Source organism: Triticum aestivum, chromosome 3B, assembly GCF_018294505.1.
Source record: "Triticum aestivum cultivar Chinese Spring chromosome 3B, IWGSC CS RefSeq v2.1, whole genome shotgun sequence".
Classification (NCBI taxonomy): Eukaryota; Viridiplantae; Streptophyta; class Magnoliopsida; order Poales; family Poaceae; genus Triticum; species Triticum aestivum.
In genome coordinates, this window is record NC_057801.1 from 22,987,761 (window position 1) to 23,059,849 (window position 72,089).

Genomic DNA, 72,089 nt, shown 5'->3' on the forward strand with positions numbered 1-72,089 from the left:
AAGCTCACTAAGCCGACGTCAGCTGGTCGTGTGGCCGGCAAAGGCTTGTCCACAAAATGGGGGTCATACTATATCGCTGGTGTGCGGAAGGAGAAAAAGGCCAGCTCGGAAAGCCAGACGCGCGAGGTTGAAGCACTCAAGGCACAAGTGGCGCAGATTCCGAAGATTGTCCAAGAGCAAGTGGAACAACAACTGGGAACGAAGCTCAACGCCATGGTGCCTACGTTGATTCATGGGCTGACGACGTGGATTGCGGGCGGCCAACAGGGGCCTCCCCCGGTTCCCAGCTTCACGGCCAGCAACTCGCACAACACGCAGGCCGCACCATTGGTGTCTCCGGTGGCGCCATTGGTGTCTCCGGCGGTGGAGCCATTGGTGTCTCCGGCGGAGGCGGTATTCATGTCTCCGGCGCCGGCACGGGCATTGGAGCTTAATGCACCCGGGTGTACGCCGGTCGGCACCTCGCCAGCAAGCTCCCCCTCCGTCAGTTGCATGCCCGCCGTTGGCGGTGCCTTGACATTAGCTGAGCTCGACGGCATCACGGTAACTAAGCCTCTCGGCCGATGACTTCATCTCCTTGTCTTTGACTGGGCATCCCTGACGCCCTGTACATGTTTTTGCAGGGCACCGCCGACGTTCCTTGCACTCTTCTGCACTTCGTGGGCGCCGAGTTGGTTGATGTCGCCAAGGGTAGAATCGTTCAGCCGGGCAACCGCATGTTCCACGGTAATCCGATGCCACCCACAGTGTATAGGGTTGAAGTGGTTCGGGTGCTGCCAGGCTGCGAAGAGCTGTTACCTCTGGTTCGACCCGCTGGGGCCGATGAAGAAGATGAGATGACCCTCAGCGCTTGTGTAAACTGGCCGCTGCTTTGGCCGAAGAGCCAGATTCGTTTGGGGGCGGGGGACACCACCCCACAGACAACACCGCTAGTTGTGCCGGCGCCAAGCCATGGCAAGAATGCCGCAACGCTACCGGACCTGCCGGACATCCCTATGTCGGACATCCCTATGGCACAGGATCCGGACAGCCCTATGGCATAGGATCCGGACGACGACGACAACGACGACGGTACATTTACCAAAGTCGATAAGTACTTTGCCGAACATGGGTACGCTGACGAGTTCTGCGGGCCTCTTTCTCAAGAACCCAACCAAGACGACCGCAATCTAGCTGGTACGGCAGAGAAATCCAATTGCAATAGGCGTCGTCTGCCGTTCAGTTCTCAGGAGACGCCTCCGGCTCCCGCCTTCACCGAGCCTCAGATAGCTGAGGTGCGAAATATTATCAGCCCCAACACGCTCAAGAAAGCGGTCTGTGAGCAGAACTCGGTCCCATTACAGGAGATCAAGAAGAAGGGACGGAAACGAAAGACTAACAAGGGCGCCGGTGCGAGCCAGCCGGCACCGAGTTCGATCCGTGCTCAGGACGGGCCACCTTCACCTAAGGATATCTCGAGGAGGGTGCATGTGGCGGGTAGGGCGATGCTACCACCAAATATGCTGAATGCTGCAACCGGTGCTATGCGGAGTCTGCACGATAGTGTTCTTTCTTTGGAGAAGCAGCGTCTCAGAGAGAATGATGTGGCATACCCGGTTTTCGTGGCCAAGGTGCCAGAGGGCAAGGGCTTTGTGGATGGCGACATCGGGGGTACGATCGTCCTGCGGTTTGATGACATCTTTGCTATGTTTAACCTTCATCCGATGCACTACACCTTCGTTCGGCTGTTTTCGCTGAGTATGGAGATGCGGATCATTAGAGACAAGACCCCGGACATCGTGATAGTCGACCCCTTCTACATGCGTGCCAAGCACTTGAACAGCGCTGGGGACCGCCAAGTTGCGAGTTCACACCTCGAAGGCGTCATTCTAGCAAACCCAGATAAGGATAACTTCCTTGTGGCTTACTTTCTCGAGTAAGTCATCCCTTAACCGCCCCGTAACATATGATTTCTTAGATTTTGATCGTTCTTTTTTTTTCTAACATTCCGTGTTCTGTGAAGTGACACACATTGCACACTCATTCTCTTAAGCCCGAAATATTCCATGGCCACGTATTTCGACCCGAACCGTAACTCCAAGATAGACTACACAAATGTCAAGAAAGTTCTTGATGATGTTCTCCCCGGCTACGCCAAATCTGGAGGCACCTTCACCAGGGCAGTTTGTAAGTACGGCAAGCACATGTTCTCACACAATACGAAGTTCTGCTGTGTCAAGCAGCCGCCTGGCGGTCAGAAGGATGCCTACTACGCCCTCCATCACATGCGGGCGATCGTAAGGGACCATCATCAACTTTTGCTACCAGATAATCTCAAAGATTGGGCCGCGAGGTTGTCGGCAGTCCAGGACGTGGACCTCAGACAAGAATTCTTTCGCATCCAGTCGGAGTTTGCGGACATCATCCATCAAGATGTCCTTCATACCTCGGGGCAGTTCTGCGTCAGATATCAACCGTCCAACAATGAGATAGATGAAACGCTACAAATGCAGGGTGACAACGACCGCGATTTCATGACCATCACGACAGACGGCGGCTTCATCCACGCTCCCGTCTGATGAGTCTAGTCGAAAGTAGTGATGTGTAGTTCTGAAACATTGATTAGCTCATGTTGTAATTAAACTTTAATGAATTTGTATGTCTCTTTGGTTTGCATGGTCGTTCAACTTAGATGTAATCGATGCTATTTATTAGTAGGACCATGAATCGTGCTATTAATATCTTGCTTTTCTCTTTCGATCCTTTTGTTGCATACTTACATATTGCTTATGTATTGTCTGTTGTTTGGCTTGTGCATAGAGATGCCGTCGTATGTCGTGTACAAGGGTAAGATTCCCGGAGTCTCCGACGACTGGGAGGAGTGTCGGAGACAGGTTCACCGTTTCAGCGGTAACAGTTACAAAGGGTACACCACTAGGGCGGAGGCCGAATCTAGATATGCCCTCTATCTAGCGGGAGAGAGGAGGGAGCGTTGGAGGAACCGGATGAGGACCAGTTTGATCGCGATAATGCTCATCGTGATGACCACAACTCTCTTTTATGTGATGGTAGTTTAGATGATCGATATCGACTTGTAATGTGAAGACAAACTCGATACTCGTGGTCTTGAGACTTGTAATGTTTTATCTTTGTTCGGTCTTTGAATTCGGAGACTAATATGATGAATTGTATTCGGAGACTAATCTTTTATTGTATCCGATGAATCTAATGTTGCTGTGTTTTGCTGTCTATATTCTGTCCAATAATATATTTTGTAACCTGTGCAAAAATCAGAAAAGCAAAAAAAAACCAAAAATTCATACTAATGGCGCATCAAGGTCGAGTGCGCTATTAGTATGCCAAAGGATACTAATGGCGCATCGTGGCAGAGTGCGCCATTAGTGTGACAAAGCACATGGTTACATATGGCCCCTCGGGAGGCATACTAATGGCGCATGGTGTTACATACTAATGGCGCACTGGCAGGTGCGCCATTAGTATACCGAATACTAATGGCGCACCAGTGGTGCGCCATTAGTAAAAAATTCTAATGGCGTGCTACTAATGGCGCACCGGTAGTGCGCCATTAGTAGGCAAAACCGGTGCGCCATTAGTAGGCCTTTTCCTAGTAGTGCCGATTCCAGAAGGATATGCTAGGGTGATGGTGGATCAAATAACGGACGGATTTGAGGACCTTCATCTTGACCACCCTATGGGTGAAGGGGAGATTCGGCTGGGTTGTCCTCTGAAGACTCCATGCCTATGGCAGAAGGAGCTCATCAACCTTCCGAACTGGACGCCTCCGCCTCCTCCTCCTCCTCCGGCGAGTCACAGCACTCCGCCTCCTCCTCCGCCTCCTCCGGCGAGTGATCAGGGCACTCAGCCTCCTTCTCCGGCGCGTGGCGGCACTCCGCCTACTTCTCCGCCTGCACCGGCGCGCCCGAGCAGCCAGCTGCCTCCTCCTTCTCCGCCTCGTCAACAAGGGCGGAAGAGACCCGCCGCCGCTCCGGCTGCTCCGGCGCGTCGTCCTTCTCCTCCGCCTCATAAGAAAGGAAAGACAGTCGCAGCCGCTCCGTCTGCTCCGGCGTCTATCAGTACAACCAGAGGCAGGCAATACAGATACGGTCCTTCTCTGAAGACTCCAGAGAAGTTATCATACGAGAGGAGCCAGGAGGAAAACGCGAAGATCGTGCAAGCCGAAGTGACCAACTTCTTTGAAGGTGTTAAAGGAAAGAAAAATCCACCTGCGAAGGAGAAGATAGATCTGGTAAAAGCGAAGCGTACTTTGGCTGCCCTGACGAAACCACCAAAGTCTCAGGTGAAAGACAACTATGAGCGCATTCTTACAAAGTCATTTATCAAAGCGGAGCGGTCGGGAAGTATTGCAAGTGCTCAAAGGTTAGCGGAACGACGAGCTGGGAAAAAAGTTGCCCAGCTTGGCGAACAAGCGAACCAACCCCCGCTCCAGGTGTCTAGTGAAGGAAATATGCCCTAGAGGCAATAATAAAGTTATTATTTATTTCCTCATATCATGATAAATGTTTATTATTCATGCTAGAATTGTATTAACCGGAAACATGATACATGTGTGAATACATAGACAAACATATAGTCACTAGTATGCCTCTACTTGACTAGCTCATTAATCAAAGATGGTTATGTTTCCTAACCATAGACATGTGTTGTCATTTGATTAATGGGATCACATCATTAGAAGAATGATGTGATTGACATGACCCATTCCGTTAGCCTAGCACTCGATCGTTTAGTATGTTGCTATTGCTTTCTTCATGACTTATACAAAGTTCCTGCAACTATGAGATTGTGCAACTCACGTTTACCGGAAGAACACTTTGTGTGCTACCAAACGTCACAACGTAACTGGGTGATTATAAAGGTGCTCTACAGGTGTTTCCGAAGGTACATGTTGAGTTGGCATAATTCGAGATTAGGTTTTGTCACTCCGATTGTCGGAGAGGTATCTCTGGGCCCTCTCGGTAATACTCATCACTTAAGCCTTGCAAGCATTATAACTAATGAGTTAGTAATAAGATGATGTGTTACAGAACGAGTAAAGAGACTTGCCAGTAACGAGATTGAACTAGGTATTGGATACCGACGATCAAATCTCGGGCAAGTAACATACCGATGACAAAGGGAACAACGTATGTTGTTATGCGGTTTGACCGATAAAGATCTTCGTAGAATATGTAGGAACCAATATGGGCATCCAGGTTCCGCTATTGGTTATTGACCGAGAATGGTTCTAGGTCATGTCTACATAGTTCTCGAACCCGTAGGGTCCGCACGCTTAACGTTACGATGACAGTTTTATTATGAGTTTATAAGTTTTGATGTACCGAAGTTTGTTCGGAGTCCCGGATGTGATCACGGACATGACGAGGAGTCTCGAAATGGTCGAGACATAAAGATTGATATATTGGAAGCCTATATTTGGACATCGGAAAGGTTCCGGGTGAAATCGGGATTTTACCGGAACACCGGGGGGTTACCGGAACCCTCCCGGGGGTTAATGGGCCTTAGTGGGCCATGAGGGAGAAGAGGAGGGCCGGCCAGGGCAGGCCGCGCGCCCCCTCCCCCCTAGTCCGAATAGGACAAGGAAGGGGGGGGCGGCGCCCCCCTTTCCTCTTTCCCCTCCCCCCTTTCCTTCTCCACCAAGGCAAGAGGGGGGAGTCCTACTCCCGGTGGGAGTAGGACTCCTCCAGGCGCACCCCAAAGGGGCCGGCCGCACCTCCCCCTCCCTCCTTTATATACGGGGGCAAGGGGGCACCCCATAACACACAAGTTGATCTACGGATCGTTCCTTAGCCGTGTGCGGTGCCCCCCTCCACCATATTCCACCTCGGTCATATCGTCGCGAAGCTTAGGCGAAGCCCTGCGCCGGTAGAACATCATCATCGTCACCACGCCGTCGTGCTGACGGAACTCATCCCCGAAGCTTTGCTGGATCGGAGCCCGGGGATCGTCATCGAGCTGAACGTGTGCTGAACTCGGAGGTGCCGTACGTTCGGTGCTTGGATCGGTCGGATCGTGAAGACGTACGACTACATCAACCGCGTTGTGCTAACGCTTCCGCTTACGGTCTACGAGGGTACGTGGACAACACTCTCCCCTCTCGTTGCTATGTCATCACCATGATCTTGCGTGTGCGTAGGAATTTTTTGAAATTACTACGTTCCCCAACAGTGGCATCCGAGCCTAGGTTTTATGCGTTGATGTTATATGCACGAGTAGAACACAAGTGAGTTGTGGGCGATACAAGTCATACTGCTTACCAGCATGTCATACTTTGGTTCGGCGGTATTGTGAGATGAAGCGGCCCGGACCGACATTACGCGTACGCTTACGCGAGACTGGTTTCACCGTTGCGAGCACTCGTGCTTAAAGGTGGCTGGCGGGTGTCTGTCTCTCTCACTTTAGCTGAATCGAGTGTGGCTACGCCCGGTCCTTGCGAAGGTTAAAACAGCACCAACTTGACAAACTATCGTTGTGGTTTTGATGCGTAGGTAAGAACGGTTCTTGCTAAGCCCGTAGCAGCCACGTAAAATTTTGCAACAACAAAGTAGAGGACGTCTAACTTGTTTTTGCAGGGCATGTTGTGATGTGATATGGTCAAGACGTGATGCTATATTTTATTGTATGAGATGATCATGTTTTGTAACCGAAGTTATCGGCAACTGGCAGGAGCCATATGGTTGTCGCTTTATTGTATGAAATGCAAACGCCCTGTAATTGCTTTACTTTATCACTAAGCGGTAGCGATAGTCGTAGAAGCAATAGTTGGCGAGACGACAACGATGCTACGATGGAGATCAAGGTGTCGCGCCGGTGACGATGGTGATCATGACGGTGCTTCGAAGATGGAGATCACAAGCACAAGATGATGATGGCCATATCATATCACTTATATTGATTGCATGTGATGTTTATCCTTTATGCATCTTATCTTGCTTTGATTGACGGTAGCATTTTAAGATGATCTCTCACTAAAAATTATCAAGAAGTGTTCTCCCTGAGTATGCACCGTTGCCAAAGTTCGTCGTGCCCAGACACCACGTGATGATCGGGTGTGATAAGCTCTACGTCCATCTACAACGGGTGCAAGACAGTTTTGCACACGCGGAATACTCAGGTTAAACTTGACGAGCCTAGCATATGCAGATATGGCCTCGGAACACGGAGACCGAAAGGTCGAGCGTGAATCATATAGTAGATATGATCAACATAAAGATGTTCACCATTGAAAACTACCCCATCTCACGTGATGATCGGTTATGGTTTAGTTGATTTGGATCACGTGATCACTTAGATGACTAGAGAGATGTCTGTCTAAGTGGGAGTTCTTAAGTAATATGATTAATTGAACCTAAATTTATCATGAACTTAGCACCTGATAGTATTTTGCTTGTCTATGTTTGTTTGTAGATAGATGGCTCGTGCTGTTGTTCCGTTGAATTTTAATGCGTTCCTTGAGAAAGCAAAGTTGAAAGATGATGGTAGCAATTACACGGACTGGGTCCGTAACCTGAGGATTATCCTCATTGCTGCACAGAAAAGTTACGTCCTGGAAGCACCGCTGGGTGCCAGGCCTGCTGCTGATGCAACTGACGACGTTAAGAACGTCTGGCAGAGCAAAGCTGATGACTACTCTATAGTTCAGTGTGCCATGCTTTACGGCTTAGAACCGGGTCTTCAACGACGTTTTGAACGTCATGGAGCATATGAGATGTTCCAGGAGTTGAAGTTAATATTTCAAGCAAATGCCCGGATTGAGAGATATGAAGTCTCCAATAAGTTCTACAGCTGCAAGATGGAGGAGAATAGTTCTGTTAGTGAGCATATACTCAAAATGTCTGGGTATAATAATCACTTGATTCAACTGGGAGTTAATCTTCCGGATGATAGCGTCATTGACAGAATTCTCCAATCACTGCCACCAAGCTACAAGAGCTTTGTGATGAACTATAATATGCAAGGGATGAACAAGACTATTCCCGAGCTCTTCGCAATGCTAAAAGCTGCGGAGGTAGAAATCAAGAAGGAGCATCAAGTGTTGATGGTCAACAAGACCACTAGTTTCAAGAAAAAGGGCAAAGGGAAGAAGAAGGGGAACTTCAAGAAAAACAGCAAGCAAGTTGCTGCTCAAGAGAAGAAACCCAAGTCTGGACCTAAGCCTGAAACTGAGTGCTTCTACTGCAAGCAGACTGGTCACTGGAAGCGGAACTGCCCCAAGTATTTGGCGGATAAGAAGGATGGCAAAGTGAACAAAGGTATATGTGATATACATGTTATTGATGTGTACCTAACTAGAGCTCGTAGTAGCACCTGGGTATTTGATACTGGTTCTGTTGCTAATATTTGCAACTCGAAACAGGGACTACAGAATAAGCGAGCACTGGCCAAGGACGAGGTGACGATGCGCGTGGGAAACGGTTCCAAAGTCGATGTGATCGCAGTCGGCACGCTACCTCTACATCTACCTTCGGGATTAGTTTTAGACCTGAATAATTGTTATTTGGTGCCAGCGTTGAGCATGAACATTATATCTGGATCTTGTTTGATGCGAGACGGTTATTCATTTAAATCAGAGAATAATGGTTGTTCTATTTATATGAGTAATATCTTTTATGGTCATGCACCCTTGAAGAGTGGTCTATTTTTATTAAATCTCGATAGTAGTGATACACATATTCATAGTGTTGAAACCAAAAGATGCAGAGTTAATAATGATAGTGCAACTTATTTGTGGCACTGCCGTTTGGGTCATATCGGTGTAAAACGCATGAAGAAACTCCATACTGATGGACTTTTGGAATCACTTGATTATGAATCACTTGGTACTTGCGAACCGTGCCTTATGGGTAAGATGACTAAAACGCCGTTCTCCGGAACTATGGAGCGAGCAACTGATTTGTTGGAAATCATACATACTGATGTTTGTGGCCCAATGAATGTTGAGGCTCGCAGCGGGTATCGTTATTTTCTCACCTTCACAGATGATTTGAGCAGATATGGGTATATCTACTTGATGAAACACAAGTCTGAAACATTTGAAAAGTTTAAAGAATTTCAGAGTGAAGTGGAAAATCATCGTAACAAGAAAATAAAGTTTCTACGATCTGATCGTGGAGGAGAATATTTGAGTTATGAGTTTGGCCTACACTTGAAACAATGTGGAATAGTTTCGCAACTCACGCCACCTGGAACACCACAACGAAATGGTGTGTCCGAACGTCGTAATCGTACTTTACTGGATATGGTGCGATCTATGATGTCTCTTACTGATTTACCGCTATCATTTTGGGGTTATGCTTTAGAGACGGCCGCATTCACGTTAAATAGGGCACCATCAAAATCCGTTGAGACGACGCCTTATGAACTGTGGTTTGGCAAGAAACCAAAGTTGTCGTTTCTTAAAGTTTGGGGCTGCGATGCTTATGTGAAGAAACTTCAACCAGATAAGCTCGAACCTAAATCGGAGAAATGTGTCTTCATAGGATACCCAAAAGAGACTATTGGGTACACCTTCTATCACAGATCCGAAGGCAAGACATTCGTTGCTAAGAATGGATCCTTTCTAGAGAAGGAGTTTCTTTCGAAAGAAGTGAGTGGGAGGAAAGTAGAACTTGATGAGATAACTGTATCTACTCCATTATTGGAAAGTAGTTCATCACGAGAACCGGTTCCTGTGACAACTACACCAATTAGTGAGGAAGCTAATGATAATGATCATGAAACTTCAGATCAAGTTTCTACTGAACTTCGTAGGTCTACCAGAGTAAGATCCGCGCCAGAGTGGTACGGTAATCCTATTCTGGAAGTCATGTTACTTGACCATGATGAACCTACGAACTATGAGGAAGCGATGATGAGCCCGGATTCCGCAAAATGGCTAGAAGCCATGAAATCTGAGATGGGATCCATGTATGAAAACAAAGTATGGACTTTGGTTGACTTGCCCGATGATCGGCAAGCCATTGAGAATAAATGGATCTTTAAGAAGAAGACTGACGCTGATGGTAATATAACTGTCTATAAAGCTCGACTTGTTGCAAAAGGTTTTCGACAAGTTCAAGGGGTTGACTACGATGAGACTTTCTCACCCGTAGCGATGCTTAAGTCCGTCCGAATCATGTTAGCTATTGCTGCATTTCATAATTATGAAATTTGGCAAATGGATGTCAAGACTGCATTCTTGAATGGATTTCTAGAAGAAGAGTTGTATATGATGCAGCCGGAAGGTTTTATTGATCCAAAAGGTGCTGACAAAGTGTGCAAGCTCCAGCGTTCCATTTATGGACTGGTGCAAGCATCTCGGAGTTGGAATAAACGCTTTGATAGTGTGATCAAAGCATATGGTTTTATACAGACTTTTGGAGAAGCCTGTATTTACAAGAAAGTGAGTGGGAGCTCTGTAGCATTTCTAATTTTATATGTAGATGACATATTATTAATTGGAAATGATATAGAATTTCTGGATAGCATAAAAGGATACTTGAATAAAAGTTTTTCAATGAAAGACCTCGGTGAAGCTGCTTACATATTGGGCATCAAGATCTATAGAGATAGATCAAGACGCTTAATAGGACTTTCACAAAGCACATACCTTGACAAAATTTTGAAAAAGTTCAAAATGGATCAGGCAAAGAAAGGATTCTTGCCTGTGCTACAAGGTGTGAAGTTGAGTCAAACTCAATGCCCGACCACAGCAGAAGATAGAGAGAAAATGAAAAATGTTCCCTATGCTTCAGCCATAGGCTCTATCATGTATGCAATGCTGTGTACCAGACCTGACGTATGCTTAGCAATAAGCTTGGCAGGAAGGTACCAAAGTAATCCAGGAGTGGATCACTGGACAGCGGTCAAGAACATCCTGAAATACCTGAAAAGGACTAAGGAAATGTTTCTCGTATATGGAGGTGACAAAGAGCTAGTCGTAAACGGTTACGTCGATGCAAGCTTTGACACTGATCCGGACGATTCTAAATCGCAAACCGGATACGTGTTTTTATTAAACGGTGGAGCTGTAAGTTGGTGCAGTTCTAAACAAAGCATCGTAGCAGGATCTACATGTGAAGCGAAGTACATAGCTGCTTCGGAAGCAGCAAATGAAGGAGTCTGGATGAAGGAGTTTATTTCCGATCTAGGTGTCATACGTAGTGCATCGGGACCAATGAAGATCTTCTGTGACAATACTGGTGCAATTGCCTTGGCAAAGGAATCCAGATTTCACAAGAGGACCAAGCACATCAAGAGACGCTTCAATTCCATTCGGGACCAAGTCCAAGTGGGAGACATAGAGATTTGCAAAATACATACGAATCTTAATGTTGCAGACCCGTTGACTAAGCCTCTCTCACGAGCAAAACATGATCAACACCAAGACTCCATGGGTGTTAGAATCATTACTATGTAATCTAGATTATTGACTCTAGTGCAAGTGGGAGACTGAAGGAAATATGCCCTAGAGGCAATAATAAAGTTATTATTTATTTCCTCATATCATGATAAATGTTTATTATTCATGCTAGAATTGTATTAACCGGAAACATGATACATGTGTGAATACATAGACAAACATATAGTCACTAGTATGCCTCTACTTGACTAGCTCATTAATCAAAGATGGTTATGTTTCCTAACCATAGACATGTGTTGTCATTTGATTAATGGGATCACATCATTAGAAGAATGATGTGATTGACATGACCCATTCCGTTAGCCTAGCACTTGATCGTTTAGTATGTTGCTATTGCTTTCTTCATGACTTATACAAAGTTCCTACAACTATGAGATTGTGCAACTCACGTTTACCGGAAGAACACTTTTTGTGCTACCAAACGTCACAACATAACTGGGTGATTATAAAGGTGCTCTACAGGTGTTTCCGAAGGTACATGTTGAGTTGGCATAATTCGAGATTAGGTTTTGTCACTCCGATTGTCGGAGAGGTATCTCTGGGACCTCTCGGTAATACTCATCACTTAAGCCTTGCAAGCATTATAACTAATGAGTTAGTAATAAGATGATGTGTTACAGAACGAGTAAAGAGACTTGCCAGTAACGAGATTGAACTAGGTATTGGATACCGACGATCAAATCTCGGGCAAGTAACATACCGATGACAAAGGGAACAACGTATGTTGTTATGCGGTTTGACTGATAAAGATCTTCATAGAATATGTAGGAACCAATATGGGAATCCAGGTTCCGCTATTGGTTATTGACCGAGAATGGTTCTAGGTCATGTCTACATAGTTCTCGAACCCGTAGGGTCCGCACGCTTAACGTTACGATGACAGTTTTATTATGAGTTTATAAGTTTTGATGTACCGAAGTTTGTTCGGAGTCCCGGATGTGATCACGGACATGACGAGGAGTCTCGAAATGGTCGAGACATAAAGATTGATATATTGGAAGCCTATATTTGGACATCGGAAAGGTTCCGGGTGAAATCGGGATTTTACCGGAACACCGGGGGGTTACCGGAACCCTCCCGGGGGTTAATGGGCCTTAGTGGGCCATGAGGGAGAAGAGGAGGGCCGGCCAGGGCAGGCCGCGCGCCCCCTCCCCCCCTAGTCCGAATAGGACAAGGAAGGGGGGGGGCGCCCCCCTTTCCTCTTTCCCCTCCCCCCTTTCCTTCTCCACCAAGGCAAGAGGGGGGAGTCCTACTCCCGGTGGGAGTAGGACTCCTCCAGGCGCACCCCAAAGGGGCTGGCCGCACCTCCCCCTCCCTCCTTTATATACGGGGGCAAGGAGCACCCCATAACACACAAGTTGATCTACGGATCGTTCCTTAGCCGTGTGCGGTGCCCCCCTCCACCATATTCCACCTCGGTCATATCGTCGCGAAGCTTAGGTGAAGCCCTGCTCTGGTAGAACATCATCATCGTCACCACGCCGTCGTGCTGACGGAACTCATCCCCGAAGCTTTGCTGGATCGGAGCCCGGGGATCGTCATTGAGCTGAACGTGTGCTGAACTCGGAGGTGCCGTACGTTCGGTGCTTGGATCGGTCGGATCGTGAAGACGTATGACTACATCAACCGCGTTGTGCTAACGCTTCCGCTTACGGTCTACGAGGGTACATGGACAACACTCTCCCCTCTCGTTGCTATGTCATCACCATGATCTTGCGTGTGCGTAGGAAATTTTTTGAAATTACTATGTTCCCCAACATCTAGCGTCGTCGCGAATCATCCGGGCGGGATGGTGCCCGGTTATAACGATCTTGGAGATTACCTGCCCGACGATGCACATTTTGATTTCTTGGAGGTGGACGAACACAGATACGTGTATGGGAAGCCTCTCGTCAAAGATGAAAAATCTCTAACAACGATGATGCGAAGATTCCATGATTGGTATATGAAAACCTGTAGAGAGTCTGAGGGGAGGAATATTTTGACGCTCAGAGTTAAAGAGGAGCATGACCTCGTTGGAATTGAACTGTTGAATATTCAATTTGAGGAGTTCTTCGAGTTTTTCAATCTAAAGGCCCTCGATAAGTTAATGATTGCTTGCTACTGCCTGTAAGTAGTACTACTTCTATCATTAAGTCTCTATATATAGGTCAGCTCTTTCATTGCATGTATTTTTAATTATTCTCACTATATTATGCAGATTGAAGATCGCTGAATTGAAGAAAAGACAAATCGGTGATATTGGGTTCATTAACACAAATCTCATAGATGCATATATGGTTAAATTTCAGGCCAAAGATACCGAGGCCAAGCTGCTACGATCGTTTATATTAATTCAAAACAAAGCTATAATACTCTTCCCTTACAACTTCGAGTGAGTGTTACTGTCTTGTGCATATTCGGTTTCCCTTATTAGTCGAGGTTATAGTAATGTAATTGATGAATTATGCATGTGTGCGCAGGTTTCACTATATTCTCCTAGAGATTAAGCTTGAGCAGGGACTAGTAACCGTCTTAGACTCGAGACGAAAAGATCCCAAAAGTACGCGGACATGACTGAAATTCTAGAGAAGTTAAATCGATCATTATCACACCATATCGACAACTTCAATTTGTTCATTTCCTGATATCAAGGAATTATTTTCTTTATCTGGCAGGATTTGGAATAAATTCACCTCAAAAACTCCGGGACTGCCGAAGAAGCTGCAATTTAGACACCCGAAAGTAAGTACTATAGTAGCATATATGTTCCACGCATCTCCTAGTGATTCAAGCGCTAGTTTCATCAATACCGTTTAGCATGCTTGCTAATTATTAGTTTGATTGACCTCTATTTCTTGTAAAGTAGTTGTGGCAGGAAGAAGGGACTAATTACTGTGGATACTACATTTGCGAGTCCATCCGCCATACGACCTGTGAGCGGCGCTACTCCGAAAAACAATATGAAGTGCATAAATAATTATATTCACAATTTTATTTTATTACCATCATTTATGTTCAGTTTCATTTATTCATATATATGTATTGACCCCCTTCTTCAAATTAGATATTTCGGATGTGGGATGAACTCCTACCACCAGATCGTAAGTAAGGAATTCAAGAGGAATTGGCGGCATTCTTTCTTGACCACGTGATCGCTAAAGACGGAGAATACCATGTGGACCCTGATGCGTTCAATTTTAATTAGGAGATTATATTATAAAAGATACTTATATTGTATATATGTAGCCAGTAGCGTCGGATAGATATACGAGAACTTGTTGTTCGACCAATCTCTCAGAGAAGGAGAGGTGGTCGATATAACTTCTCTTTGTATGCATCTGTTCATGACGATCTTTTGTTTCCTTCATTTGCTTAACTAGCTAGCGTGTCTAGTCCTCTCTATACGTATAGTACGTAGCATCGACCAAGCATGGAGATAAGAAAGGACACTTCTCTCTATTAATTAGCTAGCTAACACAATATATGAAACACCTAAATTAACCCCCCAAAACCCCCAAACCCTCCCCCCTTTCAAAAAAAACCCAGCACCTGAGATGCTGACGCGTGGATGCCTATTGATCCCGGTTGGTGCCACCAACCGGGACCAAAGGGCCTCCTGCCTGGGCTCGCCGCACTGGTCACGTGGAGGCCCATATGTCCCGATTTATGCAAGAACCGGGACTAAAGGTTTAGGGCATTAGTACCGACATTTTAGTCCCGGTTCAAAAACCGGGACAAATGGCCCTCACGAACCGGGACAATAGGTCATTTTTCTACTAGTGTTGCTTCATCAGGCACGATACCACAGCTCACAAATAGCCTTTTAGGCAATGAAGGCATAAAACATATCAATTAAGTAGCCTCACACATACATATTGTCGCAAACATATCAATTCACATATATCATTAGATTCTATACTACTAAATCGGACTCTACTAAGTACAGATTCTACACTAGTAAGTAATCCATGGATTCTATACAGTACTAAATTTCTACTAAGTATGGATTTCTACACTAAAACAATTTACACTACTAGATATTTATGCTAAGTATGGATTCTCTACAGTAAAAACATTTACACTGCTAAAATTATACACAAAGCAATTCATGAATTCTACACTACTAAATCGGATTCTACTAAGCATGGATTCTACACTGCTAAGAATTCCATGTATTACTACACTAAGCATATCATCGGATTATACACTAAGCATATCATCAAACGTATCACGAATGACACCCCGACGTAGTCATCACGTGGCAGAATATGTACCAGAGGTTGCCCGTCTCTTCCTCGTTCAGCCTCAATGTTTGGGCTTAGAGAGCTTTATCAAGTGGGTCCTCATCATTTTCTTCCGTGTTGACATATAAGACATGCAGCCTGGGCCTTCGTCCTCTGAAGGAGAAGGTGATGAATTCACCCCTAGTGAGACGCACGTGGGCGATAAAACGATCCCATCCATCTCCTCCCATCTAAGGCATCTTTCGTACTTTCTCGACCCTAAAGTGTAAGGGGGTCCAGGAACATCGGAGGTCACATTGTCTCTGACCAGCTCATTGAATTTCAACCTCACATTGCATGGCACGATCTGTGTAAGAACACACACAGACACACACACACACATTAATGTAATAGCAGTAAAAGCCAAATAAATAACTTTTAGAATATCTATAATACCTAAATAGTTCATCTCCACTACCTTATTTCTCTTGACATGCAGCCTATCCACCTCAGTAATTTGCCACATCAGCATCTTTTTACCTTTTTAATAACAAATTTCTGTTGGAATTTAGACGTGTGGCAACGTCGATCTATTTCCGTACTTACACCACCAACCGAAGCCCAATGGTCTAGAGAAAAGAGAAGCCCAATTGTCTCATTTGTTAAGAAGCCCAACCGTCTCTCCCGGCGTCACGCTTCCGTTTCCATCTCTCTGCCCCCAAATTAAACCCTTTAAGGCTGGTCATAGTGGGAGTAACATAGCAAGTAACATAAACACATCTCAAGAAAAGTTTGCTTACATGACATGTATTTAATGAGGAGAGAGATGGTTGGAGTAACATAATATCTTACCGTAACATAACACATCCCAAGGCAAAATGAGTCTACATCTTAATAAATGATGTCTTGCATGATACTACATACATGTTACTCACCACTATGAAGGTGGTAACATAGACTAGTAACATATGCATGTTACTAGTCTAAGTTACTCCCCACTATGACTAGCCTAACAGTCGCGGAAGGGGCGTCCTCTGGGCTATGCCACGTGAAAAGATTTTACTGTCGCAGGTAGAGTACTCTCGCAGGCAACACCTTCCCACGATACGTAGGGAAAAAAATCAGGATAAAGTAGTATACATCGATCGAAATAACCATGACCTAACCAGGGTCTCCTCGTGAGTCGGGACCCTCCTCTCGCCGCCGCCGCCTCCTCCCCTTCCTTGTCTCCTGCCACGCACCTCCTCTGGCTTTCGATCTCCGCCACCGGGCCTCCTCCTCTCTCCCACGGGCCTTGGGTGTGGCTCCGCGCGAGGCGCTACAGATGAGAGGCGCGGCGGGCGGCCTTCGGGGAGCACCTGCCGTCGAGCATGCGTAGACGCTTATCATCGTCGGCGGGCCACGAGCTTCTCCGGCGCCGCCGCGGTGGTCGCGCTACCTCCATCGTCTAAGCGTAAGTCGGTCATCTCTTGGCCCTTTGCCTCCCTTCTCTTCCCTTCTTTTCATGAGGAATTCTTTCGAATAAGGCTGCTTCTCTTCTTTGGTTAGGAGTATTGGAGGGAGGACATGGGCGTGATACCGGCGAGATGTGGCTCGGGTAGATGTCTGCGATGCGGCAATCAGAAATCCTCTGGTTTGTCCACTAGTAGAAAAACACCTAATAGTCCCGGTTCGTAAGGGCCTTTAGTCCCGGTTCATGAACCGGGACTAATGGGTCGTTACTAATACCTCCACCCATTAGTCCCATTTCAAACACGAACCGGGACCAATGTGCCTCCACGTGGCCCTGTGCACCGAGCCCAGTCAGGGGGCCTTTGGTCCCGGTTGGTGGCACCAACCGGGACCAAAAGTCCATGTTTTTTTGGAAAGTGGCTGCTTTAGGGGTTTTGGGGGTTATTTTTAGGTTGTTATATTAGCTAGCTAATAGAGAGAAGTGTCCTCTCTTATATCTTCATCCTTGGTTTACCAATGCTGCTGCTATATATGTTCATTTTACCCGCTGATATAATAACTCATGCATGCTCACATACATCAGCATATATAATAGCAAGTACTCGTCCTACTAATCATGCATCATCATACAACTTCTACTCGTTATTAATAATAAGTCATACGATCATCATCCTCATAGCCTCATAGTCATCGAACCCAACCCTACATAATTGTTCTTAGCACATGATCATTAGTATCAAGTAGGACCTAAACACCCTTAAGGTAAAATAGCATAAAACAATATAGACCCTGACTCTCCATTATGAAGAATGGCGATCATCCTGTCTCCAATTTTTGCCTTCGCTGAATGTTGCTTCCAAGAAGCTCCTTACAACTGTCCATACATTTTTTCCATTCTTTAATTGTCATGTCTCCACTTCTTTTAGAAACCCGGTATGGACAGTTCAGATTCGTAGGAAGACCTGGTTGTATGTTCAAAACATGAAGGCTACCGTGTGTATACATCAGATGAGGCACACAATCATTCGGGATTATCTGTTGAAAAACATAGTAATAACTTTGTAGTTAGCAATGATATGATGTACTAGTTTTAGAAGTGTGCAAAAAGATGCACGGATGTCGTAATAGTAAAAAATCTTACCAGGGTATCTCCATGGTAGTTACCGTAGTTCAACACGTGCACTAGTGGCACGTATTGACCATAATGTTGAGGAGTTCGATTGTAGACATTGTAATTCTCAAGATCAGTACAAAATGCGACCAGATGATTTTTCTCCTGATAAGTTAGTTCGGAGCCTTCGGTGTAGTAGGTTCTGTCTACCATCTTCCGCACATTCTTTGAAGAATGAAAATAAGCTGTCAATGGAGAATAAGTTGTCAACTATTTTAAAATAAACAATATAAATTACTTAATAACAATGTTAAGCTCACATGGGGGAAGAATTGGAGGTGTATCCACAAGGACGAAAATCGTAGGTCTCTCTTGCGCGATTGTAGGATCACCAAGATCCATGGTGACAAGCATACCCTCATCAAAACCATACATCTTGCAAAGTGCTTCCCAGTTTTTGCAACCAAAATGGGTTACACTCTGAGCATTGTACAGCTTTACTTGAAAATCCACACCATGATGGGTACTTAGGATAATTTTTTTGGTTTCCATACTTTCATGGTCTTCAAAACCCATCCTCTCCAAGACATAGCGTCTTGCAAAGCATGGGATAAGCTAGTCGAATTGGAAAAGATGAAAAATACACGTTAAAATAGTTGAAGTCGTGCTTAATTACGAAAAAAACTATTGTCGTCGTTGCGTACCGTATGAACATCGAAGGTCTCCTCGAGCTTAATGCTGAAGCGCCGATCTTCGTCCAGCTCAATGAACCTGTCGCACATACCTCGGTCGTCGTGGCACCAGTCGCACTCCCCCGGGCGGTTTTCATTGTCCGAGTACGACATTTCCGGCCTAAGTTCATAATTCAAATATTAAATATATGTACTAAAAAACCTAAATTAGATCATTATTATTAATCACGGGTTGACTATCGGTGATGGTATGTAGGTCCTCCTTTTATTCCCGAGTGCATTATTACAACAAATTGTCTAGCACACGGGAATGAAGGAGAAGCTACCCCCACGACGGCGTGGATGATGGAGGGGGCTCCTAGATTTCTGCATGGAGTGCTCTTCAATTTTAGCATTCAAAGTAGGAGTACTTTTCCAATATGAGCATTCAATAAGCAAAACCAAATCGTAAACTAAAGTAGTATTCAAATTAGCATGCATTCAATTATAACCAAAAGTACATCATCTCTTGTGTTCGTACATCGGCGAATACTCCTCGAATACTATCATACATATAGCATCGCTAATTAATACAGCTAGAACCGTAGCGCCCGACGGGTATCGTCGCGGGCGGTGGACACCCAAAGATAAGGAATGATCACAGGATCATAGCTCCAGTGAGATCCCTGAAGAACCTGCCAGGTATTGTCGAACCTGCCCTCCAACGCAACCATGTAGCGACGGACGTGCTCGTCCTCCTCGCTGACACGGTGATGTACCACCTCCGCGGTGTCCGAAAGCCTTGGCACCGTCACTGGCCCACGCGATCGCCACCAAACAAGGATCGGGTCAACAACGGGCTGCCTTCTCACCAACCTACGTCCCCCCAGAAGGTATCACCTCCCAATACCAGCCCGGCGGAGCCCAGTCCCGAACATGGCCCTGATCAAGCAGGCCTCCACCGCCGAGTCGACGACGACGAGGATGCGAGATAGGCATCGCCGACGTCGATGAGGGAACTACGTACTTCTATATATAGTTAAATAAAGTAGTTTTATTAATTAAATCAACTATCTAGTTCAACTATTAAGCACTTACTATAAATAAATAAAGTAGTAATTATATTTTTCTAACTAGCTAGTTCAATTATAGTACTTAATTACTAACACAATCTAAATATCACCAAAAAATCTATTAACAATAATATCACCAAACATACTATGAACAAATTAATAGAAAAAAAATCTATTAATAGAAAAAAAATATAACACAATATGAACACATTAATTACACCAAAAAAATCTATTAACAGAAAAAATCTAACAGAATATGAACAAATTAATTACACCAAAAAAATCTATTAACAGGAAAAAAATCTAACACAATATGAACAAATTAATTACACCAAAAAAATCTATTAACAGAAAAAAATCTAACACAATAGGAACACATTAATTACACCAAAAAAATCTATTAACAGAAGAAAAAAATCTAACACAATATGAACAAATTAATTACACCAAAAAAACTTATTAACGGAAAAAAAATCTAACACAATATGAACAAATTAATTACACCAAAAAAATCTATTAACAGGAAAAAAATATAACACAATATGAACTCATTAATTACACCAAGAAAATCTATTAACAGAAAAAAATCTAACACAATATAAACACATTAATTACACCAAAAGAATCTATTAACAGAAAAAAAATCTAACACAGTATGAACAAATTAATTACACCAAAAAACTCTATTAACAGAAAAAAATCTAACACAATATGAACTACATATCTAAATTACTACACATCTAATTTAACAAAAAATCTATAAACTATAAAAAAATCTAACAAAAATCATAAAACGTTGCTCACGGCGAGGTCGACGGCGACGGCGAGGTGCTGCGCGGGGCGGCGACGGCGTCGGGGCGGCAGGGCGGGGCGGGCGGTGACGGCGTTGGGGCGGGGCGGGGCTGCGACGGCGTCGGGGCGGGGCGGGGCGGCGACGGCGTCGGGGCGTGGCGGCGACGGTGAGGTGGCGGCAGGCGACGGCGCGCGGCGTCGGGAGATCGAGAGGAGGAGGAGAGATCGAAGTGGGGATGCGGTTCTGAAATTTTCCTTATATAGCAAATCCTTTAGTCCCGGTTGGTGGCACCAACCGGGACCAATGACCCCATTTAGTCCCGGTTGGAACCACCAACCGGGACCAAAGGTCACTTTTCAACAGCCCAAAGGGCGGGAAGCAGAGGGCTTTGGTCTGGTTTGGTGGCACCAACCGGGACTAAAGGGTGGGCATTGGTCCCGGTTGGAGCCACGAACCGGGACCAATAGTCGTGTGCTGGCACGGTGCGGCACGAGAGTTTAGTCCCACCTCGCTAGCTGAGAGGGGCTTGCAGTGGTTTATAAGCCCCACTGTCGCACCCCTCTCGAGCTCCTCTCCACTGTAGGCTTACGGGCCTACTTACTACCGCGTTGTCTGATGGGCCTACTGGGCCACCTGCGGGCCTGAATCCTGGCCCATGGTGGGTTTCTAGTCGTATTCACGCCGTGGGTGCCCAGTAGGAGGCATTTTTTCCCTTTACTTATTGTTGCTATTTTTAATTTTTTCCCAGATTTTTTGTTTTGTTTTCTGCATTATTTATTTTCTTTTGTTTTTTTGCTTTATTTTTTAATTCTTTTTGCTTTTTGTTTTAGAACAATTTTAAACTTTCTGTTAGTGCCATTAGTTCTCAAATTTGAAAACACTTTTTTTGTTTTTTGTTTTGTTTCGTGCTTTATTTATTTTATTTTGTTTCTACTTACAACAAAATACTTATTGTTGCTATTTTTATTTTTTCCCAGATTTTTTGTTTTGTTTTCTGTATTATTTATTTTCTTTTGTTTTTTGCTTTATTTTTAATTCTTTTTACTTTTAGTTTTAGAAAAATTATAAACTTTCTGTTAGTGCCATTAGTTTCAATTGAATACACTTTTTTTGTTTTCTTTTTGCTTTCTTTTTTTCCAGTTTTTTTCTTTTGTTTTCTGCATTATTTATTTTCTTTTGTTTTCTGCATTAAAGCATTTCAAATGAACTCTGAAAAAGTTGAAAGTTGAAAGTTGGCATTGTATCATGAGGGCCGAACCATAATGGGCTGCCTTTGGTCCCGGTTCGTCCCACCAACCGGGGCCAATGGTGGTCGGCCAGGACCAAGGCCCATTGGTCCCGGTTCGTCCCACCAACCGGGACCAAAAGGTCCAGACGAACCGGGACCAATGGCCCACGTGGCCCGGCCGGCCCCCGGGGCTCACGAACCGGGTCCAATGCCCCCCATTGGTCCCGGTTCTGGATTGAACCGGGACTAATGGGCTGACCCGGCCGGCCTGGACCATTGCCCCCTTTTTAGTCCCACCTCGCCAAGCGAGAGGCACTCGCAGCTGTTTATAAGCCCTGAGTGCAGAGACGATGAAGAAGAGGCTCAATGCTCACCTGCACGTTGGTTCGCTTCAAGCCTTGAGGAATAGGGTAGACTGCACGGAGCTATGTGCAGTGCAGTTTACACTATTCCGAAAGGCTTGAAGCGAATTAACTAGCATTGCGCCTCTTTTTTATTTTTAATTACTTATTACCACACAGAAATAAATAGAAAAAATAAATATAGCAGAAAAGAAAAAAAACTATATAAAAAACTACTCATAAATAATTAGAAGAAAAAATAGTTGTGATTAACTTTACTAAAATCTTTTTTATTTTTAATAACTTATTACAACTCAGAAAAAAATAGAAAAAAATAAATATAGCAGAAAAGAAAAAATATATAAAAAAACTACTCAGAAATGAGCATAGATGCGCTTATAGAGAAAATTAGACCTAAATTCATAATAAATTTCTATTAACTTCAGAGAAACTCAATATGAATTTAGGTCAAATTTCCTGTATAAGCGAATTTAGGTCAAATTTCACTTTGAGAGCAGCTCAACAAGGCAGAGAGGGAGGGGCTTATAAACCGGTGTGAGGCCCCTTTAGTTGGCGAGGTGAGACTAAACTCTGGCCGCAACGAGGACCACTCCTTTAGTCCCAGTTCGTGCCACCAACCGGGACTAATGGGCTGCCTTTGGTCCCGGTTCGTCCCACCAACAGGGGCCAATGGTGGTGGGCCAGGACCAAGGCCCATTGGTCCTGGTTCGTCCCACCAACCAGGACCAAAAGGTCCAGAAGAACCGGGACCAATGGCCCACGTGGTCCGGCCGGCCCCCAGGGCTCACGAACCGGGTCCAATGCGCCCATTGGTCCCGGTTCTGGATTGAACCGGGACTAATGGGCTGACCCGGCCTGGACCATTGCCCCCTTTTCTACTAGTGGTCTTCCTCCTGATCTGGCTTAAACCATCCAGTAACAGGCCCACAAGTTCTGAGGCGTGAAGTTAATGATGCTGAATTAGCTAACAAGAGATGGGTTTGTGCACATGTATCTTCAGAAGTTTGAGTCAGTAGTAACTTAGTGTGGTGTATTGCGACCTCAGACGCGACTCTTGTGGATGTGGATATCACCTGAAGACTTGACTCGTAGAAATCATCTAATATGCCAACTATGGCTTGGTGTTTCATCTATCTAATATGTAAATTGTCAGCATGAACTCTGAAATACTTGGGTTAATTCGGCAGTTTAAACTTTCTCAATTGATTAGAATCCACCTCCCATTTGACTTAGTGTGGATGTCAAATTTCAGTTTGAGCCTTAATCAGTATCTGTTGTGGCAGTGGTGTGGTGTTCCTGATTTCTGGGCCAGTGTAATGATTATTGAAATTATATTCCTGCAGTTACCTTCTCAGGAACTAGGCTTTGTCGCCTGTCATGCTTCAAAGGCGTCAAGTGACAGTTAACACAACCAGGTAAGATGTTAGTGCAATATGTCTAAAATAAGTTATAATATGATATTTACTTACCTCTTCACCCTGCTATGTTCCTTTCTTTCTTTCTTTCTTTCCTTTGTGTAAAGGTTTATTACATTATGTATTTTTTAATTGTGTTGCCTCTTTCTCCAACAATGAGCTCTTACCGCCAAAACCAGCTGAGTTCATCAATTTGCATTCTTCGTCTGTAGGCCTTGTACAAATTAATGTCTACTTGAAAGGCTTTGTACAAATCAATGTCTACTTGAAGTCTCTCTCGCAATATATGACAATGAGAAGTTGTATATGGAGAACAATCAATTAGAAACCATATATGAAGCCGTATACTCCATCAACTGTATACCGCAATGAGAAGCTGCTTAGATGGGCTTATACTTAATTTATATGCAGCATTTCACTTGCCACTGTAGTCGCTCTCTTGTTACTAGCAATCTTGGTCGCATTGTATTTCTTTTGTCCATGTGCATTTAACCAGTTGTCTTGGTCTACTGTGAAACCAGCCTTTTATTTAGTTTGTGCTTATGGATTGTGGAAGACTGTTATGTTTGATATTTTTCTATTGAATTTCTTCATCTTAGTACACCCATGAGGTCCCCTGATAACAATTTTGTCCAAGAGTCTTTCGCTATTGCAATTGCTGATGAGCATATAAGACATTGTGCTGTTGTTGGTAGCGCAAGAAGGTGGTATGACATCGATGGTTTATGCAATTGACAGATGATTTTGGTAGAGTTAGTGCCATTTGTTTCATGGTCGTGCATTGGATGCCTGTAGCTTTCCTTTTGTTGTCAAGATATGTCATTGTATATTTTTCCTGATTGTCGAAAATGACTTCATGTGCAGTTTAGTGGTGCGTGGATTAAGATTTCAGCCATGGGTGACTTTGACTTCATAGCTGGGGCATATGTGAAAGGTACTCTACACATGCTTTCGAAATCTTTGTCCATCGATGATTTAGCTGTGAAATCTGTTTGATGGATGCCTGTAAAATTAGTCACAGGAAAGTGGGATCGCTTGGACATCACAAGCAAATTGTGATGCTGAGGATCTTGTAGAGAATTTCAGCTGGCTGCGTCGCTGTGATTGTGGATAACTTTTTCCGGATGGAAGAGGAGAGTGAATTCCAATATTATCAAAGCAAAATTGGTGAAGTTGGATGAGGATTGGAGTTGGCGTGTAACCTACTTACACACATATGGCATGCTCGTGATTTTTCAGGGTACAAATATAGTGAAGTTCTATTACATATATGCATGTGATATTCACTATACTTGTTCTCATTGCCCATTACTTCACATGCAATATAACCTATGTAAGTCATTTCTACTGATTCTATTATTTGAAGCTTTCCTTCTTGCTCTACTTATTATAGCATGTACTTTTTGTCATGATTCCAGTATGCAGCAACCAAGGTGATATGCAGGGCCAAGGTGATAAAAGAACTTCTCAGTTCACAAATGCAAGAGAGTTTTGACTTCTGATGACATTACACTGATCATATTCTGGTGAGATGTTGATGACAGGAAGAATTATTATTGTTGTTCAAGGTAGCTGCAACTATGCACATGATGCAAGAATTATATTTCTGTAGAGGTAGCTGCAACTATGCACGTCAGTTTGATCCTCCTAACTAAAAATAAAATTTAATCTTCTTGGCAGATTCACTTTTCTATAAACTAATTTCCGGTGTAGTTTGAAAAAAAAAAGCAAAAGACTCGGATACGATCATAGTACTACAACATGAAGTTTGAGGAGTGTCCCATATCCCATCATCGTTCTCTCAGTTTTTACGACATGATTCTCCATGATGATCTTAGATATACCTAGGAAGATCAAATTACAGAAGAAAAAAACCTTGGAATGGTTCTTTTGATTTACCTTCGGTTCTTATTAATGATATAGTTATCTATATTATCATTTCGAAGTGGTGTTCCTGGAACATTAAATTGATTATAAATACACTAGATATTAATTTTGTGCATATCCATGTCCCACCCACAACGCAAAGCAAGACTGCACATATACGTTAACGAATGCGCCAGCAAGATTAGTACGCACAATCACGCACACAGAGGAGGCGCACACAATAAGAGTCGGGAAGGGGTGGCCACTTGCCTATGCCACTCGCCAATGATATATTTTGGATCTTGCTGCTTGATTTTGGCATCTATATGTTGCAGACCACATATTACAGGTACTATTTCAATCTCTTGGTTATTTCAGATTGCACATATAAACCGGGTGATGGAAGATGTACTGTACTAAGCGGTTGAATTGTTGTTGTCGAAGCCTTTATTAGAATGCTAAAAGCTTCAGACCTTTGCTTTTCTTCCGGAGTTTCGCGAAACTGAACTTCTGTAAAGTTCATCAACCAGATCCTACTCTTAGATATTTTGTTTAAGTAAAATTTGCTCGAAGTGATTAAGGATATCGGGCCTCTAAAAGAAAAGTAAGAATCTAAATTCCTAAGTAATTATAACAACTCAAGTGTGATCTTCTTGTTGCTTAATTTTCCAGTTAAGATATCTTTTTGATATAGATTGCAAGGTTTCGTTCTCGCATAAAACTCCCAATCCTATGATCATCATATGTCTCTTGTATATTGTTTTTGCTGGAAGGTCTGCTTACTTTGATGTACATCTCTTTTCTAAAAATGTCACTGATAGTTTGTTTTGCCAAACATATTAGGTTAACTGGATTCCATCTCAATTCCTGTAAATCTCTCTAAAAAGGTCACTGCCAAGGTGGTGTGGAGTGAGGAGATGTAGAGATGGATGAGAACGACGGAAGGAAGCAGTAGCAGCTCGATCCAGGAACCAACAGCTGGCTTGCTCCTAGGTCTTCAATCCGCTCCCCCCTCCTTTCAGTCTACCGCGTGCAGCAGGTGGGTATACTCAGCTTCGTTGCTCCCACTCATCTTCCTCCCTCCCTCTCTATCTTATACAGGTTCCATCTAATGGCAGCTCTCTCTCTCCCTTTTCCATCTCTATTTAGTAGATGGTGGAGCAACCAAGCATACGTACACATTGAAATTGATTCTATTGTAAGCTTATTCACAGCTATCCATCAAGAAATGGTTGTAATAAATATTTTATATCTCTACATCCAAGAGATCAAGAGATTTTAATGTTATAGCATATGTCCATATTGATGTACATGAGCGAGACTAAGAATTAAATATGGCAGAGGAATGTGCCGAGACAAGATAAGTGCACACAAGCCCGCCTTAGGAGGCGCCACCAGGTGGCGCCCCAGCCTCTAGTAAGGGATCAATCATTTCCCTGGCAACAATACATGCGGGCAGCAGGGGGGTGATCTCTGCGTGTGGTACGCTCCTCTGGGCGGCCGACCGATGGTCCGCGGCGCATCCGGCGGCGAGGCCTGACTTTCTCGGGGTGTCATTCTGTTGCCGGTGGGATTCGATCGGGTGCTTTGTGGCGTCGTCGAGACGGAGGAGGTGCTGCTGCTTCCCCTTTGGTCTGATCGAAATCTCAACCCCCATCGGTGAGCCATACATTCGTCTTCTTCATCTTCTCTATTGCATCCATCTCCAACGTGGGCTTAGCTTTTCATTCGTAATTTCAAGTCAACTTGATAGCAGTCATCCAACCTCATAGCCTCTTGATAGCCGAATGAAGCCGTTGGTGCCTGTTTCAGTTGATCAATTCTCTCATGTATCAGGTTTTTTACGGTCACTCGTGTGTCAGGTTTTGTTTAGGGTCTCTCATGTATCAGGTTAATCCAAATTCCAATATTCCAGAAATGTTGTGCTGCTTTACCATGTCAACAACATGTAGATGACTGAATACGTCCACTTCTATGTAACTACACCGATAAATTTGCAGCATTCCCTAAACAAACGCAGCACCATGTATATATCTGAAATATGCAGAAAGTAAAGGTACCTGAAATTTTCCGTCGCACCTCTGAAGTCCAGGTCGTGCAGGAGGCCAGGAAGATGCGCATAGGGGTGCTTTCTCTCCCTGCCTCCTACATATCTCTTCCACGGCAGGCACCGGCTACGCGTTCCTCTCTAATTTAGATCAAGTGGATCAGCCTCGCCTCACAAGGTAATCACCATCATTTTCCACGACTGAAAAATCTTTCGGCCTATATCTTTGTCTGATGATCTGATCGATGTTCTTGGTTTGTGGTTCATCTCTCCCTCTCTTTTATGAATGGGCGGGTGCCTTCAGATCTTTGCTACCCGAAGGCTATGACTCCACATCCGACCTCGCCAGCCCTCGCGATCGCTAGGCAAGGAGCTGCAATTGATCCTTCTTCAAATTTGGTGGAGTGTTGTAAAATCATGATCGTATACAATTTAAGCAGGCTAGAGATCCCGTCATTGTTTTTCTGAAGAACATGTGTTCAGAATTTTCGCCATGTATATCTTGATTGCAGGTTATCCAAAGCAGTGCAGGTTTAAACCATGTTTTTTTTTACGTAAGCAGGTTTAAACCATGTTGACATATTGCAGGTTATCCAAAAGACATGGAAGTACAATAAGGGATCCGACGCATGGATCACCTAGGTATCATACTTTGCATTTGTTTGAGGGCATGTCCATCTTGATCTCTTTTGGATTCAACAAGAAAAGAAAAAAATGCATTGGCATTCAACAGTAGGGTTGTAAAATTTTCTAATGTAAGATTGTTTATTCTAAGATTTTTACATTATTGATTCTCAAGTTACCGGGCAGGTAATTCCAGGTTATGATGATATTTTTCATTAACATGAATGTTTCAGTTGATGTGAATAAAACTATTCACTTTGGAGTTATTTGGGAGAAGTATGCATTCGTTTATCATGATAGCACAATCTCCATCCAAAAACTATTACATCAAGTTTGAATTCTATATCTGACAAAAAGTAGTATAGTAGCTTATACCTTTAATTTTAATTAAAAAATTCACAGAAGAACTTCTGACCGACCCTGTTGCCATCTTCTCATATGCAAAAGTACATATGTTTCTCATCGGAATTTATGCAATTGAATAACAAAGAATTTATGCAATTGAATAATAATAATTGTCAACTACTTTATTAGACATTGTCGTCAAAACATGCTATTTATGGTTTCCTCATGGTGTTTAAGTGTGACTTTGCTCCATAAGTAAGTTCATATTTATGGTTTCCTCATGGTGTTTGAGCGTGAATTTGCTCCATAACTAAGTTGCGTACACGGTGGTGGGCATATTTATGGTTTCCCCATGGAGTATTTTTAGTCATTTCACATTTGTTATTGTTCCAGGGAGTTGACAAGTGGAAGACCTTCTCGACTGTATCACCATTCATAGTAAATAGAAGGGGCCCTAAACAGTGGCGGAGCTTGACAAGAATCTATGGGGGGGGGGGGGGCAATGACCAAAAAAATTAACCAACAGCCAGAACTTGTATTATCATCTTCCATCAGGAAAATTTATACTTATATTATCTATATTGCTCGCAAAATACATGTATGATTAGCAATATATGCTCCATAAGAGAACTAACTACACCAAAATATACGACTTGTCTACTTATACTCAACACATTCTATGAACCAACTAAGAACTACAAAAGGAGTGGTACTACTACTACGGATCAGCTTTTCGATCACTTATGCTCTTGAGTTCCGCTAAAATGTCCTCAAAGTTGTACTTCTCTGCGATTTCACGCTCTATGTGAACAACCAAATTATTGGCAGGATTACCATCTTCCATCTTACACAACCTTGTCTTGATGATCTTCAAACTGGAAAATGCACGTTCGGCACTAACTGTAGAAACAGGAAGAGTAACAGGTAGAGAAGGAGTACACTAGTAGAAAAGGGGGGCATCAGTCCCGGTTCGTAAGGGTCTTTAGTCTCGGTTCTTGAACCGGGACTAAAGGGTCGTTACTAATGCCTCCCCCCTTTAGTCCCGGTTCAAACTGGAACCGGGACTAAAGGTCGCGGCCACGTGGAGCTCCACCTTTAGTCCCGGTTGGTAACACCAACCGGGACTAAAGGAAATTTTACGATTTTTTTTGAATTTTTTTTTATTATTTTCAAATTTCTGAATTATTTTAACCTCTAATCTCTAATCACCACCCCTCATCACTGCTCAATTTATCCTCTAATCTCTAATCACCCCACATCATTCCTAATCATCTAACATCCCGAACAGTCACCCATCCTCCCACTCCCCCCAGCCTGAGCATGCTTAACTTCCGGGTTCTATTCTCCCTCGTTTCCAAGTCTGCACTTGTTGTTTTCCTGACAATAGTAAGATGTCAATCCTATTAACCCTCAGGAATTTTGCGTGAGCATGAAGTGACACATTTCACTGTTTGAGTTTGAAACTATTGTTTTAAAAAACAATAATTATTTAGTAACACTAATGTTTCTTGAATAATTAGTTTGACCATTGTTTGACCATTGTTTGACCACAGTTTGACCAAATTTGACCAAAATTCAAAATAACTGAAATAATTATTTAGTAACACTAATATTTTAGAATAATTAGTTTGACCATTGTTTGACCACAGTTTGAAATTTTTTCATTTTTTTCCACTCTAGATCTTAAAAGCCCCGTAACTTTTTTGTTGGGTTTTTGAGGATTTTGAAAATGTTTAACGGGGTTCCCCCGGTTAAATTTGGATGTAACTTTTCGAATAGATGATTTTTCATATAAAAAACTTTTTCATCCGAGTCAGTATGCAAAAGTTATGCCCATTTTACTAAATTCTAAAGAGATTTTGCAAACAAAGTCTTCACATTTGCAAATTTTCCCAACAACTAGACCACATATCACATGGGAAACTTATTTTTTTTATTTTTTTGACATTTTCATCATTTTCTTTTATTTTTTAAAAAACTGAAAAGGCGATCCACGGAGGGGGGGGGGGGGTGGAGTTTGAAAATGTGACCTTTAGTACCGGTTCGTGCCATGAACCGGTACTAATGCCTCAAACCCCATTAGTACCAGTTGGTGGCTCGAACCGGGACTAAAGGTCTAACCTTTAGTCCCGGTTGGTGCCACGAACCGGTATTAATGGGCATTGCACCCTTTAGTCCCGGTTCGTGGCACCAACCGAGACTAAAAGGTCCAGACGAACCGGGACAAATGGCCCACGTGGTCCCTGGGCGCACGAACCGGGACTAATGCCCCCATTATTCCCAGTTCTAGACTGAACCGGGACTAATGGGCTAACCCGGGGTGGACCAAAGCCCTCTTTTCTACTAGTGGTAGTCTATCAATTAGATGGTTGATTCTATCTCTTCCTATCTGAACAAGGAGTTGGTAAGGTCAGCCAACGTTTTTATATTTTTCAACTCTAAATCATTGGAATTTGAAAGCATCAGGAACAATGAGTATCTAATATCCTTTTGAGTCCCAACTCAAGAAGCCGGTAGTAATTATTCAGAAGAACAAATCTATTGTGCAAGCAACAAGAAATCTGCAATTAGATCAAATGAATAGCAGAATATGCATACCAAATTACTAATCTGTGTTGTCGCCAATTTACTCGTACAGGCAACGCTACAAAATGGGATCCAGTGGTTTCACGTTGTAATTTAGGCTGGATAGATGGTACTTACAAAATCCAGTAGAAAATTCGTATGAGGGGCTGTCGGAGACGAGCAGGTGGCCTGCCGGCCGGCAGACTTCGACGACCACCAGCTAGAGGCAAGGAGCCCAAAACGACCGTTTCAGGCGCTTCCTGGATCCCCCCTCACGACCTCCTCAGCGCACGTGGATCAGAGGCGAGGGCAGCGGCGTCAAGGCAGTGCGGCGGCTTGGTTCCTCGATGGAGGCAGTGAGGCGAACCGGCGACCCGCCGTGCCCAGCGGCAGGGGCGACCGCAGTTGGGGAAAGAGACGCGAGCGTGGTTTGGAGTTACATCGAGAAGCCCCGAGCAGGCTCGTGTAGTCATGGCCTTGTGGTTACTAGTAAAAAAATTGCATTTGGGCTGGGGGTGCCACGGCCCCCTCAGTCTTCTACATAGCTCCGCCGTTGGCCCTAAATTGAATGATGGATTTGAAATATAGTTGAGAATTTGTACGCTCAATAGAAAAGTTAATTGTATGGACAAGTTCACAAGCTTTCGCAATGTACCCACTGTTTTATGCTTTCTTATCCTTGCCTCCTCAAAATTTTATATATTTTCTCTTAAGTAGTTTCACATGCTAATGTATCACGAAATTATTCATATTTTTGCCATCACAGCAAGTTCCGGCAGCAACGCGCGGGATATCATCTAGTTCATATAATTTGTTACCGCAGCTAGAACAAAACTCGGCTAGAAACAGATGATGAATAGCATGCTAGTTCACTAGTAGAAAAACACCTAATAGTCCCGGTTCATAAGGGCCTTTAGTCGCGGTTCATGAACCGGGACTAATGGGTCGTTACTAATACCTCCACCCATTAGTCCCGGTTCAAACACGAACCGGGACCAATGTGCCTCCACGTGGCCCTATGCGCCGAGCCTAGTGAGGGGGCCTTTGGTCCCGGTTGGTGGCTTCAACCGGGACCAAAAGGCATCCACGCGTCAGCATTCCAGTGGCTGGGGTTTTTGTTTTTGTTTTTTGAAAGAAGGGGAGGTTGGGGGTTTTAGGGGGTTAATTTAGGTGTTTCATATATTGTGTTAGCTAGCTAATTAATAGAGAGAAGTGTCCTCTCTTATGTCCGTGCTTGGTCGACGCTACGTACTATATATACATAAGTGATCGAGAGAACCATTCAGTACAGAAGTTCGTCATGCATACCGAGAGAAGTGATCGATCGACCTCTCCTTCTCCGAGAGATTGGTCGAACAACAAGTTTTCGTATCATGTATCCGACGCTACTGGCTACATACATGTACAATATGTATAAGATCTCTTAATTACAAACCCCTAGCATTTGAAATCAATTTCCACATGGTATTCTCCGGCTTTACTGATGACGTGGTCAAGAAAGAATCCCGCCAATTCCTCTTGAATTGCTTTCATGCGATCTGGTTCTAGGAGTTCATCCCGCATCTGCCACGTCTAATTTGAAGAAGGGGGTTAATTAATACATATATATGAATGAAACTCAACAGAAATGATGGTGTAATAAAATGAAATTGTGAATATTATTGCTTACGCACTTCATATTGTCTTTAGAGTAGCCCCGCTTGTTTTTCAAAGTCGCGGTGTGGATGAACTCGCACACGTAGTATCCACAGAAATCATTCCTTCTCCTGCCACAAGCACTTTACGAGAAATAGAGGTCAATCAAACTGATAATGAAGCATTATAAATGGCATTGATGAAAGTATAGCTATAGAATCAACGGGAGATGCGCGCAACTAGCTAGCCAGTAGTACTTACTTTCGGGTATTTATATCGCAGCTCCTTCGGCAGTCCCGGAGCTTCTGCGGTGAACTGTTTCCAAACCCTGCAAGACAAAGAAAATAATTATTATTACTTGAGATATCAGGAAATGAACAAAAAGTTGCCGATATGGTGCGATAATGATCGATTGAACTTACTTGCTGAGCATTTCAGTGATGTCCGCATAGGTTTTGGGATCTTTCCGTCTCGAGTCTAAGACGGTTACTAGTCCACGCTCAAGCTTAATCTCCAGAAGAATATAGTGGTACCTGCGCACGCATGCATAACTCATCAATTACATTACTATAAGCTCGCTTGAGTAATAAGGGAAACCGAATATGCACACGACAGTAACACTCACGGGCCGTTGTAAGGAAAGAGTATGGTATCTTTGTTTTGATTTTTGATCAACGATTGTAGCAAGTTGTCCTCGGCCTCTTTGACGTTCTTTTCAACCAGAAATACATCTATGATATTTGTGTTAATGAACCCAATATCATAAATTTCTTGTTTTTTGCACTCGACGATCTTCAATCTGCATAATATATTGAGGATAATTAATTATAAATACATGCAATGAAAGAGCCGAGCTATATATAGAGAATTAGTGACATAAATAGTACTTACGGGCAGTAGCAAAAGACCATTAATTTATCGAGGGCCTTTTGATTGAAGAACTCGAAGAACTCCTCAAATGGAACAGGCAACCGATCATTTGCAACGATATCGTGCTCCTCTTTAATATGCAGATACAAAGCATTCTTACCCTCAGACTCTCTGCAGGTTTCCATGTACTAATTATGGAATCTTCGCATCATTGTTGTCAGAGATTTTTCATCTTTGACGAGAGGCTTCCCGTACTCATATCTGTGTTCGTCCACCTCCAAGAAATCAGGAAGTGCATCGTCAGGCAGGTAATCGTCAAGATTGCCATAACCGGACACCGTCCCCGGAGCATTAGACACATTGAGCGGGGGGCACAATTGTTGTGCTTGTTCGCCGAGCTGGGCAATTTTTTTCCCCTTTGCTCGTTCTTTTGACCTTTTAGCAGTGACAGTAGTTCCCGACCGCTTGGCTTGGAGATATGTCTGTTCAGTAATGCGCTCATAGTTGGTTCTCGGTGGAGACTTTGGTGGTTTCCTTAGGGCATCGATAGTGCGCTTTGCTTTCACCGGATCTACCTTCTCCTCTGGAGGTGGATGTCTCTTTGCTTTCACCCCTTCAAAGAACTCCTTCACGTGGGTCCGCACAATCGTATCGTTTTCCTCCTCGGACCTCTCGTATGGTAACTTCTCTAGAGGCTTGAGAGATGATGGACCGTATTTGTATTGCCTCCCGCCTCTGGTTGTGCTGCTAGACGCTGGAGCAGACGGAACGGCTGCGTCATCTGTCTTCTTTCGTGCTTGCTTACGAGGCAGAGGAGAAGGAGTACGACGCGCCGGAGTAGCCGGGGCGGCGGCGGGTCTCTTCCGCCCTTGCTGGCGAGGCGGAGAAGGAGGATGCTGCTGGCTGCTCGGGAGCACCGGCGCAGGCGGAGAAGGAGGCGGAGTGCCGCCATGAGCCGGAGAAGGAGGCGGAGTGCCGCCACGCGTGCCCTGATCGTCACTCACCGGAGGAGGAGGCGGTGGAGGAGGCGGAGTGCCCTGACTCGCCGGAGCAGGAGGAGGAGGAGGAGGCGTCCAGTTCAGAAGGTTGATGAGCTCCTTCTTCCATAGGCATGGAGTCTTCAGAGCAGAACCCAGCCTAGTCTCCCCTTCACCGGTAGGGTGGTCAAGCACGAGGTCCTCAAATCCCTCCGTTATTTCATCCACCATCACCTTAGCATATCCTTTTGGAATCGGCTGGCAGTGATAAGTTGTGCCGGGTCCACTAGGATAAACTTGGCCAACAGCCGCCTTGACCTTCAAAGTCATCCATCGCGCCATCATGTGGCAATTTTGAGACTCCGTGATACCATCCACGGGATAGCTGGCAGGAGCCGTCAAGACATGCTCCGGCTGAAGCAGCTCGGTGGAAGCCATGCTGCTTCTTCCGCTGAGATGGCGGGGTAGCTTCGGGGGAAGCTTCGGCAGGTCGTTTGCTGCGATCTGCTGCTTCTCGTTCCTCTTCTCGATCCTCTAGCCCCATTACCCTTTCGTGCAGCGCCTGTAGTTGGTCCTGCTCCAGTTTCTTCCTCCTCTCGTGGGTTTTGTAACCCCCTGCGTCCGGAAAACCAACATTCCACGGAATGGAGCCTGGCGTGCTTCGTGTCCGTCCAGGGTGCTCAGGATTCCCAAGGGCCATTGTGAGCTCGTCCTTCTCCCTGTTTGGAAGGAACGTCCCTCGCTGCGCTGCATCGATATAGTGTCGAAGGTTCTTGACTGGTATTTCCAGTTGCTCGTCCGTCCACTGGCAAAACCCTGTTACAGGGTCCAAGGTTCCGCCAGACCCGAAGAACCAAGTCCGGCAACGGTCTGGCCATCTCATTGTCTCTGGTTCGATCCCTTTTTCAAGCAGATCATTCTCAGCCTTGGACCACTTAGGCCGGGCTTGCAGGTAGCCACCTGACCCCGTGCGATGGTGAAGCGTCTTCTTCGCAGCATTTTTCTTGTTTGTCTCCGACATCTTCTTACTCTTTTCTGATGTCTTGTGGGCCACAAATGCGGGCCAGTGATCTTTGATCTTCTCATATTTGCCGATGAATTCTGGTGTCTTTTTATTTTTGACAAACTGGTTCAGCTCTTTCCTCCACCTCCTCATTAGGGTTGCCATCTTCTTAAGAGCACAAGACTTGATTAATTCCTCTTTAACTGGCTTCTCCGGATCCTCCTCCGGCGGTAGGGTGAAATTTGCCTTCAGCTGAGTCCAAAGATCTTCTTTCTGCATATCATTGACATAAGACACCTCAGGGTCTTCCTCCTTAGGCTTATACCATTGCTGGATGCTGATCGGGATCTTGTCCCTAACAAGAACCCCGCACTGAGAAGAAAATGCCTTCCTTGTCCGGATGGGTTCAATCGGTTCGCTGTCGGGCGCGATTTCTATGATCTCAAACTTTTCATCCGAGCTCAACTTTTTCTTCGGGCCTCATCTCCTTACTGAAGTTGTGCTCGATCCGGAGGGCTAGAAATTATAAGGAAGAAAGACGAGAGTAATTAATATGTGTACATATACCAAAACAATGGAAGCATCAATTAACTAGTCAGCCGGGCTCGGTTCGGTCACCGGAGCAGTCAGCACGGTCTCCTTCTTGTTCCTCCATTGTGTCATCGGAGCCATCATGAACATAGTCCTGTTCTTGTACCGGCATTAATGGGCCGAAGCCATCATGAACATAGCCCTCTTCTTCACCCCGTTCTTCCAGCTGACCAACAAAGTCGAGGAGAAATGACGCAACTTCATCCCTTCCATTTGCGATTATGTCCCTCAATATCGCTTCTGTTTCTTCGTCTCGACAGTGCTCCATAGTTTCTGCAAATATTTACAACATGTTTATATATGGTACAGATGGCAATCGTAGAACTAGCTAGCTAATCACAATAAGGAATCATGTTAGTGGCCTCGACGCTGCTTCTCTAGGGTTTGGGGTCACCTCGACACAACAACGCTTCGAGAGAGTTAATTTGTCGGGTAGGGGCGCGGCGGGAGGGGGTAGGAGACCAACATCGTTTTCTCTCTAGGGTTTGGGTGTCCTCGAGAGTTTTGGTCGAGCGAGAGGGCCGAGGGGGGGTATTTATATCGACCGCCCCTCATGTCGAAGTTATCTCGAGGGGGTTATATCGACAACGACGCGACAACGACGAGAAAGGAAAATAATTAAGGAAAAGGAAGAAAAGAGGAAGAAGGAAGAAGGAAGAAGAAGAAAAAAAGAGGAGAAGAAGAAAGGAATAGAGGAGAAGAAGAAAAAATAGAATTTTTTTCTATTTTTTCTTCTTCTCCTCTATTCCTTTCTTCTTCTCCTCTTCTTTTTCTTCTTTTTTCCTCTTCTTATTTATTTCTCCTCTTCTTCCTCTCCTCTTCTTCATCTTCTTATTTTCCTTTTTCCTCTCATTCTTTTTCTTGTTCTTTCTTCCTTCTTCCTCTTTTCTTCCTTCGACCCTCTCGATCCCTCGACCCTAGAAACCTCGAACCCTCGACCCTGAAACCCTCGACCCTTGACCCCTTAACGACCCTCGACCCTCTACCCTAGTTCCCGACCCTCGACCCCTCGGCGATCCTCGACACCCTCGTTCCCGATAAAAATTAAGAAGAAGAAGAAAAAAAGAGGAGAAAAAAAGGAGAAGAAGCTCCTCTATTCCTTCTTCTTCTCCTCTTTTTTTCTTCTTCTTTCTCTTCTTCCTCTCCTCGTCTTCTCCTTCTTCTTCTCCTTCTTTCTCTACTTATTTTCCTTTTCCTTATTTTACTTTTTCCTCTCCACTAACATAAAATGCACTATCCTAAAATGCAACAAACATAAAATGCACTAAATTGATCAACTAACCTAAAATCAGTGATAAAATGCACTAACCTAAAATCGATATCTACTAACAACTTAAAAAAATAATACATATATGAAAAAATGCATATATGAAAAAAAACATCATCATATCATCAACAGAAAAAATAGTATTTTTTCTAAAAATCTATCTTTTGCATATATACATCAACATATATATACACTAACCTAAAATGCACAAAAATGCTATCGGAGAGGGGGTATATCGACCCCCCTCATGTATCCACATACATACATCTATACATACATATATACTTACATATATGTATAAATTTTTGCAGATATAAACTTTTGCATATATAAAGTTTTTCTAAAATCTAACTTTTGCATATATGAACATATATACACAGAGAACATATACATATATACACAGAGAACATATACATAAAATGCACAAAAAAATAAGAGGAAAGGGCGCCGGCGGCCGGACCGAAGGCGGCGGCGTGTGGTCGGGGCGACGGCGACGGGGTTGGGGAAGGGGCGGCGCGCGCGGCGACGGCGACGGGGTCGGGGAACGGGCGGCGCGCGCGGCGACGGCGACGGGGTCGGGGCAGGGGCGGCGCGCGCGGCGACGGCGACGGGGTCGGGGCCGGCAGGGGCGGCGGGCGCGGCGACGGTGTCGGGGCAGTGGCTCGGCGGCGGCGACGGCGAGGTGGACCAGCCTGACGGCGTCGGGGCAGGGCTCGGCGGCGACGGCGACGAGGAGCAGAAGGCGTCGGGGCGAGAAGAAACAGATGGATTTTGGCGAAAACTGCTAAGTGCTGTATATATACGAAGGGCATTGGTCCCGGTTCGTGACTCCAACCGGGACTAATGCCCCCCTTTAGTCCCGGTTGGTGCCACCAACCGGGACCAAAGGCCTCTTTTTCGGCAGCCCAAAGGGCGGGAACCGGCGGCCTTTGGTCCCGGTTGGTGGCACCAACCGGGACTAATGCCCACCCTTTAGTCCCGGTTGGTGCCACCAACCGGGACCAAAGGCCTCTGTGCTGCCCGCCTCGGGGCCAAAGTTTAGTCCCACCTCGCTAGTCGAGAGGGGCGCGCAGTGGTTTATAAGCCCCACTGCCGCACCCCTCTCGAGCTCCTCTCCACCGCAGGCTTTCGGGCCTACTTGCTATTGCTTTGCCTGATGGGCCTTCTGGGCCTACTGCGGGCCTGAATCCTGGCCCATAGTAGGGTTTCTAGTCGTATTCAGGCCGTGGGGGCCCAGTAGGAGGCATTTTTTTGTTTTTTTGTTTTCTTTACTTATTGTTGCTATATTTATTTTTTTCCAGTTTTTTTCTTTTGTTTTCTGCATTATTTATTTTCTTTTGTTTTTTGCTTTATTTTTTAATTGTTTTTGCTTTTAGTTTTAGGAAAATTATAAACTTTCTGTTAGTGCCATTAGTTTTCAAATTTGAAAACACTTTTTTTGTTTTTTTGTTTTCTTTCTTGCTTTATTTATTTTATTTTGTTTCTACTTACAACAAAATACTTATTGTTGTTTTTTCTTTTGTTTTCTGCATTATTTATTTTCTTTTGTTTTTTGCTTTATTTTTTAATTGTTTTTGCTTTTAGTTTTAGGAAAATTATAAACTTTCTGTTAGTGCCATTAGTTTTCAAATTTGAAAACACTTTTTTTGTTTTTTTGTTTTCTTTCTTGCTTTATTTATTTTATTTTGTTTCTACTTACAACAAAATACTTATTGTTGTTTTTTTCTTTTGTTTTCTGCATTATTTATTTTCTTTTGTTTTTTGCTTTATTTTTTAATTGTTTTTGCTTTTAGTTTTAGGAAAATTATAAACTTTCTGTTAGTGCCATTAGTTTTCAAATTTGAAAACACTTTTTTTGTTTTTTTGTTTTCTTTCTTGCTTTATTTATTTTATTTTGTTTCTACTTACAACAAAATACTTATTGTTGCTATTTTTAATTATTACGAGGGCCGAACCATAAGACATTAAAGCATTTCAAATGAACTCTGAAAAAGTTGAAAGTTGGCATGGTATCATAAATTGACCCACATAGCATGTGCATGTACAAAACGGACAATGGTATCATACTCGTCAGTTACAAAGTTGGCATGGTATCATCATAATAGTTGCGGGAGAAAGTCTTCACTTTTTCTTCGCTTGTGTCATTTGCTTATTGCGCCGTAACCATGGATAATCTTCATCGTTTATCAGGATGCTGGGGTCAGCCTTGACTTTGAAGGGAGGAATTTCATGAAACTTTTCATAATCTTCAGACATGTCTGTCTTGTCCTCCACTCCCACGATGTCCCTTTTTCCTGAAAGAACTATGTGGCGCTTTGGCTCATCGTATGATGTATTCGCTTCCTTATCTTTTCTCTTTCTCGGTCTGGTAGACATGTCCTTCACATAGATAACCTGTGCCACATCATTGGCTAGGACGAACGGTTCGTCAGTGTACCCAAGATTTTTCAGATCCACTGTTGTCATTCCGTACTGTGGGTCTACCTGTACCCCGCCTCCTGACAGATTGACCCATTTGCACTTAAACAAAGGGACCTTAAAATCTACTCCGTAGTCAAGTTCCCATATGTCCACTATGTAACCATAATATGTGTCCTTTCCCCTCTCGGTTGTTGCATCAAAGCGGACACCGCTGTTTTGGTTGGTGCTCTTTTGATCTTGGTCAATCGTGTAAAATGTATTCCCATTTATCTCGTATCCTTTCCAAATCAATACAGTCAAAGATGGTCCCCTGGACAACAAGTACAGCTCATCACAAACAGTGTTGTCACCTCTGATACGTGCTTCCAACCAACTGCTGAAAGTCCTGATGTGTTCACATGTAATCCAGTCGTCGCACTGCTCCGGGTGTTTGGAGCGCAGACTGTTCTTGTGTTCATCGACATACGGGGTCACCAAGGTAGAGTTCTGTAGAACTGTGTAGTGTGCTTGAGACCAAGAATATCCGTCCCTGCATATTATTGAGTCCCTTCCAAGCGTGCCTTTTCCAGTCAGTCTCCCCTCATACCGCGATTTAGGGAGACCTATCTTCTTAAGGCCAGGAATGAAGTCAACACAAAACCCGATGACATCCTCTGTTTGATGGCCCATGGAGATGCTTCCTTCTGGCCTAGCGCGGTTACGGACATATTTCTTTAGGACTCCCATGAACCTCTCAAAGGGGTACATATTGTGTAGAAATACGGGGCCCAGAATGACAATCTCGTCAACTAGATGAACTAGGACGTGCGTCATGATATTGAAGAAGGATGGTGGGAACACCAGCTCGAAACTGACAAGACATTGCACCACATCACTCCTTAGCCTTGGTATGATTTCTGGATCGATCACCTTCTGAGAGATTGCATTGAGGAATGCACATAGCTTCACAATGGCTAATCGGACGTTTTCCGGTAGAAGCCCCCTCAATGCAACCGGAAGCAGTTGCGTCATAATCACGTGGCAGTCATGAGACTTTAGGTTCTGAAACTTTTTCTCTGCCATATTTATTATTCCTTTTATATTAGACGAGAAGCCAGTCGGGACCTTCATACTAAGCAGGCATTCAAAGAAGATTTCCTTCTCTTCTTTGGTAAGAGCATAGCTGGCAGGACCTTCATACTGCTTTGGAGGCATGCCGTCTTTTTCGTGCAAACGTTGTAGGTCCTCCCGTGCCTCAGCTGTATCTTTTGTCTTCCCATACACGCCCAAGAAGCCTAGCAGATTCACGCAAAGGTTCTTCGTCACGTGCATCACGTCGATCGAAGAGCGGACCTCTAGGTCTTTCCAGTAGGGTAGGTCCCAAAATATAGATTTCTTCTTCCACATGGGTGCGTGTCCCCCAGCGTCACTCGGAACAGCTAGTGCGCCGGGACCCTTTCCAAAGATTACGTGTAAATCATTGACCATAGCAAGTACGTGATCACCGGTACGCATGGCGGGCTTCTTCCGGTGATCTGCCTCGCCTTTGAAATGCTTGCCTTTCTTTCGACATTGATGGTTGGTCGGAAGAAATCGACGATGGCCCAGGTACACATTCTTCCTGCAGCTTGCCAGGTATATACTATCGGTGTCAAGTAAACAGTGCGTGCATGCGTGGTATCCCTTGTTTGTCTGTCCTGAAAGGTTACTGAGAGCGGGCCAATCGTTGATGGTCACGAACAGCAACGCCTTTAGGTTAAATTCCTCCTGTTTGTGCTCATCCCACGTACGTACACCGTTTCCATTCCACAGCTGTAAAAGTTCTTCAACTAATGGCCTTAGGTACACATCAATGTCGTTGCCGGGTTGCTTAGGGCCTTGGATGAGAACTGGCATCATAATGAACTTCCGCTTCATGCACATCCAAGGAGGAAGGTTATACATACATAGAGTCACGGGCCAGGTGCTGTGATTGCTGCTCTGCTCCCCGAAAGGATTAATGCCATCCGCGCTTAAAGCAAACCATACGTTCCTTGGCTCACTTGCAAACTCATCCCAGTACTTTCTCTCGATTTTTCTCCACTGCGACCCGTCAGCGGGTGCTCTCAACTTCCCGTCTTTCTTACGGTCCTCACTGTGCCATCGCATCAACTTGGCATGCTCTCTGTTTCTGAACAGACGTTTCAACCGTGGTATTATAGGAGCATACCACATCACCTTCGCAGGAACCCTCTTCCTGGGGGGCTCGCCGTCAACATCACCAGGGTCATCTCGTCTGATCTTATACCGTAATGCACCGCATACCGGGCATGCGTTCAGATCCTTGTACGCACCGCGGAAGAGGATGCAGTCATTAGGGCATGCATGTATCTTCTGCACCTCCAATCCTAGAGGGCATACGACCTTCTTTGCTGCGTATGTACTGTCGGGCAATTCGTTATCCTTTGGAAGCTTCTTCTTCAATATTTTCAGTAGCTTCTCAAATCCTTTGTCAGGCACAGCATTCTCTGCCTTCCACTGCAGCAATTCCAGTACGGTACCGAGCTTTGTGTTGCCATCTTCGCAATTGGGGTACAACCCTTTTTTGTGGTCCTCTAACATGCGATCGAACTTCAGCTTCTCCTTTTGACTTTCGCATTGCGTCCTTGCATCGACAATGACCCGGCGGAGATCATCATCATCGGGCACATCGTCTGGTTCCTCTTGATCTTCAGCAGCTTCGCCCGTTGCAGCATCATCGTGCACATCGTCTGGTTCCTCTTGATCTTCAGTAGCATCACCGTATTCAGGGGGCACATAGTTGTCATCGTACTCTTCTTCTTCGCCGTCTTCCATCATAACCCCTATTTCTCCGTGCCTCGTCCAAACATTATAGTGTGGCATGAAACCCTTGTAAAGCAGGTGGGTGTGGAGGATTTTCCGGTCAGAGTAAGACTTCGTATTCCCACATATAGGGCATGGACAACACATAAAACCATTCTGCTTGTTTGCCTCAGCCACTTCGAGAAAATCATGCACGCCCTTAATGTACTCGGAGGTGTGTCTTGAACCGTACATCCATTGCCGGTTCATCTGCGTGCATTATATATAATTAAGTGTGTCAAAAATCATTACAGAACATCATGAATAGATAATTAAGTGACCAAATTAATAGAAGTTCATCATCACATTAAAACCAAAGTACATACATAGTTCTCATCTAACAACATAAAGCTCTGCAGAGCATCTAAATTAATTAAACCATACACTGAAACTATGTAAAACATTTCAATGCGAAAACAAATGCGATCATAATCGCAACCAATGTAACAACTGATCCAACGGCATAATGATACCAAGCCTCGGTATGAATGGCATATTTTCTAATCTTTCTAATCTTCAAGCGCATTGCATCCATCTTGATCTTGTGATCATCGACGACATCCGCAACATGCAACTCCAATATCATCTTCTCCTCCTCAATTTTTCTAATTTTTTCCTTCAACAAATTGTTTTCTTCTTCAACTAAATTTAACCTCTCGACAATAGGGTCGGTTGGAATTTCCGGTTCAACAACCTCCTAGATAAATAAAATCTATGTCACATTGGTCGGCATAATTGTCATAAACAATAAATGAACCAATAGTTATGAAAAGATAATATATACCACATCTGAATCATAGACAGGACGAGGGCCGACGGGGGCGGATACCAAAACCATCGCACTATATAAGATGCAATAATAAAAGTAAGAAAATTATACAAGTATCTATATAAACATACAAGTAAGAGTTTTTTTCCTTTCAGAAAGAAGATAAGAACAAGAGGCTCACCACGGTGGTGCCGGCGACGAGATCGGTGCGGGCGATCGACGGCGGTGAAGACGGGGACGGGACGTGACGGACCACTAAACCTAGACAAATATTGAGAAAAATGGAGCTTGGAGGTGGAGCTTGGAGAGGAGAAAGCTTAAGTAGTGTGGCTCGGGCATTCCATCGAACACCGCGTGTGCATAGGAGGTGAGCTAGAGCACCACAAAGCTCTCTTCTCGCCGGCCACGAAAAACAGAGCAGTGAGAGTGCTCTGCTCGCGGGGTATATATAGGCAATTAATTGGTCCCGGTTCGTGGCTTGAACCGGGACTAAAGGGAAGCCTTTGGTCCCGGTTCATTCCCCCAACCGGGACCAATGGTGGTGGGCCAGGAGCAAGGCACATTGGTCCCGGTTCGTCCCACCAAAAGGTCCAGACGAACCGGGACCAATGGCCCACGTGGCCCGGCCGGCCCCCGGGGCTCACGAACCGGGTCCAATGCCCCCATTGGTCCCGGTTCTGGATTGAACCGGGACTAATGGGCTGACCCGGCCTGGACCATTGCCCCCTTTTCTACTAGTGGTTACAAGGCTGCTGGCGCACCTTGACTTGCATAGTCAACATTGTGATGGTGGTGGCGCCATTTTCCTATTAGTGAATATAGTTAATAGCCAAATAGACTACAAATATTCGATCGGATTGAATACAAAAGCATATCAATCGGTGACTCAACACTAAAAGACTATATATCATTCGATCGTTTCTAAACTAAAAAAATTGTACACCAAAAAAAAATTCTGCACTTAATTCACTATTTAAATCATATCAAGCGAATTTTCAACACTGAAATACTATATCCATGGATTCTACCCACTACTAAATTTCTACAAGTATGGATTTGTACACTAAAAAATTTACACTACTAATTAAGTATTTTATACAAATTACACTACAAAAATTCTACACAAAGCAATCCATGGATTCTACACTACTAAATCGGACTCTACTAAGCAATCCATGTATTCAACACTACTAAAACTGACCACGGATTCCATGGCATCTGCAGCCGAGGGAGGCGCGAGGGGAGGGAAAGAAGTTGTGAGAAGGGAAGGAATCTAACCAGCAAGGTCCGGAGGTGGCGGTGGCCGCGCTTGTCCAATGGTGACGAGCGATCAGGTCTGGAGGTGGTGGAGGCACTGGTCAGGAGGGGGTGAAAAAGATGGGGTGGTGGATAGGAATGACTTAGGTTTTTCCACTGGGAGTGGTAGATAGGAGATGCACTAGTCCTGGCATGGACCTAACAGGCACGCCATAACAAAGTGTAGCCCATAGAAAAAAGAACTCAGAAAACATTTATGACATGAAAAAGATGTTGGGGAACGTTGCAGAAAATTAAAAAATTTCCTACGATTTCACCAAGATCCATCTATGAGTTCATCTAAGCAACGAGTCATGGGAGAGAGATTGCATCTACATACCACTTGTAGATCACGTGCGGAAGCGTTCAAGGGAACGGTGATGATGGAGTCATACTCGCCGTGATACAAATCACCGATGACCAAGTGCTGAACGGACAGCACCTCCGTGTTTAACACACGTACGGTACGGACGACGTCTCCTCCTTATTGATCCAGCAAAGGGGAAGGAGAGGTTGAGGAAGAAGGCTCCAGCAGCAGCACGACGGCGTGATGATGGTGGAGAGGCAGTACTCCGACAGGGCTTCGCCAAGCGCTCAACGGAGGAGGAGAGGTGTTGGGGAGGGGAGGGGCTGCGCCTTGGATCAGGTGTTCAGCCCTCCCCTCGCCCCTCTATTTATAGGGGAAGGGGGAAGGGGGGCGGCCCCCTCTAGATGAGATCTAGAGGGTGGGGCGGCGGCCAGGGAGGGGGCTTGCCCCCCAAGCAAAGGGGGTGCGCCCCCCTTAGGGTTCCCCCCCAACCCTAGGCGCATGGGCCCAAGGGGGAGGCGCCCAGCCCTCCAGGGGCTGGTTCCCTGCCCCACGCGGCCCATGTGGCCCACCAAGAGGGGTGGCCCCTCCCGGTGGACCCCCGGAACCCCTCCGGTGGCCCCGGTACAATACCGATATGCCCCCGAAACTTTCCGGTGTCCGCATGACAACTTCCCATATATAAATCTTTACCTCCGGACCCTTCCGGAACTCCTCGTGACGTCCGGGATCTCATCCGGGACTCCGAACAACATTCGGTAATCACATACATGTCTTCCTAATAACCCTAGCGTCACCGAACCTTAAGTGCGCAGACCCTACGGGTTCGGGAGACACGCGGACATGACCGAGATGGCTCTCCGGTCAATAACCAACAGCGGGATCTGGATACCCATGTTGGCTCCCACATGCTCCTCGATGATGTCATCAGATGAACCACGATGTAGAGGATTCAAGCAACCCCGTATACTATTCCCTTTGTCAGTCGGTATGTTACTTGCCCGAGACTCGATCGTCGGTATCCCAATACCTCGTTCAGTCTCATTACCGGCAAGTCACTTTACTCGTACCATAATGCATGATCCCGTGACCAGACACTTGGTCACTCTGAGCTCATTATGATGATGCACTACCGAGTGGGCCCAGTGATACCTCTCCGTCATACGGAGTGACAAATTCCAGTCTCGATCCGTGTCAACCCAACAGACACTTTTGGAGATACCTGTAGTGCACCTTTATAGTCACCCAGTTACGTTGTGATGTTTGGTACACCCAAAGCACTCTTACGGTATCCGGGAGTTACACGATCTCATGGTCTAAGGAAGAGATACTTGACATTGGAAAAGCTCTAGCAAACGAACTACACGATCTTTGTGCTATGCTTAGGATTGGGTCTTGTCCATCACATCATTCTCCTAATGATGTGATCCCGTTATCAACGACATCCAATGTCCATAGTCAGGAAACCATGACTATCTGTTGATCAACGAGCTAATCAACTAGAGGCTCACTAGGGACGTGTCGTGGTCTATGTATTCACACGTGTATCACAATTTTCGGATAATACAATTATAGCATGAATAAAAGACAATTATCATGAACAAGGAAATATAATAATAATCCTTTTATTATTGCCTCTAGGGCATATTTCCAACAGTCTCCCACTTGCACTAGAGTCAATAATCTAGTTACATTGTGATGAATCGAACACCCATAGAGTTCTGGTGTTGATCATGTTTTGCTCGCGAGAGAGGTTTAGTTAACGGATCTGCGACATTCAAATCCGTATGTACTTTGCAAATATCTATGTCTCCATCTTGAACATTTTCACGGATGGAGTTGAAGCGACGCTTGATGTGCCTGGTCTTCTTGTGAAACCTGGGCTCCTTGGCAAGGGCAATAGCTCCAGTGTTGTCACAGAAGAGTTTGATCGGCCCCGACGCATTGGGTATGACTCCTAGGTCAGTGATGAACTCCTTCACCCAAATTGCTTCATGCAATACCTCCGAGGCTGCCATGTACTCCGCTTCACATGTAGATCCCGCCACGACGCCCTGCTTGCAGCTGCACCAGCTTACTGCTCCACCATTCAACATATACACGTATCCGGTGTGTGACTTAGAGTCATCCAGATTTGTGTCGAAGCTAGCGTCGACGTAACCCTTTACGACGAGCTCTTCGTCACCTCCATAAACGAGAAACATGTCCTTTGTCCTTTTCAGGTACTTCAGGATATTCTTGACCGCTGTCCAGTGTTCCTTGCCTGGATTACTTTGGTACCTTCCTACCAAACTTACGGCAAGGTTTACATCAGGTCTGGTACACAGCATCGCATACATAATAGATCCTATGGCTGAGGCATAGGGGATGACGCTCATTTCTTGTTTATCTTTTGCCGTGGTCAGGCATTGAGCCGAGCTCAATCTCACACCTTGCAGTACAGGCAAGAACCCTTTCTTGGACTGATCCATTTTGAACTTCTTCAAAATCTTATCAAGGTATGTGCTTAGTGAAAGACCTATGAGGCGTCTCGATCTATCCCTATAGATCTTGATGCCTAATATATATGCAGCTTCTCCAAGGTCCTTCATTGAAAAACACTTATTCAAGTAGGCCTTAATGCTGTCCAAGAATTCTATATCATTTCCCATCAAAAGTATGTCATCTACATATAATATGAGAAATGCTACAGAGCTCCCACTCACTTTCTTGTAAACGCAGGCTTCTCCATAAGTCTGCATAAACCCAAACGCTTTGATCATCTCATCAAAGCGAATGTTCCAACTCCGAGATGCTTGCACCAGCCCATAAATGGATCGCTGGAGCTTGCATACTTTGTTAGCATTCTTAGGATCGACAAAACCCTCCGATTGCATCATATACAGTTCTTCCTTAAGATGCTCGTTAAGGAATGTCGTTTTGACGTCCATCTGCCATATCTCATAATCATAGTATGCGGCAATTGCTAACATGATTCGGATGGACTTAAGCTTCGCTACGGGAAAGAAAGTCTCATCGTAGTCAATCCCTTGAACTTGCCGATAACCCTTAGCGACAAGTCGAGCTTTATAGATGGTGACATTACCATCCGCATCCGTCTTCTTCTTAAATATCCATTTGTTTTCTATCGCTCGCCGATCATCGGGCAAGTCAGTCAAAGTCCATACTTTGTTTTCATACATGGATTCTATCTCAGATTTCATGGCTTCTAGCCATTTGTTGGAATCTGGGCCCGCCATCGCTTCTTCATAGTTCGAAGGTTCACCGTTGTCTAACAACATGATTTCCAGGAAAGGGTTGCCATACCACTCTGGTGTGGAACGTGTCCTTGTGGACCTACGAAGTTCAGTAGCAACTTGATCAGAAGTACCTTGATCATCATCATTAATTTCCTCTCCAGTCGGTGTAGGCACCATAGGAACATTTTCCTGCACTGCACTACTTTCTGGTTAAAGAGGTAGTACTTCATCGAGTTCTACTTTCCTCCCACTTACTCCTTTCGAGAGAAACTCTTTTTCCAGAAAGGATCCGTTCTTGGCAACAAAGATCTTGCCCTCTGTGACGCCCCCGATTCAATCGTACACTAATCATGCACGCAAATGTGTACGATCAAGATCAGGGACTCACGGGAAGATATCACAACACAACTCTAAAACATAAATAAGTCATACAAGCATCATAATACAAGCCAGGGGCCTCGAGGGCTCGAATACAAGTGCTCGATCATAGACGAGTCAGCGGAAGCAACAATATCTGAGTACAGACATAAGTTAAACAAGTTGCCATAAGATGGCTAGCACAAACTGGGATACAGATCGAAAGAGGCGCAGGCCTCCTGCCTGGGATCCTCCTAACTACTCTGGTCGTCGTCAGCGGCCTGCACGTAGTAGTAGGCACCTCCAGTGTAGTAGGAATCATCGTCGACGGTGGCGTCTGGCTCCAGGGCTCCAGCATCTGGTTGCGACAACCAGGTAGAAGGGAAAGGGGAAAAGAGGGAGAAAAGCAACCGTGAGTACTCATCCAAAGTACTCGCAAGCAAGGAGCTACACTACATATGCATGGGTATATGTGTAAAGGGCCGTATCGGTGGACTGAACTGCAGAATGCCAAAATAAGAGGGGGATAGCTAATCCTGTCGAAGACTACGCTTCTGGCAGCCTCCGTCTTGCAGCATGTAGAAGAGAGTAGATTGAAGTCCTCCAAGTAGCATCTCCAAGTAGCATCTCCAGTAGCATCGCATAGCATAATCCTACCCGGCGATCCTCCCCTCGCCGCCCTGTGGAAAAGCGATCACCGGGTTGTCTGTGGAACTTGGAAGGTTGTGTTTTATTAAGTATCTGATTCTAGTTGTCATAAGGTCAAGGTACAACTCCAAGTCGTCCTGTTACCGAAGATCACGGCTATTCGAATAGATTAACTTCCCTGCAGGGGTGCACCACATAACCCAACACGCTTGATCCCATTTGGCCGGACACACTTTCCTGGGTCATGCCCGGCCTCGGAAGATCAACACGTCGCAGCCCCACCTAGGCACAACAGAGAGGTCAGCACGCCGGTCTAAACCTAAGCGCACAGGGGTCTGGGCCCATCGCCCTGAGCACACCTGCACGTTGCGTGGGCGGCCGGAAGCAGACCTAGCCTAGTGGCGTTCCAGTCCAATCCGGCGCGCGCCGCTCAGTCGCTGACGTCACGAAGTGCTTCGGCTGATACCACAACGCCGGGATACCCATAACTACTCCCGCGTAGATGGTTAGTGCGTATAGACCAAATGGCCGAGACTCAGATCAAATACCAAGATCTCGTTAAGCGTGTTAAGTATCCGCGAACGCCGAACAGGGCCTGGCCCACCTGTCTCCTAGGTGGTCTCAACCTGCCCTGTCGCTCCGCCACAAAGTAACAGTCGGGGGCCGTCGGGAACCCAGGCCCACCTCTACCGGGATGGAGCCACCTGTCCTTCCAGCCCCCATCTCCGAACAGTATCACAGGTAATGTAATAGTGTAAAGTATATGTAGTATTTTCCCGTGATCACCTCCCGAAGTGATCACAGCCCAATAGTATAGCAAGGCAGACTGACAAGAATGTAGGGCCAATGATGATAAACTAGCATCCTATAGTAAGTATTTAGGATTGTAGGTAAGGTATCAGCAGATGTAGCAACAATGTCAGGCTATGCATCAGAATAGGATTAACGGAAAGTAGTAACATGCTACACTACTCTAATGCAAGCAGTATAGAGAAGAATAGGCGATATCTGGTGATCAGGGGGGCTTGCCTGGTTACTCAGACAAGAAGGAGGATCGTCGGTGACGTAGTTGATTACGGCGGCATCAGCGGCAGTCTCGGAGTCTACCAGAGAGAAGAGGGGGAAGAAACAGTAAATACATAGCAAGCAAGAGCATAACAGGACAACAAACAGAGCTAGACGTGTTCTAACGCGGTGCTACACGTTACCGCGAAGGGGGATAACATCCGAGGATGTTTCCCCAGGTTTAGCATTTTCGGACAGACGAATCGGAGGGGAAAAGTTCCATGTTCGCTATGCTAGGAGTGTGTGGCGGCCGAACGGGCCACGTATTCGGATTCGTCTCGTCGTTCTGAGCAACTTTCATGTAGAAAACATTTTCATCCGAGTTACGGATTATTTTCTATGATTTTCTAAAGTTTTAATGATATTTTGCAATTTAATTAATTCGAAAATAATGAGTAAATGCTAGGTGCACCCAGATCTGTGTACACATAAGTGTACCAGAGGGTGACATGTGGGTCCAGGCGGTCCTAGTTGACCAGTCAACGTTTGACTGGTCAACAGGGGGTGGGGTCCCCCTGTCATAGACTCATTAGGCTAGTCTAACAGTTTAGTTAACTAAACTAGATGATTAAGCTAATTAATTCTAATTAAACCAATTTAATTTAGTTAATTACTTTTATTAAATCATTTTTTTCTTTTATTTATAAAACAAAACAGGGAAGAGGGCCCCAGCTGCCAGTGGCACAAAAGCCACTGGAGCGGGCTTAACAGGCGCGGGCGAGGGGAGCGGGCGCCCGCCCGAACGGGGCGTGGGCAAGGCCGTGGCCGGCGATGGCCACCGGGGTGGCGGCGCGGTGCCGGCTAGGGGAAGCGGGGGCGAGGCCAGGTGCGGTGGTGGCCGGGGCGGCCGGCGGAGAGGCGGGGGAGCACGGGGCCGTCGCAGCAGCGAGGCACCGGCGGAGGCGGTGAACGGCGCGGCTATGGCGAGCTTCGGCCATGGCGAGCAACGGTACAGAGGGGCATGGATCGAGACCGGGAATAGCGGGAATCAGACGAGAGGCTCCCCACGAGCTCGATGGTGAGGTCGAGGGGGCCGGGGACGGCTTGGACGCGACGAATCGGAGCGGCAAAGACGACCTACGGCCATGGCGGCTAGCGAGGCTACAGGGACGAAGGGAGTAGGGGGAGGAGGATAGGAGGGGGGGGGTTCCTCACAGGGGAGCTGCAGGGGGAAGGCAATGGGCTCGGTGGAGCCGTCGAGGGGGAAATCGAGGACGGGGCGACGGGCGATGCGGAGGAGCTCCGGGCTGCGGCGACGAGCAGCAACGGCGGGTGGTCCGGCGATGGGGAGGCCTTCGGGCAGCGGCGAGGGGCGATGTAGTCCAGCGGGGAGGTGGACGAAGAGGCGGGCGACGGGGAGCACCGGCGACGACGGGGCGGCGAAGCACGTGGGCGGGGGCTGGCGAGGCGGCACCGGGCGATGGCCAGTGAGCCCCGATCCGATCTGGATCGGGGGGGGGAGGGAGAGATGAGGGAGTGGGGGAGTGGGGCGCGTGGGGGTTAGGGTTCGGTCGCCCCAGGGGGTTGTAGGGGTTCGGCGGGCCGGGGGAGGGGAGCTGGGCTGGCTGGGTGCGCGACCAGTCGGGCCGCCTGGTGGGCCGAAGCCCAAGGGGCCGGGGGGGGCTTTCTCCCTTTTTTTGTAATTTCTTTTCTTTTATTTATTTTCTTTTCTGTTTTATTTCATTTTAAATCATTTAGGCATTTTATAAAAATGTGTTTGCTTTATTATAATTACCCTGACATTTAACTGCGCACTCCGAACATTTTAGTTTAATTTTTGAAAACTTTTGTTGTTTGCCAAATTTTTAAATTGAATTTGAATCGGTTTCGAACTAATGCGAGATTAACCACAGTAATCGAGGTGACGTGGCATCATTAGCGGAGGATTACTGTAGCGTAACTATCCGGGCGTCACAATTCTCCTCCACTACAAGAAATCTCGTCCCGAGATTTAAGAGGTAGTGAAAGGGGGGAAGGTTTGGTAACGAGTCTAGCGGGTCTTCTCATTCTGGCTTGCTCTTCTCGAAGAGACCGGTCCAATACGTTGATGTCTTCATTCCTTTGCTTCCGGTCATCATGATGAAGTCGACATCCTTTCTTCGGGATCTTCATCGTACTTACGAATAGGTAACAGGGCAGATCGGCAACGACAGAATGCTATAAGGGTAATAATCTGGGATTAACCCATGAATGAGTATAAGAGTACCTCTCGAGTTGAACAAATAAAACACATCGAGAGTGAGGTTCGAAGGTACAGTAAGAGGTTCCAAGCAGATAGATAGTGGCTCGAAGTCTGAACCAGAGTGAGAAAGGGGTTCAGAGTAGCGAGAGTAAGTATAGCGTCTGATACCAGAATAGAACACTCGGAAGGTGGCCCGTGAATTAAATACAAAGCCAAGCATGGGGAATAACCATTAGAAACAGGGTTGTACAGGTGAGTCAGGTTTCGATCCTGTGAAACTATGGGTTATGGGCCCACCATGTGGGTTAAGTAGGAAGGGCAGTAATGTCTTGCACGATCGTGTAAGCAAGGCATGTCAGAGGATAGCCTATCAGTTATGTTGGCAACAATATCGGTACCAAGGGCGAGGGACGAAGAGAACCAATTCCTGCTCGTTGAACGAGGCGGACCAATAGGCCAAGTTCTCGTCCATCGGTGGCTACCGGAATGTCATCAACAATAGTAACAGGGTTACACCAGACAAGATGGTACACCGAGGTGTTTACATAAGCAGGGAATTATTACCGCTCATATAGATCACAAGAAGGTTTAAACAAAACAATGGAAAGGAAAATGTGTTTAAATACATAATTCATGGGTATATCCTTTCCAAGGGCAAATAGAGCATGACATCCATGACAGCATATAAAGTAGAAAACCCTTTTAGGCAAGGGGAGAGAAATTTCATGACATTACCCATACAGCGGTGTTTGGATAATTGAGCAGGAAACATTTAGCATTGGGCTTCAAATGTTCTTATTGAAAATCGGAGTACCACAGGCATGCTTCGAGATAGCATTGACATGGTCATCAGGTGAAGATCAGCCTTTGGAAACACAAAGGATCCATCAGGAACAACTTATAGAATAAGTCTTCCAATTTCCTCACGGAAGAATGACTAACACTGCTAAAAGGAAGAACTATAACAATAGGCCCTCCGGGCAGGTGTGTTAGGATGACATCACCTTATCGGGTTAAAGACCAATGTTATAACCCTTGGAAATATGTTCAAACCATCACATCTGAACGAGGTTCAGGTATAATTGGTGTCAGGATACCTCACGCTCAGGATGCCTGAGAAGAAAGGTGCAACACAAATTGACGGGATAACACTGTAAGATTCTCGGGAAATGAACTATGAAGTGATTTCTGTTAACAAGAGTTCATCATTATCCCAAGGAGAGGACAAGGAGGTGGATGATGAACTCAACGACAATTCTTCGAGATTTCCAAAAGATGGATTTCCACAATTAAGTGAACAAGGAGATAACATTTGTCAGATCAAATGATATAAGGAAGTATGCTCGAGGAAAACATACACAATTAAACATTGGTCGAAAGGTGCACCCGAAATATGGGTTGGGTTGCACGACCAATGTTAGAATGGTGATTCAATAATCAACAGTCTAAGAATGAACGACCGACCATTAACTTCAAAGAAATAGGGTTGCTAGAAGTTTTGGGATTACACATCACAGTCCATTTGTCGGTGGTTAGAAATAACACGGTGACCAGGAAAAGAATGGTGATGGTGATAAGTATCACTTGTATCAAGAATTCTCCAGAGGTGGTGAAATTCTCACAACATTGAGGACATAAGAGATGTTAATGTTCCAAGGTAAAGAAGAACAATTACTGGATAACAAGGAACTCAAGGTATAACACCAAACACGAACAAGCTTCTGTTGGTGGGAAGGCAATAAAGTGGTCGATGATAACACAGATCATCAAGGGCAAGGATGGTATTTCTCATCATGAACTCAATTGATATCCTGGAAGAGCTCATAAGGTCGATGATGATCACGACACATTTGTCGAGAGATTTCACGAAGATGTAATCAACCAGCGACGACATCAAGTCAAAGGAATGAGGTAGCGGAAGGTTATTGGAACCATGGGTAGGACACAAACTTGAAATCAAGCTTGTTGTTCAAGGCGAACTGATATGACGAGGAAGATCGACGTAAGCTTAGCTCATCGTCGAAAATTTTGTGCTCCGGGAAGAAGGACCAGGTAGCACAGTTAGAAGTTTGCACGATAATGATATAGCCGATAAGGCTAGGAATGACTTGAAGGATTATTAAACTCGTAAGCAACCAGAATTACTTAGATTTATTGAATCGGAGTGCGGAATCGATTCACTTATCGGTGTTCTCGGTTGACGACAACCCAGAACCCAGGAAAATTGGAATCGGTGAGAGATAACAGTTGATGAAGAACCCATAAGAAGTTATGTAGTTCCCTGACATTCTCGCGGTACCAGAGGGTATACTCAAGGGTAGAGCGGGATAGAGGTTGGACAAGTGAAATCATTTGCAGAAGGCAAGCACTTAAACTTGTCCAAGAAATGGGAAAGAAGAACAATATGGTCGAAACCACGGTCGCAAAAGACCAAGCATAGATAAGAGAAGAAGTTATAACAAGGGGATTATTATTACTACGAGAAGCTTCCATGATAAGTTCCACCTCGGGGCCATGGGCATGAACACAAAGTTCAAGGTCGACTCCCACTTCTCCAAAGCATAACCTTACATTCACTTCTCGTTTCGATAATGGCATTAGTTGTTGAAAGTTTTACCTGGTGCAATACCAGATAAGTATGACTCGTGAAATCTTTCGGGTTCACACCGATGAGGGAAGGCGTTGGTTCAATCCCATCGGGGCTTCTTACGAACATATACCATAAGCTTCAAGAGTAAATATCACCAGCTCAAAAGTAGAGCATGGTTGACAAAAGGAAGGGATACAATTTAACAAAGGCATTATGTATCGGAGAAGGACTCACAAGGTGATTAATTATTAAGGACACTGTCGGATATAACAATCCAACAGTGGATATGGCGATCCACAGTGGAGCTGAGGTGAGTATCGATACCCATTCAGAGGAAGAAAGAATGCAAATGCAACAGATTATGGATTCATCTGAATAATTCAAAGCTTAAATGCAAAGGAATTATGATTTCCAAAACAAGGGATCAGAAGCAGACGTTCTGATCAAGGATGGATCACTTGAATATACCAGAGGCACAATCGATGACAGATAGTTTGGTCCAGAACCAGCTCAGTATCAAAATGACGTCTGAGCCGGAAAGATAATCCTAGGACTCGACTGATGATTGTGAACATTCACAATGTAGTGAATCAACGGACTCAAAAATGATGGTGACAAAGGATGCCAATATGATTACTATACTTATGGGATTAATCATAAAGAAAGCAAACAAGAAATTCCAGAGCAATAGGTTGCTGAGGATTTACGGAATATCGAATGGTATTTCGAAGACTTTTGTGTAACACATGAACAACTGGGGGATGAGCGGATACTCGATAAGTGCGAGAATTAACCGTAGGGGTATTCAGGTGACAAAGAACAGCAGGGCAGTAAGCTCAAAGGATTATCAAACAACAACGAGTGTTTCGGGGTATCTTGTAATAACAAGACCAACTGGGGATGAATGTAAGAATAACAACTGCAAGTAGTTATCCATAAGGGTTTACGGTGGAAGGGGAATTGCAAACGCGATGAACACAAGTTCTCGAGTTAACAGCGGAGAGCATCTTCAGGGTCTTCTGGTGCAGCAGACGATCATCAGTAATAAGGGGCTCTCCGGGTGAAAGTGATAACGAGATCCTAATGTTAGATTTAGTAAAATTCATTTAACCCGAATAGAGGAGAGATCAGAGTCCCAGAGTAAAGGTCAAGGAGTAAAAGATCCTAATATCACCCAAAGGCGACGTGGGCCCGTAAGCCACACAGCCATGTTAGTAAAAGTTTTTCAACGACTAGACTCAACTTTGGCCAAGGAGTTGGAAAGGGGGATTCCTACAGGCAGTCGGCTCTGATACCAACTTGTGACGCCCCCGATTCAATCGTACACTAATCATGCACGCAAATGTGTACGATCAAGATCAGGGACTCACGGGAAGATATCACAACACAACTCTAAAACATAAATAAGTCATACAAGCATCATAATACAAGCCAGGGGCCTTGAGGGCTCGAATACAAGTGCTCGATCATAGACGAGTCAGCAGAAGCAACAATATCTGAGTACAGACATAAGTTAAACAAGTATGCCTTAAGAAGGCTAGCACAAACTGGGATACAGATCGAAAGAGGCGCAGGCCTCCTGCCTAGGATCCTCCTAACTACTCCTGGTCATCGTCAGCGGGCTGCACGTAGTAGTAGGCACCTCCAGTGTAGAAGGAGTCGTCGTCGACGGTGGCGTCTGGCTCCTGGACTCCAGCATCTGGTTGCGACAACCAGAAAGAAAGGAAAGGGGGAAAAAGGGGAGAGAAAGCAACCGTGAGTACTCATCCAAAGTACTCGCAAGCAAGGAACTACACTACATATCCATGGGTATATGTGTAAGGAGGCCATATCAGTGGACTGAACTGTAGAATGCCAGAATAAGAGGGGGATAGCTAGCCCTATCGAAGACTACGCTTCTGGCAGCCTCCGTCTCGCAACATGTAGAAGAGAGTAGATTGAAGTCCTCCATGTAGCATCTCCAAGTAGCATCGCATAGCATAATCCTACCCGGCGATCCTCCCCTCATCGCCCTGTGGAAAAGCGATCACCGGGTTGTCTGTGGAACTTGGAAGGGTGTGTTTTATTAAGTATCCGGTTCTCGTTGTCATAAGGTCAAGGTACAACTCCAAGTCGTCCTGTTACCGAAGATCATGGCTATTCGAATAGATTAACTTCCCTGCAGGGGTGCACCACATAACCCAACATGCTTGATCCCATTTGGCCGGACACACTTTCCTGGGTCATGCCCGGCCGCGGAAGATCAACACATCGCAGCCCCACCAAGGCACAACAGAGAGGCCAGCACGCCGGTCTAAACCTAAGCGCACAGGGGTCTGGGCCCATCGCCCTGAGCACACCTGCACGTTGCGTGGGCGGCCGGAAGCAGACCTAGCCTAAGTGGCGTTCCAGTCCAATCCGGCGCGCGCCGCTCAGTCGCTGACGTCACGAAGTGCTTCGGCTGATACCACGACGCCGGGATACCCATAACTACTCCCGCGTAGATGGTTAGTGCGTATAGACCAAATGGCCAGACTCAGATCAAATACCAAGATCTCGTTAAGCGTGTTAAGTATCCGCGAACGCCGAACAGGGCCAGGCCCACCTGTCTCCTAGGTGGTCTCAACCTGCCCTGTCGCTCCACCACAAAGTAACAGTCGGGGCCATCGGGAACCCAGGCCCACCTCTACCGGGATGGAGCCACCTGTCCTTTCAGCCCCCTCATCAGAATCACTTGCGGGTACTCCTCGAGCTGACCCGACTTTAGTCACCATCTGTATAGTATGAATGTATGTATAATATATACCCGTGATCACCTCCCGAGTGATCACGGCCCAATAGTATAGCAAGGCAGACTGACAAGAATGTAGGGCCAATGATGATAAACTAGCATCCTATACTAAGTATTTAGGATTGCAGGTAAGGTATCAACAGATGTAGCAACAATGTCAGGCTATGCATCAGAATAGGATTAACGGAAAGCAGTAACATGCTACACTACTCTAATGCAAGCAGTATAGAGAAGAATAGGCGATATCTGGTGATCAAGGGGGGGCTTGCCTGGTTGCTCAGACAAGAAGGAGGGTCGTCGGTGACGTAGTTGATCAAAGCGGCATCAGCGGCAATCTCGGAGTCTACCGGAGAGAAGAGGGGGGAAGAAACAGTAAATACATAGCAAGCAAGAGCATAACAGGACAACAAACAGAGCTAGACGTGTTCTAATGTGGTGCTACACGTTACCGGCGAAGGGGGATAACATCCGAGGATGTGCCCCAGGTTTAGCATTTTCAGACAGACGAATCGGAGGGGAAAAGTTCCATGTTCGCTATGCTAGGAGTGTGTGGCGGACGAACGGAGGGTGTAGCCGGATTCGTCTCGTCGTTCTGAGCAACTTTCATGTAGAAAACATTTTCATCCGAGTTACGAATTATTTTCTATGATTTTCTAAAGTTTTAATGATATTTTGCAATTTAATTAATTCAAAAATAATGAGTAAATTCTAGGTGCACCCAGATCTGTGTACACATAAGTGTACCAGAGGGTGACATGTGGGTCCAGGCGGTCCCAGTTGACTAGTCAATGTTTGACTGGTCAACAGGGGGTGGGGTCCCCCTGTCATAGACTCATTAGGCTAGTCTAACAGTTTAGTTAACTAAACTAGATGATTAAGCTAATTAATTCTAATTAAACCAATTTAATTTAGTTAATTACTTTTATTAAATCATTTTTTTATTTATAAAACTAAACAGGGAAGAGGGCCCCAGCTGCCAGTCGCACAAAAGCCACTGGAGCGGGCTTAACAGGCGCGGGCGAGGGGAGCGGGCGCCCGCCCGAACGGGGCGTGGGCAAGGCCGTGGCCGGCGATGGCCACCGGGGCGGCGGCGCGGCGCCTGCAAGGGGAAGCGGGGGCGAGGCCAGGTGCGGTGGTGGCCGGGGCGGCCGGCGGAAAGGCGGGGGAGCACGGGGCCGTCGCAGCAGCGAGGCACCGGCGGAGGCGGTGAACCGCGCGGCTATGGCGAGCTTCGGCCATGGCGAGCAACGGTACAGAGGGGCATGGATCGAGACCGGGAACAGCGGGAATCGGACGAGAGGCTCCCCACGAGCTCGATGGTGAGGTCGAGGGGGCCGGGGACGGCTTGGACGCGACGAATCGGAGCGGCAAAGACGACCTACGGCCATGGCGGCTACCGAGGCTACGGGGACGAAGGGAGTAGGGGGAGGAGGATAGGAGGGGGGGTTCCTCATAGGGGAGCTGCAGGGGGAAGGCAATGGGCTCGGTGGAGCCGTCGAGGGGGAAATCAAGGACGGGGCGACGGGCGATGCGGAGGAGCTCCGGGCTGCGGCGACGAGCAGCAACGGCGGGTGGTCCGGCGATGGGGAGGCCTTCGGGCAGCGGCGAGGGGCGATGTAGTCCAGCGGGGAGGTGGACGAAGAGGCGGGCGACGGGGAGCACCGGCGACGACGGGGCGGCGAAGCACGTGGGCGGGGGCTGGCGAGGCGGCACCGGGCGATGGCCAGTGAGCCCCGATCCGATCTGGATCGGGGGGGAGGGAGAGATGAGGGAGTGGGGGAGTGGGGCGCGTGGGGGTTAGGGTTCGGTCGCCCCAGGGGGTTGTAGGGGTTCGGCGGGCCGGGGGAGGGGAGCTGGGCTGGCTGGGTGCACGACCAGTCGGGCCGCCTACTGGGCCAAAGCCAAAGGGGCCGGGGGGCTTTCTCCCTTTTTTTGTAATTTCTTTTCTTTTATTTATTTTCTTTTCTGTTTTATTTCATTTTAAATCATTTAGGCATTTTATAAAAATGTGTTTGCTTTATGATAATTACCCTGACATTTAAATGCGCACTCCGAACATTTTAGTTTAATTTTTGAAAACTTTTGTTGTTTGCCAAATTTTTAAATTGAATTTGAATCGGTTTCGAACTAATGCGAGATTAACCACAGTAATCGAGGTGACGTGGCATCATTAGCGGAGGATTACTGTAGCGTAACTATCCGGGCGTCACACCCTCGGATCTTAAGTAGAAGGTATACCCAATGGTTTCCTTAGGGTATCCTATGAAGACGCATTTTTCCGACTTGGGTTCGAGCTTTTCAGGTTGAAGTTTCTTGACATAAGCATCGCATCCCCAAACTTTTAGAAACGACAGCTTAGGTTTCTTCCCAAACCATAATTCATACGGTGTCGTCTCAACGGATTTAGACGGTGCCCTATTTAAAGTGAATGTAGCTGTCTCTAGAGCATATCCCCAAAATGATAGTGGTAAATCGGTAAGAGACATCATAGATCGCACCATATCTAACAGAGTGCGATTACGACGTTCGGACACACCATTACGCTGAGGTGTTCCAGGCGGCTTGAGTTGTGAAACGATTCCACATTTTCTTAAGTGTGTACCAAATTCGTGACTTAAATATTCTCCTCCACGATCCGATCGTAAGAACTTTATCTCTCGGTCACGTTGATTCTCTACTTCATTCTGAAATTCCTTGAACTTTTCAAAGGTCTCAGACTTGTGTTTCATCAAGTAGACATACCCATATCTACTCAAGTCATCAGTGAGAGTGAGAACATAACGATATCCTCCGCGAGCCTCAACGCTCATTGGACCGCACACATCGGTATGTATGATTTCCAACAAGTTGGTTGCTCGCTCCATTGTTCCGGAGAACAGAGTCTTGGTCATTTTGCCCATGAGGCATGGTTCGCATGTGTCAAATGATTCATAATCGAGAGACTCTAAAAGTCCATCAGCATGGAGCTTCTTCATGCGCTTGACACCAATGTGACCAAGGCGGCAGTGCCACAAGTATGTGGGACTATCTTTATCAACTTTACATCTTTTGGTATTCACGCTATGAATATGTGTAACATTACGTTCGAGATTCATCAAGAATAAACCATTGACCATCGGGGCATGACCATAAAACATATCTCTCATATAAATAGAACAACCATTATTCTCGGATTTAAATGAGTAGCCATCTCGTATCAAACGAGATCCAGATACAATGTTCATGCTCAAACTTGGCACTAAATAACAATTATTGAGGTTTAAAACTAATCCCGTAGGTAATGTAGAGGTAGCGTGCCGACGGCGATCACATCGACCTTGGAACCATTCCCGACGCGCATCGTCACCTCGTCCTTCACCAGTCTCCGCTTATTCCACAGCTCCTGCTGTGAGTTACAAATGTGAGCAACGGCACCGGTATCAAATACCCAGGAGTTACTACGAGTACTGATAAGGTACACATCAATTACATGTATATCAAATATACCTTTAGTGTTGCCGGCCTTCTTGTCCGCTAAGTATTTGGGGCAGTTCCGCTTCCAGTGACCCTTCCCCTCGCAATAAAAGCACTCAGTCTCACGCTTGGGTCCAGTCTTTGACTTCTTCCCGGCAACTGGCTTACCGGGCGCGGCAACATCTTTGCCGTCCTTCTTGAAGTTCTTCTTACCCTTGCCCTTCTTGAACTTAGTGGTCTTATTGACCATCAACACTTGATGTTCTTTCTTGATTTCAACCTCTGCTGACTCCAGCATTGAGAATACTTCAGGAATGGTCTTTACCATCCCCTGCATATTGTAGTTCAACACAAAGCTCTTGTAGCTTGGTGGGAGCGACTGAAGGATTCTGTCAATGACCGCCTCTTCTGGAAGATTGATCTCCAACTGGGACAGGCAGTTGTGCAACCCACACATTTTGAGTATGTGCTCACTGACAGAACTGTTTTCCTCCATCTTACAACTATAGAACTTGTCGGAGACTTCATATCTCTCGACCCGGGCATGAGCTTGGAAAACCATTTTCAGCTCCTCGAACATCTCATATGCTCCGTGCTTCTCAAAACGCTTTTGGAGCCCCGCTTCTAAGCTGTAAAGCATGCCGCACTGAACGAGGGAGTAATCATCAGCGCGTGATTGCCAAGTGTTCATAACGTCTTGGTTCTCTGGGATGGGTGCTTCACCTAGCGGTGCATCTAGGACATAATCTTTCTTGGCTGCTATGAGGATTATCCTCAGGTTCCGGACCCAGTCCGAATAGTTGCTGCCATCATCTTTCAGCTTGGTTTTCTCTAGGAACGCGTTGAAGTTCATGTTGACATGAGCGTTGGCCATTTGATCTACAAGACATATTTTGCAAAAGTTTTAGACTAGGTTCATGATAATTAAGTTCATCTAATCAAATTATTTAATGAACTCCCACTCAGATTAGACATCCTTCTAGTCATCTAAGTGTTACACGATCCGAGTCGACTAGGCCGTGTCCGATCATCACGTGAGACGGACTAGTCATCATCGGTGAACATCTCCATGTTGATCGTATCTTCCATACGACTCATGTTCGACCTTTCGGTCTCTGTGTTCCGAGGCCATGTCTGTACATGCTAGGCTCGTCAAGTTAACCCTAAGTGTTCTGCATGTGTAAATCCGTCTTACACCCGTTGTATGTGAACGTAAGGATCTATCACACCCGATCATCACGTGGTGCTTCGAAAGGACGAACTTTAGCAACGATGCACAGTTAGGGGGAACACTTTCTTGAAATTATTATAAGGGATCATCTTACTTACTACCGTCGTTCTAAGTAAACAAGATGCATAAAACACAATAAACATCACATGCAATTATATAGTAGTGACTTGATATGGCCAATATCATATAGCTCCTTCGATCTCCATCTTCGGGGCTCCATGATCATCTTCGTCACCCGCATGACACCATGATCTCCATCATCATGATCTCCATCATTGTGTCTTAATGAAGTTGTCACGCCAACGACTACTTCTACTTCTATGGCTAACGCGTTTAGAAATAAAGTAAAGTAATTTACATGGCGTTCTTCAATGACACGCAGGTCATACAAAAAATAAAGACAACTCCTATGGCTCCTGCCGATTGTCATACTCATCGACATGCAAGTCGTGGTTCCTATTACAAGAACATGATCTCATACATCACAATATATCATTCATCATTCATCACAACTTCTGGCCATATCACATCACATGACAATTGCTGCAAAAACAAGTTAGACGTCCTCTAATTGTTGTTGCATCTTTTACGTGGCTGCAATTGGGTTCTAGCAAGAACGTTTTCTTACCTACGAATAACCACAACGTGATTCTGTCAACTTCTATTTACCCTTCATAAGGACCCTTTTCATCTAATCCGCTCCAACTAAAGTAGGAGAGACAGACACCCGCTAGCCACCTTATGCAACTAGTGCATGTCAGTCGGTGGAACCTGTCTCATGTAAGCGTACGTGTAAGCTCGGTCCGGGCCGCTTCATCCCACAATACCGCTGAAGCAAGAAAAGACTAGTAGCGGCAAGCAAGTTCACAAGATCTACGCCCACAACAAAATTGTGTTCTACTCGTGCAATAGAGAACTACGCATAGACCTAGCTCATGATGCCACTGTTGGGGAACGTTGAAGAAAATTAAAATTTTTCCTACGGTTTCACCAAGATCCATCTATGAGTTCATCTAAGCAACAAGTCATGGGAGAGAAATTGCATCTACATACCACTTGTAGATCGCGTGCGGAAGCGTTCAAGGGAACGGTGTGTTGGAAATATGCCCTAGAGGCAATAATAAAAGTATTATTATATTTCAATGTTCATGATAAATGTCTTTTATTCATGCTATAACTGTATTATCCGGAAATCGTAATACACGTGTGAATACTTAGACCACAATATGTCCCTGGTGAGCCTCTAGTTGACCAGCTCGTTGTGATCAACAGATAGTCATGGTTTCCTGACTATGGACATTGGATGTCGTTGATAACGGGATCACATCATTAGGAGAATGATGTGATGGACAAGACCCAATCCTAAGCATAGCATAAAAGATCGTGTAGTTCGTTTTGCTAGAGCTTTGCCAGTGTCAAGTATCTCTTCCTTCGACCATGAGATCGTGTAACTCCCGGATACCGTAAGAGTGCCTTGGGTGTATCAAACGTCACAACGTAACTGGGTGACTATAAAGGTGCATTACAGGTATCTCCGAAAGTAGCTGTTGGGTTGACACGGATCGAGACTGGGATTTGTCACTCCGTATGACGGAGAGGTATCTCTGGGCCCACTCGGTAATGCATCATCATAATGAGCTCAATGTGACCAAGGTGTTGGACACGGGATCATGCATTACGGTACGAGTAAAGTGACTTGCCGGTAACGAGACTGAACAAGGTATTGGGATACCGACGATCGAGTCTCGGGCAAGTAACGTACCGATTGACAAAGGGAATTGCATACAGGGTTTGATCGAATCCTCGACATCGTGGTTCATCCGATGACAACATCGAGGAGCATGTGGGAGCCATCATGGGTATCCAGATCCCGCTGTTGGTTATTGACTGAGAGCGTCTCGGTCATGTCTGCATGTCTCCCGAACCCGTAGGGTCTACACACTTAAGGTTCGGTGACGCTAGGGTTATTAGGAAGACTAGTATGTGACTACCGAATGTTGTTCGGAGTCCCGGATGGGATCCTGGACGTCACGAGGAGATCCGGAAGGGTCCAGAGGTAAAGATTTATATATGGGAAGTTGTCAAACAGACACCGGGAAGTTTCGGGGTCATACCGGTATTGTACCGGGGCCACCGGAAGGGTTCCGGGGGTCCACCGGGAGGGGCCACCCCTCCCGGGGGGCCACATGGGCTGCGTGGGGCAGGGAGCCAGCCCCTGGTGGGCTGGCCGCACCCCCTCCCTTGGGCCCATGCGCCTAGGGTTGAGGGGGAACCCTAGAGGGGGCGCCCCCCTTGGCTTGGGGGGCAAGCCACCCTCTCCCCTCTCCCCTAGGCCGCCGCACCCCCCCCCTAGATGGGTTCTAGGGGCCGGCCCCCTTCTCCCTTCCCCCTATAAATAGAGGGGTGAGGGGAGGGCAGCCGCACCACCCTCCAAGGCGCAGCCCTCCCCTCCCCAACACCTCTCCTCCTCCGTTGTGTGCTTGGCGAAGCCCTGTCGGAGTACTGCCTCTCCACCATCACCACGCCGTCGTGCTGCCGGTGGAGCTGTCTTCCTCAACCTCTCCTTCCCCCTTGCTGGATCAAGAAGGAGGAGACGTCTCCCGTCCCGTACGTGTGTTGAACGCGGAGGTGCTGTCCGTTCAGCACTTGGTCATCGGTGATTCGAATCACGTCGAGTACGACTACATCATCACCTTGCAAGCTTCCGCACGCGATCTACAAGTGGTATGTAGATGCAAACTCTCTCCCTTGACTCGTTGCTTAGATGAACTCATAGATGGATCTTGGTGAAACCGTAGGAAAAATTTTAATTTTCTGCAACGTTCCCCAACAGTGGCATCATGAGCTAGGTCTATGCGTAGTTCTCTTTGCACGAGTAGAACACAATTTTGTTGTGGGCGTGGATTTTGTCATCTTACTTGCCTCTACTAGTCTTTTCTTGCTCAACGGTATTGTGGGATGAAGCGGCCCGGACCAACCTTACACGTACGCTTACGTGAGACCGGTTCCACCGACTGACATGCACTAGTTGCATAAGGTGGCTGGCGGGTGTCTGTCTCTCCCACTTTAGTTGGAGCGGAATCGATGAACAGGGCCCTTATGAAGGGTAAATAGAAGTTGACAAAATCACGTTGTGGTGATTCGTAGGTAAGAAAACGTTCTTGCTAGAACCCAATTGCAGCCACGTAAAAGATGCAACAACAATTAGAGGACGTCTAACTTGTTTTTGCAGCGATTGATCATGTGATGTGATATGGCCAGAAGTTGTGATGAATGATGAATTGTGATGTATGAGATCATGTTCTTTGTAATAGGATTCACGACTTGCATGTCGATGAGTATGACAACCGGCAGGAGCCATAGGAGTTGTCTTTATTTTTTGTATGACCTGCGTGTCATTGAATAACGCCATGTAAACTACTTTACTTTATTGCTAAACGTTAGTCATAGAAGTAGAAGTAGTCGTTGGCGTGACAACTTCATGAAGACACGATGATGGAGATCATGATGATGGAGATCATGGTGTCAAGCCGGTGACAAGATGATCATGGAGCCCCGAAGATGAAGATCAATGGAGCTATATGATATTGGCCATATCATGTCACAACTATATAATTGCATGTGATGTTTATTATGTATTATGCATCTTGTTTACTTAGGACGACGGTAGTAAATAAGATGATCCCTTATAAAATTTCAAGAAGTGTTCTCCCCTAACTGTGCACCGTTGCTACAGTTCGTCGCTTCTAAGCACCACGTGATGATCGGGTGTGATGGATTCTTACGTTCACATACAACGGGTGTAAGACAGTTTTACACAGCGAAAACACTTAGGGTTAACTTGACGAGCCTAGCATGTGCAGACATGGCCTCGGAACACGGAGACCGAAAGGTCGAACACGAATCGTATGGAAGATACGATCAACATGAGAATGTTCACCGACGATGACTAGTCCGTCTCACGTGATGATCGGACACGGGCTAGTCGACTCGGATCGTGTAACACTTAGATGACTAGAGGGATGTCTAATCTAAGTGGGAGTTCATAATTTGATTAGAACTTTATTATCATGAACTTAGTCTAAAACCTTTGCAAATATGTCTTGTAGATCAATGGCCAACGCTAATGTCAACATGAACTTCAACGCGTTCCTAGAGAAAACCAAGCTGAAAGATGATGGCAGCAACTATACGGACTGGGTCCGGAACCTGAGGATCATCCTCATAGCTGCCAGGAAACAATATGTCCTAGAAGGACCGCTAGGTGACGCTCCCGTCCCAGAGAACCAAGACATTATGAATGCTTGGCAGTCTCGTGCTGATGATTACTCCCTCGTTCAGTGCGGCATGCTTTACAGCTTAGAACCGGGGCTCCAAAAGCGTTTTGAGCACCACGGAGCATATGAGATGTTCGAAGAGCTGAAACTAGTTTTTCAAGCTCATGCCCGGGTCGAGAGATATGATGTCTCCGACAAGTTCTACAGTTGTAAGATGGAGGAAAACAGTTCTGTCAGTGAGCACATCCTGAAGATGTCTGGGTTGCACAACCGTATGACCCAGCTGAACATTAACCTCCCAGATGAGGCGGTCATTGACAGAATCCTCCAGTCGCTCCCACCAAGCTACAAGAGCTTTGTGATGAACTACAACATGCAGGGGATGGAAAAGACCATTCCTGAAGTGTTCTCGATGCTGAAGTCAGCAGAGGCTGAAATCAAGAAAGAACATCAAGTGTTGATGGTCAATAAGACCACTAAGTTCAAGAAGGGCAAGGGTAAGAAGAACTTCAAGAAGGACGGCAAAGATGTTGCCGCGCCTGGTAAGCCAGTTACCGGGAAGAAGTCAAAGAATGGACCCAAGCCTGAGACTGAGTGCTTTTATTGCAAGGGGAAGGGTCACTGGAAGCGGAACTGCCCCAAATACTTAGCGGATAAGAAGGCCGGCAACACCAAAGGTATATTTGATATACATGTGATTGATGTGTACCTTACCAGTACTCGTAGTAACTCCTGGGTATTTGATACCGGTGCCGTTGCTCATATTTGTAACTCACAGCAGGAGCTGCGGAATAAACGGAGACTGGCGAAGGACGAGGTGACGATGCGCGTCGGGAATGGTTCCAGAGTCGATGTGATCGCCGTCGGCACGCTGCCTCTACATTTACCTACGGGATTAGTTTTGAACCTTAATAATTGTTATTTAGTGCCAAGTTTGAGCATGAACATTGTATCTGGATCTCGTTTAATACGAGATGGCTACTCATTTAAGTCTGAGAATAATGGTTGTTCGATTTATATGAGAGATATGTTTTATGGTCATGCTCCGATGGTCAATGGTTTATTCTTAATGAATCTCGAGCGTAATATTACACATGTTCATAGTGTAGATGCCAAAAGATTTAAAGTTGATAACGATAGTCCCACATACTTGTGGCACTGCCGCCTTGGTCACATTGGTGTCAAGCGCATGAAGAAGCTCCATGCCGATGGACTTTTAGAGTCTCTTGATTATGAATCGTTTGACACGTGCGAACCATGCCTTTTGGGCAAAATGACCAAGACTCCGTTCTCCGGAACAATGGAGCGAGCAACCAACTTGTTGGAAATCATACATACCGATGTGTGCGGTCCAATGAGCGTTGAGGCTCGCGGAGGATATCGTTATGTTCTCACTCTCACAGATGACTTGAGTAGATATGGGTATGTCTACTTAATGAAACACAAGTCTGAGACCTTTGAAAAGTTCAAGGAATTTCAGAATGAGGTAGAGAATCAACGTGACCGAAAGATAAAATTCTTACGATCAGATCGTGGAGGAGAATACTTAAGTCACGAATTTGGTACACACTTAAGGAAATGTGGAATCGTTTCACAGCTCACGCCGCCTGGAACACCTCAGCGAAACGGTGTGTCCGAACGTCGTAATCGCACCCTATTGGATATGGTGCGGTCTATGATGTCTCTTACCGATTTACCGCTATCATTTTGGGGATACGCTCTAGAGACAGCTACATTCACTTTAAATAGGGCACCGTCTAAATCCGTTGAGACGACACCGTATGAATTATGGTTTGGAAAGAAACCTAAGCTGTCGTTTCTAAAAGTTTGGGGATGCGATGCTTATGTCAAGAAACTTCAACCTGAAAAGCTCGAACCCAAGTCGGAAAAATGCGTATTCATAGGATACCCTAAGGAAACTGTCGGGTATACCTTCTACTTAAGATCCGAAGGCAAGATCTTTGTTGCCAAGAACGGATGCTTTCTGGAAAAAGAGTTTCTCTCGAAAGAAGTAAGTGGGAGGAAAGTAGAACTCGATGAAGTACTACCTCTTGAGCGGGAAAGTGGCGCAGCGCAGGAAACCGTTCCTGTGATGCCCACACCAACTGAAGAGGAAAACAATGATGATGATCAAGGTACTTCGGATCAAGTTACTGCTGAACTTCGTAGGTCCACAAGGACACGTTCCGCACCAGAGTGGTACGGCAACCCTGTCCTGGAAATCATGTTGTTAGACAACAATGAACCTTCGAACTATGAAGAAGCGATGGCGGGCCCGGATTCCAACAAATGGCTTGAAGCCATGAAATCCGAGATAGAATCCATGTATGAAAACAAAGTATGGACTTTGACAGACTTGCCCGATGATCGGCGAGCGATAGAAAACAAATGGATCTTTAAGAAGAAGACGGACGCGGATGGTAATGTTACAATCTATAAGGCTCGACTTGTCGCTAAGGGTTATCGACAAGTTCAAGGGATTGACTACGACGAGACTTTCTCTCCCGTAGCGAAGCTGAAGTCCGTCCGAATCATGTTAGCAATTGCCGCATACTATGATTATGAGATATGGCAAATGGACGTCAAAACGGCATTCCTTAACGGGCATCTTAAGGAAGAACTGTATATGATGCAGCCGGAAGGTTTTGTCGATCCTCGGAACGCTAACAAAGTATGCAAGCTCCAGCGATCCATTTATGGACTGGTGCAAGCATCTCGGAGTTGGAACATTCGCTTTGATGAGATGATCAAAGCGTTTGGGTTTATGCAGACTTATGGAGAAGCCTGCGTTTACAAGAAAGTGAGTGGGAGCTCTGTAGCATTTCTCATATTATATGTAGATGACATACTCTTGATGGGAAATAATATAGAATTTCTGGACAGCATTAAGGCCTACTTGAATAAGTGTTTTTCAATGAAGGACCTTGGAGAAGCTGCTTATATATTAGGCATCAAGATCTATAGAGATAGATCGAGACGCCTCATAGGTCTTTCACAAAGCACATACCTTGATAAGATTTTGAAGAGGTTCAAAATGGATCAGTCCAAGAAGGGGTTCTTGCCTATGTTACAAGGTGTGAGATTGAGCTCGGCTCAGTCACCGACCACGGCAAAAGATAAAGAAGAGATGAGTGTCATCCCCTATGCTTCAGCCATAGGATCTATTATGTATGCCATGCTGTGTACCAGACCCGATGTAAACCTTGCCGTAAGTTTGGTAGCAAGATACCAAAGTAATCCCGGCAAGGAACACTGGACAGCGGTCAAGAATATCCTGAAGTACCTGAAAAGGACGAAGGACATGTTTCTCGTTTATGGAAGAGACGAAGAGCTCGTCGTAAAGGGTTACGTCGACGCTAGCTTCGACTCAGATCTGGATGACTCTAAGTCACAAACCGGATACGTGTATATGTTGAATGGTGGAGCAGTAAGCTGGTGCAGCTGCAAGCAGAGCGTCGTGGCGGGATCTACGTGTGAAGCGGAGTACATGGCAGCCTCGGAGGCAGCGCATGAAGCGATTTGGGTGAAGGAGTTCATCACCGACCTAGGAGTCATACCCAATGCGTCGGGGCCGATCAAACTCTTCTGTGACAACACTGGAGCTATTGCCCTCGCCAAGGAGCCCAGGTTTCACAAGAAGACCAGGCACATCAAGCGTCGTTTCAACTCCATCCGTGAAAATGTTCAAGATGGAGACATAGAGATTTGCAAAGTGCACACGGATCTGAATGTCGCAGATCCGCTGACTAAACCTCTCTCGCGTGCAAAACATGATCAACACCAGAACTCTATGGGTGTTCGATTCATCACAATGTGACTAGATTGGTGACTCTAGTGCAAGTGGGAGACTGTTGGAAATATGCCCTAGAGGCAATAATAAAAGTATTATTATATTTCAATGTTCATGATAAATGTCTTTTATTCATGCTATAACTGTATTATCCGGAAATCGTAATACACGTGTGAATACTTAGACCACAATATGTCCCTGGTGAGCCTCTAGTTGACCAGCTCGTTGTGATCAACAGATAGTCATGGTTTCCTGACTATGGACATTGGATGTCGTTGATAACGGGATCACATCATTAGGAGAATGATGTGATGGACAAGACCCAATCCTAAGCATAGCATAAAAGATCGTGTAGTTCGTTTTGCTAGAGCTTTGCCAGTGTCAAGTATCTCTTCCTTCGACCATGAGATCGTGTAACTCCCGGATACCGTAAGAGTGCCTTGGGTGAATCAAACGTCACAACGTAACTGGGTGACTATAAAGGTGCATTACAGGTATCTCCGAAAGTAGCTGTTGGGTTGACACGGATCGAGACTGGGATTTGTCACTCCGTATGACGGAGAGGTATCTCTGGGCCCACTCGGTAATGCATCATCATAATGAGCTCAATGTGACCAAGGTGTTGGACACGGGATCATGCATTACGGTACGAGTAAAGTGACTTGCCGGTAACGAGACTGAACAAGGTATTGGGATACCGACGATCGAGTCTCGGGCAAGTAACGTACCGATTGACAAAGGGAATTGCATACAGGGTTTGATCGAATCCTCGACATCGTGGTTCATCCGATGACAACATCGAGGAGCATGTGGGAGCCATCATGGGTATCCAGATCCCGCTGTTGGTTATTGACTGAGAGCGTCTCGGTCATGTCTGCATGTCTCCCGAACCCGTAGGGTCTACACACTTAAGGTTCGGTGACGCTAGGGTTATTAGGAAGACTAGTATGTGACTACCGAATGTTGTTCGGAGTCCCGGATGGGATCCTGGATGTCACGAGGAGATCCGGAAGGGTCCAGAGGTAAAGATTTATATATGGGAAGTTGTCAAACAGACACCGGGAAGTTTCGGGGTCATACCCGTATTGTACCGGGGCCACCGGGAGGGGCCACCCCTCCCGGGGGGCCACATGGGCTGCGTGGGGCAGGGAGCCAGCCCCTGGTGGGCTGGCCGCACCCCCTCCCTTGAGCCCATGCGCCTAGGGTTGAGGGGGGAACCCTAGAGGGGGCGCCCCCCTTGGCTTGGGGGGCAAGCCACCCTCTCCCCTCTCCCCTAGGCCGCCGCACCCCCCCCCCTAGATGGGTTCTAGGGGGCCGGCCCCCTTCTCCCTTCC